We start from the raw sequence: 72,089 nt of genomic DNA on the forward strand, positions 1-72,089 counted from the left end.
GTCTCCCATGATGAGGGAGTAGTTCTTCCTCGAGGCTAAGGGATCTACCGGTAGCTATGTGGTTAATCTCTCTCTCATGTACCTCAATACAATGATCTCATGAGCTGCTTTACACGATTGAGATCCATATGATGAGCTTTGTATCACTATTAATATATGTGCTACTCTAGTGATGTTATTAAAGTAGTCTATTCCTCCTCCATGATGTAAAGGTGACAGTGTGTGCATCATGTAGTACTTGGCGTAGGTTATGATTGTAATCTCTTGTAGATTATGGAGTTAACTATTACTATGATAGTATTGATGTGATCTATTCCCCCTTTCATAGCTATTGGTGATAGTGTGTATGCTATGTTAGTTCTCGGTCTAAATTGCAATGATCTATTATGCTCTAAAGGTTACTTAAATATGAACGCCGAATGTTGTGGAGCTTGTTAACTCCGGCTTGAGGGAGCTCTTGTAGCCCTACACAATGAATGTTGTTTGTTATCAAACAAGAGTATATGTAGCACAAGTGAGGAGAAGTTATTTATTATGTGATCAATGTTGAGAGTGTCCACTAGTGAAACTAGGATCCCTAGGCCTTGTTTCCAATACTGCAAACACCGCTTACTTACTGTTCTGCTACATGTTTACTTGCTGCCATATTTATTTCAGATTGCTATTACCACTCATATTCATCCATATTACTTGTATTTCACTATCTCTTCGCCGAACTAGTGCACCTATACATCTGACAAGTGTATTAGGTGTGTTGGGGACACAAGAGACTTCTTGTATCGTAATTGCAGGGTTGCTTGAGAGGAATATCTTTGACCTCTACCTCCCTGAGTTCGATAAACCTTGGGTGATTCACTTAAGGGAAACTTGCTGCTGTTCTACAAACCTCTGCTCTTGGAGGCCCAACACTGTCTACAGGAATAGAAGCGTGCGTAGACATCAAGCTATTTTCTGGCGCCGTTGCCGGGGAGGTAAGGTAAAAGGTATTCACATCCTCCGACTACTAAGCTATTTCCTAGCGCTGTTGCCGGTGTGTGAGTGCTCGAAGGTATTTCCTTTAGATCCTGCAATTATATCTTTTTGTTTCTTGTTTTCACTAGTTAGGATTAATGGAAAACAACAACAAAATGAGAGATCTTTATGAACTTTATCTTGAATTAGGACATGATGTGTTTGAAGAGAGAATTAAAAAATCCATGGAACTTTATATGCATGCTCATGAGAATGTTATTAGTATGAATGCTTTGAACACTATTGTTGCTAATGCTATGGAAAATTCTAAGCTTGGGGAAGCTGGTGTTGATGAGCATGATATTTTTAGTCCCCCAAGTTTTGAGGAGAAAATTTTCTTTGATGATACTTTACCTCCTATCTATGATGATTATAATGATAGTGGTATTTTGGTGCCACCTACTATGGAGGATAAAGGTTATTATGATTATACCATGCCTGCAATTTATGATGATTACAATGATGGTTATGGTAGTTTTACTCCCACTATTACTAATAAAATTGATTATGCTTATGTGGAGAGTAATGATACTTTTATGCATGTGAATAAGAATGCTTTATGTGATACTTATATTGTTGAGTTTGTTCATGATGCCACTGAAAGTTATTATGAGAGAGGGAAACATGGTTATATGCATCTTAATAATATTAAGTTTCCCCTCTTTATGTTGAGAATCTTGAAGTTGCGCTTGTGTTATCTTCCTATGCTTGTCACTTTGTTCTTCATGGATTTATTTGTGTACAAGATTCCTATGCATAGGAAGTGGGTTAGACTTAAATGTGTTTTGAATTTGCTTCTTGATGCTCTCTTTTGCTTCAACTCTTATTTCTTATGTGAGCATCATTAAAATTGCTGAGCCCATCTTAATGGCTATAAAGAAAGCACTTCTTGGGAGATAACCCATGTCTTTATTTTGCTACTGTTTTGTTGTGTCTTTGAAGTTGTTACTACTGTAGCAAGCTCTCCTTATCTTTATTTTATTGCATTGTTGTGCCAAGTAAAGTCTTTGATAATAAAGTTGATACTAGATTTGGATTGCTGCGCAGAAACAGATTTCTTACTGTCACGAATTTGAGTAGAATTCTCTGTAGGTAACTCAGAAAAATCTGCCAATTTATGTGCGTGATCCTCAGATATGTACGCAACTTTCATTCAATTTGAACTTTTTCATCTGAGCAAGTTAAGTGCCCATGAAAAATTCATCTTTACGGACTGTTCTGTTTTGACAGATTCTGCCTTTTATTTCGCATTGCCTGTTTTGCTATGTTTGATGAATTTCTTTGTTCCATTAACTTCTAGTAGCTTTGGGCAATGTACAGAAGTGTTAAGAATGATTGTGTTACCTCTGAACATGTGAATTTTTGATTATGCATTAACCCTCTAATGAGTTTGTTTCGAGTTTGGTGTGGAGGAAGTTTCCAAGGGTCAAGAGAGGAGGATGATATACAATGATCAAGAAGAGTGAAAAGTCTAAGCTTGGGTATGCCCCCGTGGTTCATCCCTGCATATTTTAAGAAGACCCAAGCATCTAAGCTTGGGGATGCCCAAGGCATCCCCTTCTTCATCGACAACTTATCAGGTCATCTCTAGTGAAACTATATTTTTATTCAGTCACATCTTATGTACTTTACTTTGAGCGTCTGTGTGTTTTTATTTTTGTTTTGTTATTTTCATTCTCTGAATAAATTCATGCTTGTGTGGGAGAGAGACACGCTCCGCTTTTTCATATGAACACTAGTGTTCTTCGCTTTTACTTTTAATGTTCATGGCGGAGTTGAAAACCGCTTCGTTAATTGCTATTTGGTTGGAAACAGAAAATGCTTCATATGGTAAATGGTATATGGTCTTGAATAATTTGATACTTGGCAATTGTTGTGCTCAAATAGATCATGTTTAAGCTCTTGCATCATGTACTTTGCACCTATTAATGATGAACTACCGTAGAGCTTGTTGAAATTTGGTTTGCATGATTGGTCTCTCTAAGTCTAGATATTTTCTGGTTAAGGTGTTTGAACAACAAGGAAGACAGTGTAGAGTCTTATAATGCTTGCAATATGTTCTTATGTAAGTTTTGCTGTACCGGTTCATACTTGTGTTTGCTTCAAACAACCTTGCTAGCCTAAGCCTTGTACTGAGAGGGATTACTTCTCGTGCATCCAAATCCTTGAGCCAAAAACTATGCCATTTGTGTCCACCATACCTACATACTACATGGTATTTCTCTGCCATTCCAAAGTAAATTACTTGAGTGCTACTTTTAAAATTTCATTCCTTGTCTTTGCAATATATAGCTCATGGGAAAATAACCTTAAAAACTATTGTGGTATTGAAGCTATGTATCTTATTTCTTATAAGTTGCTTGTTGAGCGGTAACCATGTTTCTGGGGACGCCATCAACTTTTACACCTTTGTTGAATATCATGTGAGTTGCTATGCATGTTCGTCTTGTCTGAAGTAAGGGCGATTTTCATGATCAAATGGTTTGAGTATGCATATTGTTAGAGAAGAACATTGGGCCGCTAACTAAAGCCATGAATCATGGTGGAAGTTTCAGTTTGGACACAAATCCTCAATCTCTTATGAGAATATTATCTGTTGTTGAATGCTTAAGCATTAAAAGAGGAGTCCATTATCTGTTTTCTATGTTGTCCCGGTATGGATGTCTAAGTTGAGAATAATCAAAAACGAGAAATCAAATGCGATCTATCTCCTTAGACCTTTGTACAGGCGGCATAGAGGTACCCCTTTGTGACACTTGGTTGAAACATATGTTATGCAATGATAATCCGTGTTAATCCAAGCTAATTAGGACAAGGTGCGAGCACTATTAGTATTCTATGCATGAGGCTTGCAACTTATAGGATGTCTTATACATAACTCATATGAATTATTACTACCGTTGACAAAATTGTTTCTATGTTTTCAAAATAAAAGCTCTAGCACAAAAATAGTAATCCATGCTCCCTCTGCGAAGGGCCATTCTTTTACTTTATGTTGAGTCAGTTTACCTACTTCTTTCTATCTTAGAAGCAAACACTTGTGTCAACTGTGTGCATTGATTCCTACATGTTTACCTATTGCACTTGTTATATTACTTTGTGTTGACAATTATCCATGAGATATAATGTTGAAGTTGAAAGCAACCGCTGAAACTTATATCTTCCTTTGTGTTGCTTCAAAGCTTTCTACTAAGAATCTATTGCTTTATGAGTTAACTCTTATGCAAGACTTATTGATGCTTGTCTTGAAAGTACTACTCATGAAAAGTCTTTGCTATATGATTCAGTTGTTTAGTCATTATCTTTACCATTGCTTTGAATCGTTGCATTCATCTCATATGCTTTACAATATTATTGATCAAGATTATGATAGCATGTCACTTCAGAAATTATCCTTGTTATCGTTTACCTACTCGAGGGCGAGTAGGAACTAAGCTTGGGGATGCTTGATACGTCTCAAACGTATCCATAATTTCTTATGTTCCATGCTACTTTTATGATGATACTCACATGTTTTATACACACTTTATGTCATTATTATGCATTTTCCGGAACTAACCTATTAACGAGATGCCGAAGTGCCAGTTCCTGTTTTCTGCTGTTTTTGGTTTCAGAAATCCTAGTAAGGAAATATTCTCGGAATTGGACGAAATCAACGCCCACAATCTTATATTTCAAGGAAGCTTCCAGAGCACCGAAGAGGGGCCAGAGGAGAGACAGGGGGCCCCACCCCACATGGCGGCGCGGCCAAGGGGGGGGCGCCCCCCCTACTGTGAGGGGGCCCCGTGGCCCTTCCAACTCCGACTCTTCGCCTATATAAGCCTCTGATACGTCTCCGACGTATCGATAATTTCTTATGTTCCATGCCACATTATTGATGATATCTACATGTTTTATGCATACTTTATGTCATATTTATGCATTTTCCGGCACTAACCTATTAACGAGATGCCGAAGAGCCAGTTGCTGTTTTCTGCTGTTTTTGGTTTCAGAAATCCTACAAAGGAAATATTCTCGGAATTGGACAAAATCAACGCCCAGGGTCCTATTTTTGCACGAAGCTTCCAGAAGTCCGAGGGAGAGACGAAGTGGGGCCACGAGGTGCCGCAATACTAGGGCGGCGCGGCCCAGGCCTTGGCCGCGCGGCCCTAGCGTGTGGGGCCCTCGTGTGGCCCCTGACCTGCCCTTCCGCCTACTTAAAGCCTCCGTCGCGAAACCCCCAGTACCGAGAGCCACGATACGGAAAACCTTACTGAGACGCCGCCGCCGCCAATCCCATCTCGGGGGATTCAGGAGATCGCCTCCGGCACCCTGCCGGAGAGGGGAATCATCTCCCGGAGGACTCTTCACCGCCATGGTCGCCTCCGGAGTGATGAGTGAGTAGTTCACCCCTGGACTATGGGTCCATAGCAGTAGCTAGATGGTCGTCTTCTCCTTATGTGCTTCATTGTTGGATCTTGTGAGCTGCCTAACATGATCAAGATCATCTATCTGTAATGCTATATGTTGTGTTTGTCGGGATCCGATGGATAGAGAATACTATGTTATGTTGATTATCAATCTATTACCTATGTGTTGTTTATGATCTTGCATGCTCTCCGTTATTAGTAGAGGCTCTGGCCAAGTTTTTGCTCTTAACTCCAAGAGGGAGTATTTATGCTCGATAGTGGGTTCATGCCTCCATTAAATCTGGGACAGTGACAGAAAGTTCTAAGGTTGTGGATGTGCTGTTGCCACTAGGGATAAAACATTGATGCTATGTCCGAGGATGTAGTTATTGATTACATTACGCACCATACTTAATGCAATTGTCTGTTGTTTACAACTTAATACTGGAAGGGGTTCGGATGATAACCTGAAGGTGGACTTTTTAGGCATAGATGCATGCTGGATAGCGGTCTATGTACTTTGTCGTAATGCCCAATTAAATTTCACTATACTTATCATATCATGTATGTGCATTGTCATGCCCTCTCTATTTGTCAATTGCCCGACTGTAATTTGTTCACCCAACATGCTATTTATCTTATGGGAGAGACACCTCTAGTGAACTGTGGACCCCGGTCCTATTCTTTACATCGAATACAATCTACTGCAATACTTGTTCTTTACTATTTTCTGCAAATAATCATCATCCACACTATACATCTAATCCTTTGTTACAGCAAGCCGGTGAGATTGACAACCTCACTGTTTCGTTGGGGCAAAGTACTTTGGTTGTGTTGTGCAGGTTCCACGTTGGCGCCGGAATCCCTGGTGTTGCGCCGCACTATACTTCGCCGCCATCAACCTTCAACGTGCTTCTTGGCTCCTCCTGGTTCGATAAACCTTGGTTTCTTTCTGAGGGAAAACTTGCTACTGTCTGCATCACACCTTCCTCTTGGGGTTCCCAACGGACGTGTGTTAATTGCACGCATCAAGCACATTTTCTGGCGCCGTTGCCGGGGAAATCAAGACACGCTGCAAGGGGAGTCTCCACAATCCAATCTCTTTACTTTGTTTTTGTCTTGCTTTACTTTATTTACTACTTTGTTTGCTGCATTATATCAAAACACAAAAAAATTAGTTGCTAGTTTTACTTTATTTACTGTCTTGTTCTCCATATCAAAAACACAAAAAAAAAATTATTAGTTACTTGCATTTACTTTATCTAGTTTGCTCTATTTACCACTGCTAAAATGAATACCCCTGAAAACACTAAGTTGTGTGACTTCACAACCACAAATAATAATGATTTCTTATGCACACCTATTGCTCCACCTGCTACTGATGCGTGTGGTTGACACGTCCGTTGGGAACCCCAAGAGGAAGGTGTGATGCGCACAACGGCAAGTTTCCCTCAGTAAGAAACCAAGGTTTAATCGAACCAGTAGGAGTCAAGAAGCACGTTGAAGGTTGATGGCGGCGGGATGTAGTGCGGCGCAACACCAGAGATTCCGGCGCCAACGTGGAACCTGCACAACACAACCAAAGTACTTTGCCCCAACGAAACAGTGAGGTTGTCAATCTCACCGGCTTGCTGTAACAAAGGATTAACCGTATTGTGTGGAAGATGATTGTTTGCAGAAAACAGTAGAACAAGTATTGCAGTAGATTGTATTTCAGTATAGAGAATTGGACCGGGGTCCACAGTTCACTAGAGGTGTCTCTCCCATAAGATAAACAACATGTTGGGTGAACAAATTACAGTTGGGCAATTGACAAATAAAGAGGGCATGACCATGCACATACATATTATGATGAGTATAGTGAGATTTAATTGGGCATTACGACAAAGTACATAGACCGCCATCCAACTGCATCTATGCCTAAAAAGTCCACCTTCAGGTTATCATCCGAACCCCCTCCAGTATTAAGTTGCAAAGCAACAGACAATTGCATTAAGTATGGTGCGTAATGTAATCAACAACTACATCCTTAGACATAGCATCAATGTTTTATCCCTAGTGGCAACAGCACAACACAACCTTAGAACTTTCTTTCACTGTCCCAGGTGTCAATGCAGGCATGAACCCACTATCGAGCATAAATACTCCCTCTTGGAGTTACAAGCATCTACTTGGCCAGAGCATCTACTAGTAACGGAGAGCATGCAAGATCATAAACAACACATAGATATAACTTTGATAATCAACATAACAAGTATTCTCTATTCATCGGATCCCAACAAACGCAACATATAGAATTACAGATAGATGATCTTGATCATGTTAGGCAGCTCACAAGATCCGACAATGATAGCACAATGGGGAGAAGACAACCATCTAGCTACTGCTATGGACCCATAGTCCAGGGGTAGACTACTCACACATCACACCGGAGGCGACCATGGCGGCGTAGAGTCCTCCGGGAGATGATTCCCCTCTCCGGCAGGGTGCCGGAGGCGATCTCCTGGATCCCCCGAGATGGGATCGGCGGCGGCGGCGTCTCTGGAAGGTTTTCCGTATCGTGGCTCTCGGTGCGGGGGTTTCGCAACGGAGGCTTTAAGTAGGCGGAAGGGCAGGTCAGGAGGCGGCACGAGGGCCCCCCACCACAGGGCCGCGCGCGGCCAAGGGGGGGCGCCGCCCTAGGGTGTGGCCCCCTCGTGGCCCCTCTTCGTCTCCTCTTCGGACTTCTGGAAGCTTCGTGGCAAAATAGGACCCTGGGCGTTGATTTCGTCCAATTCTGAGAATATTTCGTTACTAGGATTTCTGAAACCAAAAACAGCAGAAAACAAAGAATCGGCACTTCGGCATCTTGTTAATAGGTTAGTTCCAGAAAATGCACGAATATGACATAAAGTGTGCATAAAACATGTAGATAACATCAATAATGTGGCATGGAACATAAGAAATTATCGATACGTCGGAGACGTATCAGCATCCACAAGCTTAGTTCTGCTCGTCCCGAGCAGGTAAAACGATAACACAGATAATTTCTGGAGTGACATGCCATCATAACCTTGATCATACTATTTGTAAAGCATATGTAGTGAATGCAGCGATCAAAACAATGTATATGACATGAGTAAACAAGTGAATCATAAAGCAAAGACTTTTCATGAATAGCACTTCAAGACAAGCATCAATAAGTCTTGCATAAGAGTTAACTCATAAAGCAATAATTCAAAGTAAAGGCATTGAAGCAACACAAAGGAAGATTAAGTTTCAGCGGTTGCTTTCAACTTGTAACATGTATCTCATGGATATTGTCAACATAGAGTAATATAATAAGTGCAATAAGCAAATATGTAGGAATCAATGCACAGTTCACACAAGTGTTTGCTTCTTGAGGTGGAGAGAAATAGGTGAACTGACTCAACATTGAAAGTAAAAGAATGGTCCTCCATAGAGGAAAAGCATCGATTGCTATATTTGTGCTAGAGCTTTGATTTTGAAAACATGAAACAATTTTGTCAACGGTAGTAATAAAGCATATGTATCATGTAAATTATATCTTGCAAGTTGCAAGCCTCATGCATAGTATACTAATAGTGCCCTCACCTTGTCCTAATTAGCTTGGACTACCGGATCATCACAATGCACATGTTTTAACCAAGTGTCACAAAGGGGTACCTCTATGCCGCCTGTACAAAGGTCTAAGGAGAAAGCTCGCATTGGATTTCTCACTATTGATTATTCTCAACTTAGACATCCATACCGGGACAACATAGACAACAGATAATGGACTCTTCTTTTATGCATAAGCATGTAACAACAATTAATAATTTTCTCATTTGAGATTGAGGATATATGTCCAAAACTGAAACTTCCACCATGGATCATGGCTTTAGTTAGCGGCACAATGTTCTTCTCTAACAATATGCATGCTTAACCATAAGGTGGTAGATCTCTCTTACTTCAGACAAGACGGACATGCATAGCAACTCACATGAAATTCAACAATGAATAGTTGATGGCGTCCCCAGTAAACGTGGTTATCGCACAACAAGCAACTTAATAAGAGATAAAGTGCATAATTACATATTCAATACCACAATAGTTTTTAAGCTATTTGTCCCATGAGCTATATATTGCAAAGGTGAATTATGGAATTTTAAAGGTAGCACTCAAGCAATTTACTTTGGAATGGCGGAAAATACCATGTAGTAGGTAGGTATGGTGGACACAAATGGCATAGTTGTTGGCTCAAGTATTTTGGATGCATGAGAAGTATTCCCTCTCGATACAAGGTTTAGGCTAGCAAGGCTTATTTGAAACAAACACAAGGATGAACCGGTGCAGCAAAACTCACATAAAAGACATATTGAAAACATTATAAGACTCTACACCGTCTTCCTTGTTGTTCAAACTCAATACTAGAAATTATCTAGACTTTAGAGAAACAAAATATGCAAACCAAATATTAGCATGCTCTATGTATTTCTTCATTAATGGGTGCAAAACATATGATGCAAGAGCTTAATCATGAGCACAACAATTGCCAAGTATCACATTACCCAAGACATTAATAGCAATTACTACATGTATCATTTTCCAATTCCAACCATATAACAATTTAACGAAGGAGAAACTTCGCCATGAATACTATGAGTAGAAACTAAGGACATAATTGTCCATATGCTACAGCGGAGCGTGTCTCTCTCCCATAAAGTGAATGCTAGGATCCATTTTATTCAAATAAAACAAAAAAACAAAAACAAACCGACGCTCCAAGCAAAGCACATAAGATGTGATGGAATAAAAATATAGTTTCAGGGGAGGAACCTGATAATGTTGTCGATGAAGAAGGGGATGCCTTGGGCATACCCAAGCTTAGACGCTTGAGTCTTCTTAATATATGCAGGGGTGAACCACCGGGGCATCCCCAAGCTTAGAGCTTTCACTCTCCTTGATCATGTTGCATCATACTCCTCTCTTGATCCTTGAAAACTTCCTCCACACCAAACTTAGAACAACTCATTAGAGAATTAGCGACAATAAAAATTAACATATTCAGAGGTGACACAATCATTCTTAATACTTCTTGACATTGCATAAAGCTACTGGACACTAATGGATCAAAGAAATTCATCCAACATAGCAAAAGAGGCAATGCGAAATAAAAGGCAGAATCTGTCAAAACAGAACAGTTCGTATTGACGAATTTTATCGAGGCACCAGACTTCCTCAAATGAAAATGCTCAAATTGAATGAAAGTTGCGTACATATCTGAGGATCACTCACGTAAATTGGCATAATTTTCTGAGTTACCTACAGGGGAAAACAGCCCAGATTCGTGACAGCAAAGAAATCTGTTTCTGCGCAGTAATCCAAATCTAGTATGAACTTTTCTATCAACGGCTTTACTTGGCACAATAAAACACTAAACTAAGATAAGGAGAGGTTGCTACAGTAGTAAACAACTTCCAAGACACAAAATAAAAACAAAGTACTGTAGGTAAAAACATGGGTTGTCTCCCATAAGCGCTTTTCTTTAACGCCTTTCAGCTAGGCGCAGAAAGTGTATATCAAGTATTATCAAGAGACGAAGTGTCAACATCATAATTTGTTCTCATAATAGAATCAAAAGGTAACTTCATTCTCTTTCTAGGGAAGTGTTCCATACCTTTCTTGAGAGGAAATTGATATTTTATATTACCTTCCTTCGTATCAATGATAGCACCAACAGTTCGAAGAAAAGGTCTTCCCAATATAATGGGACAAGATGCATTGCATTCAATATCCAAGACAACAAAATCAACAGGGACAAGGTTATTGTTAACGGTAATGCGAACATTATCAACTTTCCCCAAAGTTTCTTTGTAGAATGATCAGCAAGATTAACATCCAAATAACAATTTTTCAGCGGTGGCAAGTCAAGCATATTATAAATTTTCTTAGGCATAACAGAAATACTTGCACCAAGATCACATAAGGCATTACAATCAAAATCTTTAACCTTTATTTTAATGATGGGCTCCCAACCATCCTCTAGCTTTCTAGGAATAGAGGCTTCGCGCTCTAGTTTCTCTTCTCTAGCTTTTATGAGAGCATTTGTAATATGTTGCGTGAAAGCCAAATTAATAGCACTAGCATTAGGACTTTTAGCAAGTTTTTGCAAGAACTTTATAACTTCAGAGATGTGGCAATCATCAAAATTCAAACCATTATAATCTAAAGCAATGGGATCATCATCCCCAATGTTGGAAAAAATTTCAGCAGCTTTATCATAGGCAGTTTCAGCAGTTTTAGCAGTTTCAGGCAGTTTCTCGCGCTTTGCATTAGAAGTAGAAACATTGCTAACACCAATTCTTTTATTATTAATAATAGAAGGTGCAGCAACATGTGTAGCATTAGCATTACTAGTGGTGGTAATAGTCCAAACTTTAGCTACATTCTTCTCTTTAGCTAGTTTTTCATTTTCTTCTCTATCCCACCTAGCACGCAGTTCAGCCATTAATCTTATATTCTCATTAATTCTAACTTGGATGGCATTTGCTGTAGTAACAATTTTATTATGATGATTTTCATTAAGCAAAACTTTCGATTTCAAAAGATCAACATCAGCAGCAAGACTATCGACTTTAGAAGCAAGTATATCAATTTTCCCAAGCTTTTCTTCAACAGATTTGTTAAAAGCAGTTTGTGTACTAATAAATTCTTCAAGCATGGCTTCAAGTCCAGGGGGTGTGTTCCTATTATTATTGTAATAATTCCCATAAGAATTACCATAGCCGTTGCCATTATTATAAGGATATGGCCTATAGTTGTTACTAGAATTGTTCCGGTAAGCATTGTTGTTGAAATTATTATTTTTAATGAAGTTTACATCAACATGTTCTTCTTGTGCAACCAATGAAGCTAACGGAACATTATTAGGATCAATATTAGTCCTATCATTCACAAGCATATACATAATAGCATCAATCTTATCACTCAAGGAAGAGGTTTCTTCGACAGAATTTACCTTCTTACCTTGTGGAGCTCTTTCCGTGTGCCATTCAGAGTAGTTGATCATTGATACGTCTCCGACGTATCGATAATTTCTTATGTTCCATGCCACATTATTGATGTTATCTACATGTTTTATGCACACTTTATGTCATATTCGTGCATTTTCTGGAACTAACCTATTAACAAGATGCCGAAGTGCCGATTCTTTGTTTTCTGCTGTTTTTGGGTTCAGAAATCCTAGTAAGGAAATATTCTCGGAATTGGACGAAATCAAAGCCCAGGGGCCTATTTTTCCACGAAGCTTCCAGAAGTCCGAAGGAGAGACGAAGAGGGGCGACGAGGGGGCCACACCCTAGGGCGGCGCGGCCCCCCCCTTGGCCGCGCGGCCCTGTGGTGTGGGGCCCCCGTGCCGCCTCTTGACCTGCCCTTCCGCCTACAAATAGCCTCCGTGACGAAACCCCCAGTACCGAGAGCCACGATACGGAAAACCTTCCAGAGACGCCGCCGCCGCCGATCCCATCTCGGGGGATCCAGGAGATCGCCTCCGGCACCCTGCCGGAGAGGGGAATCATCTCCCGGAGGACTCTACGCCGCCATGGTCGCCTCCGGTGTGATGTGTGAGTAGTCTACCCCTGGACTATGGGTCCATAGCAGTAGCTAGATGGTTGTCTTCTCCCCATTGTGCTATCATTGTCGGATCTTGTGAGCTGCCTAACATGATCAAGATCATCTATCTGTAATTCTATATGTTGCGTTTGTTGGGATCCGATGAATAGAGAATACTTGTTATGTTGATTATCAAAGTTATGCTTATGTGTTGTTTATGATCTTGCATGCTCTCCGTTACTAGTAGATGCTCTGGCCAAGTAGATGCTTGTAACTCCAAGAGGGAGTACTTATGCTCGATAGTGGGTTCATGCCTCGCATTGACACCTGGGACGATGTGAAAGTTCTAAGGTTGTGTTGTGCTGTTGCCACTAGGGATAAAACATTGATGCTATGTCTAAGGATGTAGTTGTTGATTACATTACGCACCATACTTAATGCAATTGTCTGTTGCTTTGCAACTTAATACCGGAGGGGTTCGGATGATAACCTGAAGGTGGACTTTTTAGGCATAGATGCAGTTGGATGGCGGTCTATGTACTTTGTCGTAATGCCCAATTAAATCTCACTATACTCATCATGATATGTATGTGCATGGTCATGCTCTCTTTATTTGTCAATTGCCCAACTGTAATTTGTTCACCCAACATGCTGTTCGTCTTATGGGAGAGACACCTCTAGTGAACTGTGGACCCCGGTCCAATTCTCTTTACTGAAATACAATCTACTGCAATACTTGTTCTACTGTTTTCTGCAAACAATCATCTTCCACACAATACGGTTAACTCTTTGTTACAGCAAGCCGGTGAGATTGACAACCTCACTGTTTCGTTGGGGCAAAGTACTTTGGTTGTGTTGTGCAGGTTCCACGTTGGCGCGGAATCCCCGGTGTTGCGCCGCACTACATCTCGCCGCCATCAACCTTCAACGTGCTTCTTGACTCCTACTGGTCCGATTAAACCTTGGTTTCTTACTGAGGAAACTTGCCGCTGTGCGCATCACACCTTCCTCTTGGGGTTCCCAACGGACGTGCCAACCACACGCATCAAGCAAATTTCTCGGCGCCGTTGCCGGGAGATCAAGACACGCTGCAAGGGGAGTCTCCACTTCTCAATCTCTTTACTTTGTTTTTGTCTTGCTTAGTTTTATTTACTACTTTGTTTGCTGCACTAAATCAAAATACAAAAAAATTAGTTGCTAGTTTTACTTGATTTGCTATCTTGTTTGCTATATCAAAAACACAAAAAAATTAGTTACTTGCATTTACTTTATCTAGTTTGCTTTATTTACTGTTGCTAAAATGGCCAACGCTGAAAATACTAAGTTGTGTGACTTCACAACCACAAATAATAATGATTTCTTATGCACACCTATTGCTCCACCTGCTACTACAGCAGAATTCTTTGAAATTAAACCTGCTTTACTGAATCTTGTTATGCGAGAGCAATTTTCTCGGTGTTAGTTCGATGATGCTGCTGCCCATCTTAATAATTTTGTTGAATTATGTGAAATGCAAAAATATAAAGATGTAGATGGTGATATTATTAAACTAAAATTGTTCCCTTTCTCATTAAGAGGAAGAGCTAAAGATTGGTTGCTATCTCTGCCTAAGAATAGTATTGATTCATGGACTAAATGCAAGGATGCTTTTATTGGTAGATATTATCCCCCTGCTAAAATTATATCTTTGAGGAGTAGCATAATGAATTTTAAACAATTAGATACTGAACATGTTGCTCAAGCTTGGGAAAGAATGAAATCTCTGGTTAAAAATTGCCCAACCCATGGACTGACTACTTGGATGATCATCCAAACCTTCTATGCAGGACTAAATTTTTCTTCACGGAATTTATTGGATTCAGCTGCTGGAGGTACCTTTATGTCCATCACTCTTGGTGAAGCAACAAAGCTTTTTGATAATATGATGATCAATTACTCTGAATGGCACACGGAAAGAGCTCCACAAGGTAAGAAGGTAAATTCTGTCGAAGAAACCTCTTCCTTGAGTGATAAGATTGATGCTATTATGTCTATGCTTGTGAATGATAGGACTAATATTGATCCTAATAATGTTCCGTTAGCTTCATTGGTTGCACAAGAAGAACATGTTGATGTAAACTTCATTAAAAATAATAATTTCAACAACAATGCTTACCGGAACAATTCTAGTAACAACTATAGGCCATATCCTTATAATAATGGCAATGGCTATGGTAATTCTTATGGGAATTCTTACAACAATAATAGGAGTTCACCCCCTGGACTTGAAGCCATGCTTAAAGAATTTATTAGTACACAAACTGCTTTTAACAAATCTGTTGAAGAAAAGCTTGGGAAAATTGATATACTTGCTTCTAAAGTCGATAGTCTTGCTGCTGATGTTGATCTTTTGAAATCAAAAGTTTTGCCTAATGAGAATCATCATAATAAAATTACTACTACAGCAAATGCCATTCAAGTTAGAATTAATGAGAATATAAGATTAATGGCTGAACTGCGTGCTAGGTGGGATAGAGAAGAAAAATGAAAAACTAGCTAAAGAGAAGAATGTAGCTAAAGTTTGGACTATTACCACCACTAGTAATGCTAATGCTACACATGTTGCTGCACCCCCTACTAATACTAATAAAAGAATTGGTGTTAGCAATGTTTCCACTTCTAATGCAAAGCGCGAAAAACTGCAAATCGCTAAAACTAGCTGAAACTGCTCGTGATAAAGCTGCTGAAATTTTTTCCAACATTGGGGATGATGATCCCATTGCTTTAGATTATAATGGTTTGAATTTTGATGATTGCCACATCTCTGAAGTTATAAAGTTCTTGCAAAAACTTGCTAAAAGTACTAATGCTAGTGCTATAAATTTGGCTTTCACGCATCATATTACAAATGCTCTCATAAAAGCTAGAGAAGAGAAATTAGAGCGCGAAGCCTCTATTCCTAAAAAGCTAGAGGATGGTTGGGAGCCCATCATTAAGATGAAGGTTAAAGATTTTGATTGTAATGCCTTATGTGATCTTGGTGCAAGTATTTCTGTTATGCCTAAGAAAATTTATAATATGCTTGACTTGCCACCGCTGAAAAATTGTTATTTGGATGTTAATCTTGCTGATCATTCTACAAAGAAACCTTTGGGGAAAGTTGATAATGTTCGCATTACCGTTAACAATAACCTTGTCCCCGTTGATTTTGTTGTCTTGGATATTGAATGCAATGCATCTTGTCCCATTATATTGGGAAGACCTTTTCTTCGAACTGTTGGTGCTATTATTGATATGAAGGAAGGTAATATAAAATATCAATTTCCTCTCAAGAAAGGTATGGAACACTTCCCTAGAAAGAGAATGAAGGTACCTTTTGATTCTATTATGAGAACAAATTATGATGTTGACACTTCGTCTCTCGATAACACTTGATACACACTTTCTGCGCCTAGCTGAAAGGCGTTAAAGAAAAGCGCTTATGGGAGACAACCCATGTTTTTACCTACAGTACTTTGTTTTTATTTTGTGTCTTGGAAGTTGTTTACTACTGTAGCAACCTCTACTTATCTTAGTTTTGTGTTTTGTTGTGCCAAGTTAAGCCGTTGATAGAAAAGTAAGTACTAGATTTGGATTACTGCACAGTTCCAGATTTCTTTGCTGTCACGAATCTGGGTCCACCTCCCTGTAGGTAGCTCAGAAAATTAAGCCAATTTATGTGCATGATCCTCAGATATGTACGCAACTTTCATTCAATTTGAGCATTTTCATTTGAGCAAGTCTGGTGCCATTTTAAAATTCGTCAATACGAACTGTTCTGTTTTGACAGATTCTGCCTTTTATTTCGCATTGCCTCTTTTGCTATGTTGGATGAATTTCTTTGATCCACTAATGTCCAGTAGCATTATGCAATGTCCAGAAGTGTTAAGAATGATTGTGTCACCTCTGAATATGTCAATTTATATTGTGCACTAACCCTCTAATGAGTTGTTTCGAGTTTGGTGTGGAGGAAGTTTTCAAGGATCAAGAGAGGAGTATGATGCAACATGATCAAGGAGAGTGAAAGCTCTAAGCTTGGGGATGCCCCGGTGGTTCACCCCTGCATATATCAAGAAGACTCAAGCGTCTAAGCTTGGGGATGCCCAAGGCATCCCCTTCTTCATCGACAACATTATCAGGTTCCTCCCCTGAAACTATATTTTTATTCCATCACATCTTATGTGCTTTGCTTGGAGCGTCTGTTTGTTTTTGTTTTTGTTTTTGTTTGAATAAAATGGATCCTAGCATTCACTGTGTGGGAGAGAGACACGCTCCGCTGTTGCATATGGACAAATATGTCCTTGGTTTCTACTCATAATATTCATGGCGAAGTTTCTCCTTCGTTAAATTGTTATATGGTTGGAATTGGAAAATGATACATGTAGTAATTGCTATAAATGTCTTGGGTAATGTGATACTTGGCAATTGTTGTGCTCATGATTAAGCTCTTGCATCATATGCTTTGCACCCATTAATGAAGAAATACATAGAGCATGCTAAAATTTGGTTTGCATATTTGGTTTCTCTAAGGTCTAGATAATTTCTAGTATTGAGTTTGAACAACAAGGAAGACGGTGTAGAGTCTTATAATGTTTTAAATATGTCTTTTATGTGAGTTTTGCTGCACCGGTTCATCCTTGTGTTTGTTTCAAATAAGCCTTGCTAGCCTAAACCTTGTATCGAGAGGGAATACTTCTCATGCATCCAAAATACTTGAGCCAACCACTATGCCATTTGTGTCCACCATACCTACCTATACTACATGGTATTTTCCCGCCATTTCAAAGTAAATTGCTTGAGTGCTACCTTTAAAATTCCATCATTCACCTTTGCAATATATAGCTCATGGGACAAATAGCTTAAAAACTATTGTGGTATTGAATATGTAATTATGCACTTTATCTCTTATTAAGTTGCTTGTTGTGCGATAACCATGTTCACTGGGGACGCCATCAACTATTCATTGTTGAATTTCATGTGAGTTGCTATGCATGTCCGTCTTGTCTGAAGTAAGAGAGATCTACCACCTTATGGTTAAGCATGCATATGTTAGAGAAGAACATTGGGCCGCTAACTAAAGCCATGATCCATGGTGGAAGTTTCAGTTTTGGACAACAATCCTCAAATCTCAAATGAGAAAATTATTAATTGTTGTTATATGCTTATGCATAAAAGAGGAGTCCATTATCTGTTGTCTATGTTGTCCCGGTATGGATGTCTAAGTTGAAGAATAATCAATAGCGAGAAATCCAATGCGAGCTTTCTCCTTAGACCTTTGTACAGGCGGCATAGAGGTACCCCTTTGTGACACTTGGTAAAAACAATGCATTGTGATGATCCGGTAGTCCAAGCTAATTAGGACAAGGTGCGGGCACTATTAGTACACTATGCATGAGGCTTGCAACTTATAAGATATAATTTACATGATGCATATGCTTTATTACTACCGTTGACAAAATTGTTTCATGTTTTCAAAATCAAAGCTCTAGCACAAATATAGCAATCGATGCTTTTCCTCTATGGAGGACCATTCTTTTACTTTCAATGTTGAGTCAGTTCACCTATTTCTCTCCACCTCAAGAAGCAAACACTTGTGTGAACTGTGCATTGATTCCTACATACTTGCTTATTGCACTTATTATATTACTCTATGTTGACAATATCCATGAGATATACATGTTACAAGTTGAAAGCAACCGCTGAAACTTAATCTTCTTTTGTGTTGCTTCAATGCCTTTACTTTGAATTATTGCTTTATGAGTTAACTCTTATGCAAGACTTATTGATGCTTGTCTTGAAGTGCTATTCATGAAAAGTCTTTGCTTTATGATTCACTTGTTTACTCATGTCATATACATTGTTTTGATCGCTGCATTCACTACATATGCTTTACAAATAGTATGATCAAGATTATGATGGCATGTCACTCCGTAAATTATCTCGTGTTATCGTTTTACCGCCGGGACGAGCGAGAACTAAGCTTAGGGATGCTGATACGTCTCCGACGTATCGATAATTTCTTATGTTCCATGCCACATTATTGATGTTATCTACATGTTTTATGCACACTTTATGTCATATTCGTGCATTTTCTGGAACTAACCTATTAACAAGATGCCGAAGTGCCGATTCTTTGTTTTTCTGCTGTTTTTGGTTTCAGAAATCCTAGTAAGGAAATATTCTCGGAATTGGACGAAATCAAAGCCCGGGGGCCTATTTTTCCACGAAGCTTCCGTAAGTCCGAAGGAGAGACGAAGAGGGGCGACGAGGGGCCACACCCTAGGGCGGCGCGGCCCCCCTTGGCCGCGCGGCCCTGTGGTGTGGGGCCCCCGTGCCGCCTCTTGACCTGCCCTTCCGCCTACAAATAGCCTCCGTGACGAAACCCCCGCACCGAGAGCCACGATACGGAAAACCTTCCGGAGACGCCGCCGCCGCCGATCCCATCTCGGGGATCCAGAGATCGCCTCCGGCACCCTGCCGAGAGGGGAATCATCTCCCGGAGGACTCTACGCCGCCATGGTCGCCTCCGGTGTGATGTGTGAGTAGTCTACCCCTGGACTATGGGTCCATAGCAGTAGCTAGATGGTTGTCTTCTCCCCATTGTGCTATCATTGTCGGATCTTGTGAGCTGCCTAACATGATCAAGATCATCTATCTGTAATTCTATATGTTGCGTTTGTTGGGATCCGATGAATAGAGAATACTTGTTATGTTGATTATCAAAGTTATGCTTATGTGTTGTTTATGATCTTGCATGCTCTCCGTTACTAGTAGATGCTCTGGCCAAGTAGATGCTTGTAACTCCAAGAGGGAGTACTTATGCTCTATAGTGGGTTCATGCCTCGCATTGACACCGGGACAGGTAAAGTTCTAAGGTTGTGTTGTGCTGTTGCCACTAGGGATAAAACATTGATGCTATGTCTAAGGATGTAGTTGTTGATTACATTACGCACCATACTTAATGCAATTGTCTGTTGCTTTGCAACTTAATACTGGAGGGGGTTCGGATGATAACCTGAAGGTGGACTTTTTAGGCATAGATGCAGTTGGATGGCGGTCTATGTACTTTGTCGTAATGCCCAATTAAATCTCACTATACTCATCATGATATGTATGTGCATGGTCATGCTCTCTTTATTTGTCAATTGCCCAACTGTAATTTGTTCACCCAACATGCTGTTCGTCTTATGGGAGAGACACCTCTAGTGAACTGTGGACCCCGGTCCAATTCTCTTTACTGAAATACAATCTCTTGCCAATACTTGTTCTCTTGTTTTTGCAAACAATCATCTTCCACACAATACGGTTAACTCTTTGTTACAGCAAGCCGGTGAGATTGACAACCTCACTGTTTCGTTGGGGCAAAGTACTTTGGTTGTGTTGTGCAGGTTCCACGTTGGCGCCGGAATCCCTGGTGTTGCGCCGCACTACATCTCGCCGCCATCAACCTTCAACGTGCTTCTTGACTCCTACTGGTCCGATTAAACCTTGGTTTCTTACTGAGGGAAACTTGCCGCTGTGCGCATCACACCTTCCTCTTGGGGTTCCCAACGGACGTGCCAACCACACGCATCAATCATCATATTATCAAGAAGCTTTGTTGCTTCACCAAGAGTGATGGACATAAAGGTACCTCCAGCAGCTGAATCCAATAAATTCCGCGAAGAAAAATTTAGTCCTGCATAGAAGGTTTGGATGATCATCCAAGTAGTCAGTCCATGGGTTGGGCAATTTTTAACCAGAGATTTCATTCTTTCCCAAGCTTGAGCAACATGTTCAGTATCTAATTGTTTAAAATTCATTATGCTACTCCTCAAAGATATAATTTTAGCAGGGGGATAATATCTACCAATAAAAGCATCCTTGCATTTAGTCCATGAATCAATACTATTCTTAGGCAGAGATAGCAACCAATCTTTAGCTCTTCCTCTTAATGAGAAAGGGAACAATTTTAATTTTATAATGTCACCATCTACATCTTTATATTTTTGCATTTCACATAGTTCAACAAAATTATTAAGATGGGCAGCAGACATCATCGTAACTAACACTGAAAATTGCTCTCGCATAACAAGATTCAGTAAAGCAGGTTTAATTTCAAAGAATTCTGCTGTAGTAGCAGGTGGAGCAATAGGTGTGCATAAGAAATCATTATTATTTGTGGTTGTGAAGTCACACAACTTAGTATTTTCAGCGGTAGCCATTTTAGCAACAGTAAATAAAGCAAACTAGATAAAGTAAATGCAAGTAACTAATTTTTTTGTGTTTTCGATATAGCAAACAAGATAACAAATAAAGTAAAACTAGCAACTAATTTTTTTGTATTTTGATTTAGTGCAGCAAACAAAGTAGTAAATAAAACTAAGCAAGACAAAAACAAAGTAAAGAGATTGAGAAGTGGAGACTCCCCTTGCAGCGTGTCTTGATCTCCCTGGCAACGGCGCCAGAAATTTGCTTGATGCGTGTGGTTGACACGTCCGTTGGGAACCCCAAGAGGAAGGTGTGATGCGCACAGCGGCAAGTTTCCCTCAGTAAGAAACCAAGGTTTAATCGAACCAGTAGGAGTCAAGAAGCACGTTGAAGGTTGATGGCGGCGGGATGTAGTGCGGCGCAACACCAGAGATTCCGGCGCCAACGTGGAACCTGCACAACACAACCAAAGTACTTTGCCCCAACGAAACAGTGAGGTTGTCAATCTCACCGGCTTGCTGTAACAAAGGATTAACCGTATTGTGTGGAAGATGATTGTTTGCAGAAAACAGTAGAACAAGTATTGCAGTAGATTGTATTTCAGTAAAGAGAATTGGACCGGGGTCCACAGTTCACTAGAGGTGTCTCTCCCATAAGATAAACAGCATGTTGGGTGAACAAATTACAGTTGGGCAATTGACAAATAAAGAGGGCATGACCATGCACATACATATTATGATGAGTATAGTGAGATTTAATTGGGCATTACGACAAAGTACATAGACCGCCATCCAACTGCATCTATGCCTAAAAAGTCCACCTTCAGGTTATCATCCGAACCCCCTCCAGTATTAAGTTGCAAAGCAACAGACAATTGCATTAAGTATGGTGCGTAATGTAATCAATAACTACATCCTTAGACATAGCATCAATGTTTTATCCCTAGTGGCAACAACACAACACAACCTTAGAACTTTCATCACACTGTCCTGTGTCAATGCGGGCATGAACCCACTATCGAGCATAAATACTCCCTCTTGGAGTTACAAGCATCTACTTGGCCAGAGCATCTACTAGTAACGGAGAGCATGCAAGATCATAAACAACACATAGATATAACTTTGATAATCAACATAACAAGTATTCTCTATTCATCGGATCCCAACAAACGCAACATATAGAATTACAGATAGATGATCTTGATCATGTTAGGCAGCTCACAAGATCCGACAATGATAGCACAATGGGGAGAAGACAACCATCTAGCTACTGCTATGGACCCATAGTCCAGGGGTAGACTACTCACACATCACACCGGAGGCGACCATGGCGGCGTAGAGTCCTCCGGGAGATGATTCCCCTCTCCGGCAGGGTGCTGGAGGCGATCTCCTGGATCCCCCGAGATGGGATCGGCGGCGGCGGCGTCTCTGGAAGGTTTTCCGTATCGTGGCTCTCGGTACTGGGGGTTTCGCAACGGAGGCTTTAAGTAGGCGGAAGGGCAGGTCAGGAGGCGGCACGAGGGCCCCACACCACAGGGCCGCGCGGCCAAGGGGGGGGCCGCGCCGCCCTAGGGTGTGGCCCCCTCGTGGCCCCTCTTCGTCTCCTCTTCGGACTTCTGGAAGCTTCGTGGCAAAATAGGACCCTGGGCGTTGATTTCGTCCAATTCCGAGAATATTTCGTTACTAGGATTTCTGAAACCAAAAACAGCAGAAAACAAAGAATCGGCACTTCGGCATCTTGTTAATAGGTTAGTTCCAGAAAATGCACGAATATGACATAAAGTGTGCATAAAACATGTAGATAACATCAATAATGTGGCATGGAACATAAGAAATTATCGATACGTCGGAGACGTATCAGCTACTACAGCAGAATTCTTTGAAATTAAACCTGCTTTACTGAATCTTGTTATGAGAGAGCAATTTTTTGGTGTTAGTTCTGATGATGTTGCTGCCCATCTTAATAATTTTGTTGAATTATGTGAAATGCAAAAGTATAAGGATGTAGATGGTGACATTATAAAATTAAAATTGTTTCCTTTCTCATTAAGAGGAAGAGCTAAAGATTGGTTGCTATCTCTGCCTAGAAATAGTATTGATTCATGGACTAAATGTAAGGATGCTTTTATTGGTAGATATTATCCTCCCGCTAAAATTATATCTTTGAGGAGTAGCATAATGAATTTTAAACAATTAGATAATGAACATGTTGCTCAAGCATGGGAGAGAATGAAATCTTTGGTAAAGAATTGCCCAACCCATGGACTGACTACTTGGATGATCATCCAAACCTTTTATGCAGGACTGAACTTTTCTTCGCGGAACCTATTGGATTCATTTGCTGGAGGTACCTTTATGTCCATCACTCTTGGTGAAGCAACAAAGCTTCTTGATAATATGATGATTAATTACTCTGAATGGCACACGGAAAGAGCTCCACAAGGTAAGAAGGTAAATTCTGTCGAAGAAACCTCTTCCTTGAGTGATAAGATTAATGCTATTATGTCTATGCTTGTGAATGATAGGACTAATGTTGATCCTAATAATGTTCCATTAGCTTCATTGGTTGCTCAAGAAGAACATGTTGATGTAAACTTCATTAAAAATAATAATTTCAACAACAATGCTTATCGGAACAATTCTAGTAATAACTATAGGCCATATCCTTATAATAATGGTAACGGTTATGGTAATTCTTATGGGAATTCTTACAACAATAATAGGAACACATCCCCTGGACTTGAAGCTATGCTTAAAGAATTTATTAGTACACAAATTGCTTTTAACAAATCTTTTGAGGAAAAGCTCAATAAAATTGATATTCTTGCTTCTAAGGTTGATAGTCTTGCCTCTGATGTTGATCTTTTGAAATTGAAAGTTATGCCTAATAAGGATATTGAAAATAAAATTGCTACTACAGCAAATGCCATCCAAGTTAGAATTAATGAGAATATAAGATTAATGGCTGAATTGCATGCTAGGTGGGAAAGAGAAGAAAATGAAAAACTTGCTAAAGAGAATAATGTAGCTAAAGTTTGGACTATTACCACCACTAGTAATGTTAATGCTCCACATGTTGCTGCACCTCCTACTAATAATGGTGAAAGAATTGGTGTTGGCAATGTTTCCACTTCTAATGCAAAGCCTGCAAAACTGCCGGAAACTGCTGAAACTGCCTGTGATAAAACTGCTGAAATTTTTTCCAACATTGGGGATGATGATCCCATTGCTGTAGATCATAATGGTTTAGACTTTGATGATTGCCACATCTCTGAAGTTATAAAGTTCTTACAAAAGATTGCTAAAAGTCCCAATGCTAGTGCTATAAATTTGGCCTTTACAAAACATATTACAAATGCTCTCATCAAAGCTAGAGAGGAGAAACTAAAACTCGAAACCTCTATTCCTAGAAAGTTAGAAGATGGTTGGGAGCCCATCATTAAGATGAAGGTCAATGACTTTGATTGTAACGCTTTATGTGATCTTGGTGCAAGTATTTCTGTTATGCCTAAGAAAATTTATGATATGCTTGACTTGCCACCATTGAAAAATTGTTATTTGGATGTTAATCACACTGATAATGCTAAAAAGAAACCTTTGGGGAGAGTTGATAATGTTCGCATTACCGTTAACAATAACCTTGTCCCCGTTGATTTTGTTGTCTTGGATATTGAATGCAATGCATCTTGTCCCATTATATTGGGAAGACCTTTTCTTCGAACTGTTGGAGCTATCATTGATATGAAGGAAGGCAATATTAAATATCAATTTCCTCTCAAGAAAGGTATGGAACACTTCCCTAGAAAGAGAATGAAGTTACCTTTTGATTCTATTATTAGAACAAATTATGATGTCGATGCTTGATACACACTTTCTGCGCCTAGCTGAAAGACGTTAAAGAAAAGCGCTTATGGGAGACAACCCATGTTTTTACTACAGTACTTTTATTTTATATTTGAGTCTTGGAAGTTGTTTACTACTGTAGCAACCTCTCCTTATCTTAGTTTTGTGCATTGTTGTGCCAAGTAAAGTCGTTGATAGTAAGGTTCATACTAGATTTGGATTACTGCGCAGAAACAGATTTCTTTGCTGTCACGAATCTGGGCCTAATTCTCTGTAGGTAACTCAGAAAATTATGCCAATTTACGTGAGTGATCCTAAGATATGTACGCAACTTTCATTCAATTTGGGAATTTTCATCTGAGCAAGTCTGGTGCCACTTTAAAATTCGTCTTTACGAACTGTTCTGTTTTGACAGATTCTGCCTTTTATTTCGCATTGCCTCTTTTGCTATGTTGGATGAATTTCTTTGATCCATTAATGTCCAGTAGCTTTGTGCAATGTCCAGAAGTGTTAAGAATGATTATGTCACCTCTGAACATGTAAATTTTTATTGTGCACTAACCCTCTAATGAGTTGTTTTGAGTTTGGTGTGGAGGAAGTTTTCAAGGATCAAGAGAGGGAAATGATGCAATATGATCAAGGAGAGTGAAAGCTCTAAGCTTGGGGATGCCCCGGTGGTTCACCCCTGCATATTTTAAGAAGACTCAAGCGTCTAAGCTTGGGGATGCCCAAGGCATCCCCTTCTTCATCGACAACATTATCAGGTTCCTCCCCTGAAACTATATTTTTATTCCATCACATCTTATGTGCTTTGCTTGGAGCGTCTGTTTGTTTTTGTTTTTGTTTTTGTTTGAATAAAATGGATCCTAGCATTCACTGTGTGGGAGAGAGACACGCTCCGCTGTTGCATATGGACAAATATGTCCTTAGGCTGTACTCATAGTATTCATGGCGAAGGTTGAATCTTCTTCGTTAAATTATTATATGGTTGGAATCGGGAAATGCTACATGTAGTAATTCTAAAATGTCTTGAATAATTTGATACTTGGCAATTGTTGTGCTCATGTTTAAGCTCTTGCATCATATACTTTGCACCCATTAATGAAGAAATACATAGAGCTTGCTAAAATTTGGTTTGCATATTTGGTCTCTCTAAAGTCTAGATAATTTCTAGTATTGAGTTTTGAACAACAAGGAAGACGGTGTAGAGTCTTATAATGTTTACAATATGTCTTTTATGTGAGTTTTGCTGCACCGGTTCATCCTTGTGTTTGTTTCAAATAACCTTGCTAGCCTAAACCTTGTATCGAGAGGAAATACTTCTCATGCATCCAAAATCCTTGAGCCAACCACTATGCCATTTGTGTCCACCATACCTACCTACTACATGGTATTTCTCCGCCATTCCAAAGTAAATTGCTTGAGTGCTACCTTTAAATTTCCATCATTCGCCTTTGCAATATATAGCTCATGGGACAAAATAGCCTTAAAAACTATTGTGGTATTGAATATGTACTTATGCACTTTATCTCTTATTAAGTTGCTTGTTGTGCGATAACCATGTTCCTGGGGACGCCATCAACTCTTTGTTGAATATCATGTGAGTTGCTATGCATGTTCGTCTTGTCTGAAGTAAGGGCGGTTTTCACAATCAAATGGTTTGAGTATGCATACTGTTAGAGAAGAATATTTGGCCGCTAACTAAAGCCATGAATCATGGTGGAAGTTTCAGTTTGGACATAAAACCTCAATCTCTTATGAGAATATTATCTGTTGTTGACTGCTTAAGCATTAAAAGAGGAGTCCATTATCTGTTGTCTATGTTGTCCCGGTATGGGTGTCTAAGTTGAAGAATGATCAAAAGCGAGAAATCCAATGCGAACTTTCTCCTTAGACCCTTGTACAAAGTGACATAGAGGTACCCCTTTGTGACACTTGGTTGAAACATATGTTATGCAATGATAATCCGTGTTAATCCGAGCTAATTAGGACAAGGTGCGGGCACTACTAGTATACTATGCATGAGGCTTGCAACTTGTAAGATATAATTTACATGATACATATGCTTTATTACTACCATTGACAAAATTGTTCCATGTTTTCAAAATAAAAGCTCTAGCACAAATATAGCAATCGATGCTTTCCTCTTTGAAGGACCTTTCTTTTACTTTTATGTTGAGTCAGTTCACCTATTTCTCTCCACCTCAAGAAGCAAACACTTGTGTGAACTGTGCATTGATTCCTACATACTTGCATATTGCACTTGTTATATTACTTTACATTGACACTATCCATGAGATATACATGTTATAAGTTGAAAGCAACCGCTGAAACTTAATCTTCCTTTGTGTTGCTTCAATACCTTTACTTTGATTTATTGCTTTATGAGTTAACTCTTATGCAAGACTTATTGATGCTTGTCTTGAAGTACTATTCATGAAAAGTCTTTGCTTTATGATTCATTTGTTTACTCATGTCATTACCATTGTTTTGATCGATGCATTCATTACATATGCTTACAATAGTATGATCAAGGTTATGATGGCATGTCACTCCAGAAATTATCTTTGTTATCGTTTACCTGCTCGGGACGAGCAGGAACTAAGCTTGGGGATGCTGATACGTCTCCGACGTATCGATAATTTCTTATGTTCCATGCCACATTATTGATGATATCTACATGTTTTATGCATACTTTATGTCATATTTATGCATTTTCCGGCACTAACCTATTAACGAGATGCCGAAGAGCCGATTCTTTGTTTTCTGCTGTTTTTGGTTTCAGAAATCCTACAAAGGAAATATTCTCGGAATTGGACGAAATCAACGCCCAGGGTCCTATTTTTGCACGAAGCTTCCAGAAGTCCGAGGGAGAGACGAAGTGGGGCCACGAGGTGCCGCCACACTAGGGCGGCGCGGCCCAGGCCTTGGCCGTGCGGCCCTAGCGTGTGGGGCCCTCGTGTGGCCCCCTGACCTGCCCTTCCGCCTACTTAAAGCCTCCGTCGCGAAACCCCCTGTACCGAGAGCCACGATACGGAAAACCTTACTGAGACGCCGCCGCCGCCAATCCCATCTCGGGGGATTCAGGAGATCGCCTCCGGCACCCTGCCGGAGAGGGGAATCATCTCCCGGAGGACTCTTCACCGCCATGGTCGCCTCCGGAGTGATGAGTGAGTAGTTCACCCCTGGACTATGGGTCCATAGCAGTAGCTAGATGGTCGTCTTCTCCTTATGTGCTTCATTGTTGGATCTTGTGAGCTGCCTAACATGATCAAGATCATCTATCTGTAATGCTATATGTTGTGTTTGTCGGGATCCGATGGATAGAGAATACTATGTTATGTTGATTATCAATCTATTACCTATGTGTTGTTTATGATCTTGCATGCTCTCCGTTATTAGTAGAGGCTCTGGCCAAGTTTTTGCTCTTAACTCCAAGAGGGAGTATTTATGCTCGATAGTGGGTTCATGCCTCCATTAAATGCTGGGACGATGTGAGAAAGTTCTAAGGTTGTGGATGTGCTGTTGCCACTAGGGATAAAACATTGATGCTATGTCCGAGGATATAGTTATTGATTACATTACGCACCATACTTAATGCAATTGTCTGTTGTTTACAACTTAATACTGGAAGGGGTTCGGATGATAACCTGAAGGTGGACTTTTTAGGCATAGATGCATGCTGGATAGCGGTCTATGTACTTTGTCGTAATACCCAATTAAATTTCACTATACTTATCATATCATGTATGTGCATTGTCATGCCCTCTCTATTTGTCAATTGCCCGACTGTAATTTGTTCACCCAACATGCTATTTATCTTATGGGAGAGACACCTCTAGTGAACTGTGGACCCCGGTCCTATTCTTTACATCGAATATAATCTACTGCAATACTTGTTCTTTACTATTTTCTGCAAACAATCATCATCCACACTATACATCTAATCCTTTGTTACAGCAAGCCGGTGAGATTGACAACCTCACTGTTTCGTTGGGGCAAAGTACTTTGGTTGTGTTGTGCAGGTTCCACGTTGGCGCCGGAATCCCTGGTGTTGCGCCGCACTATACTTCGCCGCCATCAACCTTCAACGTGCTTCTTGGCTCCTCCTGGTTCGATAAACCTTGGTTTCTTTCTGAGGGAAAACTTGCTACTGTCTGCATCACACCTTCCTCTTGGGGTTCCCAACGGACGTGTGTTAATTGCACGCATCAGCCTCCCTGACCTAAATCTTCGATACGAATAAGCCACGATACGAGAAAAGTTCCTGAGCCGCCGCCATCGCGAAGCCAAGATTCGGGGGACAGAAGTCTCTGTTCCGGCACGCCACCGGGACGCGGAATTGCCCGCGGAAGGCATCTCCATTGACATCACCGCCATCTTCATCGCCGCTGCTGTCTCCCATGATGAGGGAGTAGTTCTTCCTCGAGGCTAAGGGCTCTACCGGTAGCTATGTGGTTAATCTCTCTCTCATGTACCTCAATACAATGATCTCATGAGCTGCTTTACACGATTGAGATCCATATGATGAGCTTTGTATCACTATTAATCTATGTGCTACTCTAGTGATGTTATTAAAGTAGTCTATTCCTCCTCCATGATGTAAAGGTGACAGTGTGTGCATCATGTAGTACTTGGCGTAGGTTATGATTGTAATCTCTTGTAGATTATGGAGTTAACTATTACTATGATAGTATTGATGTGATCTATTCCCCCTTTCATAGCTATTGGTGACGGTGTGTATGCTATGTTAGTTCTCGGTCTAAATTGCAATGATCTATTATGCTCTAAAGGTTACTTAAATATGAACGCCGAATGTTGTGGAGCTTGTTAACTCCGGCTTGAGGGAGCTCTTGTAGCCCTACACAATGAATGGTGTTTGTTATCAAACAAGAGTATATGTAGCACAAGTGAGGATAAGTTATTTATTATGTGATCAATGTTGAGAGTGTCCACTAGTGAAAGTAGGATCCCTAGGCCTTGTTTCCAATACTGCAAACACCGCTTACTTGCTGTTCTGCTACATCTTTACTTGCTGCCATATTTATTTCAGATTGCTATTACCACTCATATTCATCCATATTACTTGTATTTCACTATCTCTTCGCCGAACTAGTGCACCTGTACATCTGACAAGTGTATTAGGTGTGTTGGGGACACAAGAGACTTCTTGTATCGTAATTGCAGGGTTGCTTGAGAGGAATATCTTTGACCTCTACCTCCCTGAGTTCGATAAACCTTGGGTGATTCACTTAAGGGAAACTTGCTGCTGTTCTACAAACCTCTGCTCTTGGAGGCCCAACACTGTCTACAGGAATAGAAGCGTGCGTAGACATCACCTATCAATTGGGCGGCCCAGGACACTCACAGAGAGGCCATGGCCTCATTACCGGAACAACCCTGATCGGGAGCCGACTTGGGAATTTCTTTGGGACAATGTCTCGGAGATGTCGAGCGATCCAAAGATGATGTACATGCACTACACTGAGGAGTTGGACACTCTTACCGCTGAGCAGGTGGATTGGGAGCCATATGGTACCTACTACCATATTGGCGCGGGGATGGCTGACCTCAACCCCAAGTGCCTTGAGGAGGCGCGTTTCTGGCGTATGCGCTGCCCACTCATATGCATGTGGCTAGTTGAATACCACCAGCCGCACAGAGTGATGAGACAGTTTGGGCTGTATCAGGAGAGCCCACCTCAGTGGCAAGACACGGACCACGCGCTTCATAGGTAAACTTCTTGAATCATGCGATGAAAGTTTGTTGATTGAAGAGATAGAATCTAACTTCTTGATTCTTGCAGGCTTGATAGGTAGCGGCAGAGGAAGATCACAAATTGGCCTGTCCATCATAGCGGCCGCGTCACAGCGTTCCAACACTGTTTGGAGGCGGTACGGAATGCTGGCCATGTGGAGATTGTGCCTCACGACTTGGCCGCTTTCAACAACTATCTCCAATGGTTTCATGAAAGCACGCGCGTATCGAGTTAGTGAAACCCGCGTATGATGATGACATCTTGGACGACCCCATCGAGCTCGATGAGGTTGCGCAAAGCCAGCACGACATCTATGCTCGCAAAGGAAGATCGACTTCTATTGCTTCCGAGCTGAACTTCGTGGTAACGTATTCTCTCATTAGCTAGTACATCATCTACATTGGCATGTGATCGCTTAAATTGTGTATAATATGTTTGTCACAGCGGTCCGAGATCCAGAAAACAGCTGACGAGTGCAAGGTGATTTGGGATTAGAGCCATAGAGATGAAAAGCCTATCGGACCATTGCGGCATTTCATTAAGGTAGAATCACCAACTTTGAATATGAGCTATTATGTTCGGGTGGCTTTGTAACCATGACTTCCATGACGCAGAACACTGCACGAAAGATGCGGCGGTTAGCCAACTTGCTAGGTTGCCGCGACGGCGAAATTGCCTCATCCTCTTCTGAAGAGGCGGAGGTATGGACTATTTTGTTGCTGTCAAACATGTGCTTACTAGTTTCAACTTCTTGTAATCTCATGTGTTCATGTTTCTGAAGATTCCTGAAGACGACACCATCCTGAGTCAAGGCATTGTGAGTCAACGCAATAAGCAAGCCACACGGTCTGCGTACCAGTTGAAGCCAAGGGGCAAGGCTCCAGCCCGATACACTTCGGACGATTATGTCAACCGAGGAAAGAAGGTTGTCATTGTGGAGGATGAGGCGCCGCCGCGGAGATCATCTTTGAGGAGGATGAGGAACGATGAGCCGTTATCTTCAAAGGAGGAGGAGGAGGAGCAGCAGGAGCAGGAGGAGCAGCAGCAACAAGAGCCACAGCAGCGGACGAAAAGGTTGGCCGTCCGGAAGCAGCCCGTGAGGAGGGGACGTCGCGGAGGATAGATGCATTTGCTAGTGTTGTGAACTCTATCTTCATAAGTATCGTGTTGTGAACCCTATGTCATTTCGAACCATGTCTCTATTGCTACGTGTTGTTTGAATCTATGTGCTATGATGTGATCTATGTGTATGACGCAGCTATATGTATGTTCTATGTGTATGAAATTGCTATTGTTGTGTTGAAAACTGTTTAAATAAGGCAAGAATTTTCTTGTTTTTAACACAAGTCAATGTGTGGCGCCCTTCCCACTGGCGCCACACTGCACTGTGTGGCGCCCATGGCGCCAGCGCCACACATGTGAACTTATATCAACTTATACTTCGAAAACATCCAGGGGCTCCGGACGCTTAGTCCTTAGCCGTTTTGGCGAGCCTCTTTGTGTGGCGCCCGTGGCATCGGCGCTACATGGTGAAGTGTGGCGCCCATGGCGTCGGCGCCACACAAACAGGGTCGCCAAAACGGCTAAGTCCCTAGAGAAATGTCTTACAGTATGTTTTGTGCAAACATAAGTGGATGTGTGGCGCCCTTGCCACGAGCTCCACACTTTCAAAGTGTGGCGCCGATGTGGGCGGCGCCACACATCCTGCCACGTTAGTTTCGAGCACACCTCAGCGTCGAGGGCGCCACGTCGGATGGGAGTGTGGCGCCGGCGGCACGGGCGCCACTCTGCCAGTTGTGGCACCCATGGAAAGGGCGCCACACAAAAGGGTTAGAGCATCTCCAGCCGCGTCCCCCAAAGCGTCCTCCAAAGGGATTTGGGGCGCGCCGGACAAAAAATGCGTTCCAGCCGCGTCCCCCAAAGCTCATTTTTGTCCGGCGCGGCCCGATACGGTGTCCGGCGCACCGAGCCCGTCCCCGTCCCACAGGGGACGCACCGGGGACGCCGGACACAACGAAAAGCGAGGCGGGCTCCCACATGTCGGCCTCTATTTGCATAAACCGTTGGTTCGCGCCTCTTTTCTCGTCGCTCCTTCCTTCCCGCGCCTCCCACCCCACCACCGCCGCTGGATTTCCCGGCCGTTTGGGCGTCTGATCTCTGCTGAGAGTCGGCACCGTTGTCGCAGCTGGGGCTCCCGCCGGTCGTGCCGCCGCCGCCGCTTCGCCAGCGCGTCCCAGACCGCGCCGTCAAATCCACCCCACCTCCGCGCACAGAAGGTGCTCGACGACTTGCCAGGTAGGCGCGATTGGCCATTGTTTGTTGCGTCGTCTACCTCGGCGCAATTTTAACCATTGATTTTGCTTTAGCCATGGACATCGACGATGAGATGGTTGCCCTGCTGCTGGAGGACGAGCAAGCCTTCGACGACGACCTGCGGGAGCATTTGGTGATCATCGCGTCCCTCCAGGACATGCTTGACGCTGAGGCGGAGAAGAGGAAGAGGCCGCGCCGCGGAGGATTAAGGCCGGGAAGAAGGAAGTCGAAGCCCCGGCAGAGGATGGAGGGGCATGCCATGCTGCACAACGACTACTTCGCCGACAAGGCAACACATGCCGACAATTTTCGGCGCCGGTACAGGATGAGCAAGGGGCTGTTCATGAATATCCTCCACGCCGTTCGAGAGTTCGACCCCTACTTCAAGCTCAAGCTCGACGATGTAGGCGTTCTCGGGTTCTCGTCGATTCAGAAGTGCACCGCCGCCATGAGGATGCTTGCATACGGAGCACCTGCCGTTACACAGGACGACTACCTTTGCATGAGTGAGTCTACTGCCATTGAGTGCATGTACAAGTTTTGCCGAGCTGTGGTGGGAAAGTTTGGCAAATACTATTTGAGAGGGCCAACTGAGGAAGAGACTGCAAGGATCATGGCACAAAATGCTTCCAGAGGATTTCCTGGAATGCTTGGAAGCATCGATTGCATGCACTGGGCATGGAAGAACTGCCCGTTTGCTTGGCAAGGTATATACAAAGGCCGTCATGGATATTGCAGTGTGGTGCTTGAAGCTGTGGCAGATTATGACCTATGGATTTGGCATTCTTTCTTTGACATGGCGGGATCACACAATGACATCAACGTGTTGCAGCAGTCTCCGGTGTTCAACAGACTAGTGGAAGGGCATGCTCCACCATGCAACTATGAGATCAATGGCCACGAATATACCAAAGGCTATTATCTAGCCGATGGTATATATCCAAAATGGGCCACTTTTGTCAAAACAATCTCGAATCCATCAGGTCTGAAGAATTCCCACTTTGCTACGCGACAGGAGGCTTGTAGGAAGGATGTTGAGCGGGCATTTGGTGTGCTTCAAGCACAATTTGCCATTGTCCGGTACCCTGCTCTAAGCTGGTCTCACGACCAAATGTGGGAGGTGATGCAGGCTTGTGTGATCATGCACAACATGATCATCGAGGATGACCGCAAGAATCATGCTAGGTCACATGTTGGTCCCTATGAGTGTCAAGGCCCTCTTGCGGAGGTTGATCATGAGTTGCCTGCAGATTTTGCTGATTTTCTCGCCATGCACGCAGAGATGCGTGACAGCAATGTTTATGAGCAACTTCAAGCTGATCTCGTTGACCATTTGTGGAGGATCAAAGGAAATACCGTGGCACCTTGATGTAGCATCTAGCCCTATTTATTATATTTGTTTACTTGTTTTATTGTTTGTTGTGATTTAATTTGAAAACAATCCTCGCAAACATTTTTATTCATATGCTATATTTGTTAAATGGTTCTGTGTTAAAAAGAAGTATTTTAAATGTTTGGGGGCGGCGTTTGGGGGACGCGGCTGGGGAGCGACGTCCCCCAAAGGCGGCACGAACAAAACACGTCCCACAAATGCTCAATCCGGCACCGTTTGGGGGACGCGGCTGGAGATGCTCTTAGATGAGTGAAATAGTTTGCCCGGAGGGTCAGTCTGTGCTATAGTTTCGGAAAAGGGTTATTTTGTGTAAATCACCCACCTCACTCTCTTTTTCATTTATTGTCATAACATATCACAAAAATGCCTTGAGATGTGTGATGTTACCACCTATATTACCCCCACTATGAGAAGTCTTATGTTTTGTTTTTAGATAGAAGTGTATCTACATATTAAAATATGTCTAGATATATTATATTTACATAAAATTAAATTACTTATTTTTAAATGAAATAAGTATAAATAATTGTTTTAATTTTTCCATATAAAACGTGTCCATCTACTATAAGACGAAATAATAGATTTATTAAATGGAGGTAGTACTCGCTGCTATATATTTGACGCTTGTCATCTGTACTGTAGTGCGTTCTTGTCGACTTGTTCAAATCGATTGGTTCTTTTTGGTTTTCAACATGCTCTTGACTAGGAGGGTATTCGTTCGCATGGGCAAAATTTGGATTGTATCCAACCATGGAAAAAAATAGCGCGCTATTCTAACGCTAATAGCACGCTATAGCATATCTGAAGAGCCGACGCTACGCTATTTCGGCGCTATAGCGCGCTATTCGCGTTAATAGCACGCTATAACATGCTAATAGCGTATTTTTAGACCCACGCTATTTTGTTATAGCGCGTTATTTTTTTCCTTGTATCCAACCCCTCGGTAGCCAATGGTACTCTCATTTCCACCAATACCTTGTACGAACAGAAAAGCAAATACAGTAAACATGAGATTTTACTTGATTTGTAGATCATCTAAGAGGTGGTCATGTCTACCTGTTGTGTTCTCTGAGTAGATCATGTCGTGCTGGCCATTGTGTCCACCAAGGCTGTGTCCAGCAACTTTGATCATGCACCCATGCGTTGGAGAAACAATTAGATCATCTAAAACTACAAAAACCAGGCGTACAACTAGGGTTTAAAGAAGATTTCTAAATCATCTACAAGTTAGTCCAGTACCATAATATCTTGATCATGTACAAGCTAGTCCATTACCATTATCTAAGTAATCATGATGTGCAACGTAACTTGCCTGCAGAACTTGGCTGCAGCTCATATCCTCTGCCGCGGCAGAGAAAACCAACTAAAATTTGTGCCAAGGCAGAGATTTTCACTACATGATCTATGTGCGACGGCAGAGATTAACAATACTGATCTATGTAAATCATCTACATTATCAACTAAATTATCTCTAAACTATCTCTACACTATCTCTATGATCAGATCAGACCAAAAATTGCATGATATAGGAGACTAGAGGGTTTAGGGTTTACCTTGGCTACCGGCGCCGGTACTGAACGTGAAGCCCATGGACTCGCTGCTGCCGCCGCTGCCAAACGAGATCCCGCCGCCACCGCCGACGCCAAACGATATCGCGCCGCTGCCATTGCTGAGGTTAAACCCCACGAAAGTAGAACTGATCCCTCTGCTGCCTGTACCGGCCTCGCCGACGGAGGCACTCCAGTTCGATGAACCGGCCTCGTTAGGTGCCGGAGCGCGAGATGGGCGTGCGAGGCCGACGCGCCGTCGTGGCAAAGTAGTCGGAGGATGAAGACGCTCGAAACCAGCCGTGCCAATGGAGAAGGAAGGAGCCGTGCCGCGTCCGGTGAGACCAAGAGGAGGAAGACCTCCGGGCGGCGGTGCTCTCGCATGGAAAGCTACCCTAGAAAGCCCACGGAGGCCAAGAGGAGGAGGCCGGCGATCTTCTTCTCCTTGATGTGGAGGCGCCATTGGAACGAGAAGGAGGAGAGACGGTGGGTGCCGTCTGCTCGAGTGCCGATCTCCATGGGTATAAAAAGAGCAGAATTGGCGCGTCTAATTTCAGCCAGAATTTGGATTTGGGAGCGGGCTTCATCGGCGGGAGCTTTGGAGGCGAAATTTTGCTCGTCATTGTCGCTCATCGCGCGGGGGAGAAGGAAACAGGCGCGGGCCGAAAGAAACTCGCTAAATTTTCGCTGTTAACCATCTCCACCAATGCATGCGCTTCTTTCCTTCTTTTACTGGACGGGGAGGTTACTAAGCGTTTTTTTTTTTGGAAATACTTAGGCGCATCTCCTTCAAAATCGCTGCGTCGCGCCTGTTTGTTTCCTCCAATCGTGGAGCACCTTGGGCCCAGAGGAAACGAGAGATACGCCCTGTAAAAAAAAAGGAGGGAGTACTATAATCAGCCGTCATTAATTGCTACTCCCTCTATTCAGATATGTAAGATGTTGAAGCATTTTGTTTGGTTCACCTAGTTTAGTGTGTAGGTTCACTCACTTTATTTTTTATCTAGTCTAATTTAAAAATATCAAAAAATTTATATTGATGCAGGAAGGGATTATAATCAGTCCTAGTTACCGAATTTTTTCAAAATGGATAGGGAGGGAGGCCTATAAATCAGTACAGTACTATGGATGGAATACTGTATACCCTCGATGTCGGCATGATTTATGGCTCAAAAGCTGGCATTTTCCCGAAGAAAACACGACGTGCTTGACGGTGTGATCCTCGGGTCCACGAAAGTCTTCCCTTCTCCTGTCGCCGACTTCCCAATTCCAATGGGCTGGTCCTAAATTCCGTCCAATAAATTGCCATCACACTCAACAAATTCGTCTCAAAACAGATCCACCGCTCCCAAACCCCAAACACCGTCCTACTTTGTTCCCATTCCCTTCCCCAAGCGGCAATCCCCCCGATCCGTCCATGGCGCAAGCGCAACCCCTCCTCCTGCTCGCCCTCCTCGCCGCGACCCTCGCCGTCACCGCCGCCCTGGGCGGCCGCGGCCGGATAGTCGGCGGGTGGGGCCCCATCGGGGACGTCACGGACCCGCACATCCAGGAGCTCGGCGGGTGGGCGGTCACGCAGCACGCCAAGCTGGCCGGCGACAGGCTGCAGTTCCGCCGGGTCACGCGCGGCGAGCAGCAGGTGGTGGCCGGTATGAACTATCGCCTCTTCGTGGACGCGGCGGACGGCGCGGGGAAGAGCGCGCACTACGTCGCGGTGGTGTACGAGCGGTCCTGGACACGCACCCGCCAGCTCACCTCCTTCAAGCCGGCGGACAACTAAATGAGCCGCCCGCCACCGCTGCGCATGGATCTCTCTGCATCTAGCGGCCACATGATCTCCGCTCAGGCTCCGCTGGTTAATCTCGTCTGCTTTTCCTTAATCTGGTGGTAGTATACTGTAACAATAAATAAGAGCTTTTACTTTGAGTCGTGAGGTTTGGTCGATTGTGAGAGGTGCACTTCATCCTGACTTTGCTATACTAGTATACTGAATATCACTGCTAAATAAAACTGTGAGTACTCCAGATCGCTGTAATGGACGGCTCATTTGTGTCTTGTCTGCGTCCATTCTTATGCTAGACGACTGGTTTCACTTTCACTATACGTGGTGCACTGCTGCTTTGCTTACGGCCATACCCATGCGGCCATGGCCATGCTTATCTCTCAAGTCTCTGGAGCGGAATGGTCTTGCAAAACCCCGTGACCATCTGGTTTTGGTGCCTTGTCTCAAGTACACGACATCTCACCTGGATAATATCTCAGATTTTGAGAATGTCTGAATTTCTGTTACTGTCGGTTCACGTGAGGGCAGGTCTTTATCAATGGAGTAGAACAGTTCGTTGATTACCACGAATTGAGATTAAACAAATCAGAAATAAATAGCACATCAGCCGACGCACTCACGCGCACGATGGAAATCACGTAGACTCAAGCGCTTACCAGCAGATTGGTCACTCCAAAACTGCGACACCAACACTGGACTTAAACTTTTTTGACCAGAGGCTTCCAGTTGGCAATAAGCCCGCACTCATTTAGGCTGGCCATAGTGTAAAGTATCATATAGTGGTATCATCCACATGATACCAGTCTATGATACTACATCTATAGTGGTTAGTATCATCTAGTAGTATCATAATCTCATGATATTTAATTATTTGTAGAATCTCAATGCAATTGTGTGCATAGGATGTATTTGACATTAAATTATCTAGTTTCACGTGCTATGATACAGTATCATATTATGATACCACTAAGACTAGCCACAATGAGAGTATCATAGGTAGTACCATGCATTCCATGCATGCAAAATGCTGATGTGGCAGTGCAATTAAGGATGAGAGAGAGGGTACTAGTATCATAGGTAGATACTGTATCATAGCACATACTACTAGAAAAATTAATGTCAAGTAAATCTTGTACATATATTTGCATTGAGATTGTACAAAACAATTAATATATGGAGACTATAATACTAGTATATGATACCATGCATTGTGGAGATAGTAACATCTAGTAGTATGATATGCAGGGCCGGTCCTGGGATTTTAGGGGCCTGTGGCGAAGCTAAAAATCAGGGCCCTTAATATTCACTATAATAATAATTTTTAGTAAATAATTTTTGTATTATATAATTTAAATTATATAGGTTAAATTAACGGCCTAAGAATACGGGAAAGACTAGTAAGCTCAAACGAAGGGAGTAATTATTTTAGGTGCATTCAAAAGCATACGTATATCAAATAGTTTAAATCGTTGAAAATAATTTCTATGTAACTCATTCAACTTATATGGTTATCTATCGAACATAAATTTTAAAATGTCATGACCGTTTGATGCCACAAGAAAATACTGAATATACGGTGTGCAAATCATTGACGTAAACGGTGCATATAACGGATCAAGGGCATGGCAGCAAGAGGGCCGGCGATTGGTCGTCTTCCTACCTTATGAGTGAGCAGCCTAAAAAAAAGTCACGCACGGCGTCTATTAAACGAAAAATCAGATTCTTGCGTTGTTATACAATTCCACCTTTGTAAACTATTATAGAAAAATCGACTCTCAACTAAAAATATGAGTCGACTTTGCTTTTTTAGCCAATAAAAGTGAGTCGTTGTTTTTTACTTGGAAAAATGAATCGGAGTTGCATTTACTGGACCTGTTTCTTCCACCATATTAGCCCATCTAAATAAACCCATTCGTAGCTAATTAAAGGGAAAATCCCATTCTAACCAAAGAAATATGGCCGAGCTAATGAAAGGAAAAAAAGGGCCCAAGTCCAAGTCCACTAGAAGCAGCATACAACGATTCGTGGATTGCTTCATAACAGTTCGTCCTGATCTTCCTCAGGGATACGAGAGGAATCCTCAGCTGCTCTAATGGCGATATGCCAAATTATTTCCTCCTCCTCTGTGTATGCATAGCTTGGACTTGGGGCCCCCTTGCATCCGGGGGCCTGGGGCGGCCGCCCTGCCTGCCCCCCCTCAGGGCCGGCCCTGATGATATGCATGATACTTCTATATGATACTATGCATTGTGACTAGTCTAACATATCTCTCCTCATTAATTATAGCACCACATCAGATTTTTACCAAGGTGGCATGCATGATATTCCTTATGATACTAGCACTATGGCTAGCCTTAGACTTAAACCTATAGTACATGCCAGTTGGACTTAAACTTATAGTACATGCCAGTTGGCAATTGATCTGTAGGGTCCATTTAGCCCGCACTCATTTAGATCGATTTGATTAGGTCAATCAGCACGATCTTATCCATCATACAACAAGACTCATAGCTCTGATACAACTCTAGATCATACTCCCTCCCTTCCTAGATAAAGGTGTAATAATTTTTGGCACGGATATTAACAAACACACGTGAAGAGAAAGCTACACAAGGTTTTGGCGGAATTGATCCTAGATAATTAACATGATAAAATAGAGGAGTTTTCAAAAGATAAGGAAACCCAAGCAAAACCCAAAAAAAAAAAATCAACACAGGTTTTCCAACGCAATATACCTTACATTTTTAAGACATTTTTTGAAAAAAATACACTTATATCTAGGAACGGAGGGAGTATTGTTTTACATGTGACAAGTAAGGCGTCTCTCTTTTCTCGGACCACATATGGTCCTATGGTGATTGCAAGTCTGAACTATATCTAAAAAATGATATGGAGCTTGTTCAAATGGTTCAGATGAGAAGAGCTCATTTCTTTCAACTTTTTAAGAAGTTCAGGGAGAGAGGATTGCTAGAAGATCTGCACCTATGTGGAAGATCAAGTTGCTATGTTTTTTCATGTTGTAGGTCATACCAAATGGCGTAGAATGATCTGCAGCACATTCAGGATGTCAATAGAAATTGTTTCTCACTATTTCAGAGAAATCTTGCATGCAATTGGAGAGCTTGCTATTTCAGAGAACTCTTCTATGAAATTGGATCCTAGGTTGGGATCTAGACGAGCTTGTCCTAGAGGAGGTTGAGCCTTATGAAGTTGAGACTGGCCATGGTGTGGAGTAAAGCGGCAATGAAACCTGAAAGAACTAGAAGATGAAGTGGACAAACACAATGCGGGATGACAGCTGCCACCATCTGAAAAGAAGATGTATGAAGAAGAAGTTCACATCCACTCAAACCTGGCAAGCCTTTTTTTAGTATGTGGAAAAGTACTCCAAACAAGCTTGCATTTTTCGTATTCATGTATTTTAGACATCTTGCTTACTAGACACAACTTCCAATGAACAATCATACATATATGAGTATTTGTATAGGGATTGTTCTGTTTTCTTGACGCCCTTTTGGTTTTTAGTAAGTCAGGACTCGGGACAAAATAAGTGGCATGTTCATTCATGTCGACCTACCACTCCTACAACTGCATCCATAGTCGGAAGTCGGTAAACTTTCTGTCCTCTCCTACCACTTAGCATTGTTGCCATGTCCATAGTGTAAATCTGTGCAAATAGATATACAACAACGGGAAACAACAAAGTCGCGACAAACCTTAAAAGCACAAAGAGAAGACTATCCAATTCATACATCTAGTTTAAAGAATTTGAAATTGTACACTCAAACTCAATGCAGTACACTTCTCCAACAAAAGCAAAAACTAAGTCATCATAGTAATCATTAAAACAAGAGTATGATCAAGGCGGAGCATATGTTGTCTCACATGGACAAGTTTTAGCCATGCATGCTTCTTGCAACGCGCTCTACATAGGGTGGGTGAGGTTTGAAGGGCGTGTATGGTTGCTCACATTGATTTTTGACCCTTTTACACTCGTGGCCCAGTGGAGCATGTAATGGTTGAAACACAGTCTGGGCGAAGATGTGCACTTCATTTATTAGGGTGTGCCTCATTTTCTTGCATGTTGTTTGCTTGTATGCATATGTGGTGAGTGCTAGCGCAAACCACATGTGTTTGGTTGTGTGAATGTTGTTGTGGTCTCACCTCCTTCAAATATGATGATCTTATCCCCACATTGATACACATCAACATATTGAGCTGAAATAGCACATAAGAAACTCTTAATCAGATTTCTTAACACATCCATACTTAAGCAGGTTCAGGTTCCTTAACACATGCATATTTCAATGATCATCAGGGGACTTGCAACAATAGTGGCATCACATATTCACATGCCCCTGCACACTAACATTAGGGGTTGACACCCTTTATCAAAATCTATAGTTTGCATAAACAGGGGCATCCCATGCCCTGGCACACTAACATCTGGGGTTTACATACTAGATATTAACAACGCATCTTGCAGTTTGCCGACTAGCCGTGGTTAGGGGAGGTGTAATGACTGTTAGTGGAGATTCTGACTTTGTAGATTTTCACCTTGAAGCTCCAAGCCTGAAGCTTGAGCTTCAGCTGGTTATTTACTCTAGGTCGTATTTGGATTTGGAGAGGATGGTGAATGCTCCTGCGCATGTTTGCTTGAAGCTTCTTGCAACAAGGGTGGCCAAATCGGTAGCCAGTACTTTGGTTCATGTAGTTTCCAGCCTATTGGGTAAAAAAATCCTTATGCATATTATTCGTATCTTGGGTTATTCTTATTATGTACATCGTAGAAAACCTGGTTGCAAGAGATGACACTTGAGACAATCTTTAAGTAGTACTTCATCATGGGTTTGTATGTACTACTTGCTCTCTTCCATGTGAGTTGTCGCAGATCCGAATGTATCTAGACATATTTTGTGTATAGATACATCCCAATGAGCGATAACTACTATGGTATGGAGGGGATAGTACATAAAAACTATACAAAAATTGTTGATCAACAAAATTTACTGCTCTCTCCAACCCAAATTAATTTCTTTTGTTGAACGGGAACCAAGCCTTAGCCTTTGCATTAAAACGATGCATACAATCATTGTTTAGATTTTGTTTAACAAAGATCAGCCAAATGCATATATCACAAAACCCTAAGCCACCACTCAACACCTACAAACCCAATAATGAATGAAGAAACATGTTTTTAAGGCCTTATGCCCTAAAAACAGAAGCCAACGCCCATCAACTAATTAGCCACCAGCTGAGTCACCTTATGGAGAAAAAAGAGCACACGACCGCTACATGAGACCTTTCACGAGCACCTCATGCTAGGACTAAATTAACTGCCGTAAAATTTACCAATTAATTTGGGTCGGAACAAGTATTATCTATTTGTGTGGTCAATCCTAAAGTCAGGAAATACACATAGTTTGTTAATGATTAAAATCTTAGTCTCCTATATTTCCTTAAGAAAAAGCTTTGATGGATATGACGGCTCAACTAAAGTAACAAAATTTAAAATACTACACGTACTTTCCACGACGGACAAGAAACTTTGTTGTACATTTCCACGTTGAAGTTCTATGGTAAAATCATCAAACTTTGCCAAAATTTTCACTTTCTCAATTTGTCGGCATGTCGCATTTGCACGGTGCGAGGATTGCTCCCGGAAACTCGGCCATTCCTTGTAGGCCTGGTTGTGGGATGCTTTGAGATTGAGTAAATGACAAAAAAACTACCACAATTGTGACAGCGGTGACACGGAACTACCAAATGGGACGCGTTTGTCACATGACTACCAGGTTTGGGGCACGCCCGCGACGCGGAGCACTGATTTTCCAATTTAAGCGTCTTAATCCAGTTTCTGACAGCTGGGACCCACTGTCAGGTCCTACGTGGCAAAATCAGATGACTTTTTCTACTAATTTTACAGAAAACCCCCTATCTCCTTTTTCAAAAAGCAATCAAGTACGAATGAACTTCTTCCTTGTCCCATCTATGTTGACCCAAGAGAAAGCCAGGCACAGCGGCAGTACTGGCGCACCGGCGGCGACGTCCTGGAGCACCGGCGACGGTGAGGGAATAGCACGGGGCGGCGGCCTAGGCGGTGCCCCCATCTCCCTCGACGGCGGTGGCCCAGGCTGAGGAACTGCCACAGAGACCCCTTGATACGTCCCAAACGTATCTATAATTTCTTATGTTCCATGCTACTTTTATGATGATACTCACATGTTTTATACACATTATATGTCATTATTATGCATTTTCCGGCACTAACCTATTGACGAGATGCCGAAGAGCCAGTTGCTGTTTTCTGCTGTTTTTGGTTTCAGAAATCCTAGTAAGGAAATATTCTCGGAATTGGACGAAATCAACGTCCAGGGGCCTATTTTTCCACGAAGCTTCCAGAAGACCGGAGGGGAGACGAAGTGGGGCCACGGGGCTCCACCACACTAGGGCGGCACGGCCTAGAGGGGGCCCGCACGGCCCTAGCGTGTGGGGCCCCCGTGACTCTCCCGACTCCGCCCTTCCGCCTACTTAAAGCCTCCGTCGTGAAACCCCCAGTACCGAGAGCCACGATACGGAAAACCTTCCAGAGACGCCGCCGCCGCCAATCCCATCTCGGGGGATTCAGTAGATCGCCTCCGGCACCCTGCCGGAGAGGGGAATCATCTCCCGGAGGTCTCTTCATCGCCATGATCGCCTCCGGATCGATGTGTGAGTAGTTCACCCCTGGACTATGGGTCCGTAGCAGTAGCTAGATGGTCGTCTTCTCCTCATTGTGCTATCATGTTCGATCTTGTGAGCTGCCTATCATGATCAAGATCGTTTATTTGTAATCCTACATGTTGTGTTTGTTGGGATCCGATGGATATTGAATACTATGTCAAGTTGATTATCAATCTATCATATATGTTATTTATGTTCTTGCATGCTCTCCGTTGCTAGTAGAGGCTCTGGCCAAGTTGATACTTGTGACTCCAAGAGGGAGTATTTATGCTCGATAGTGGGTTCATGCCTCCATTAAATCTGGGACAACAGAAAGTTCTAAGGTTGTGGATGTGCTGTTGCCACTAGGGATAAAACATCGATGCTTTGTCTAAGGATATTTGTGTTGATTACATTACGCATCATACTTAATGCAATTGTCTGTTGTTTACAACTTAATACTGGAGGGGGTTCGGATGATAACCTGAAGGTGGACTTTTTAGGCATAGATGCATGCTGGATGGCGGTCTATGTACTTTGTCGTAATGCCCTGATTAAATCTCATAGTACTCATCATGATATATGTATGTGCATTGTTATGCCTTCTTTATTTGTCAATTGCCCAACTGTAATTTGTTCACCCAACATTTGCTATCTTATGGGAGAGACACCACTAGTGAACTGTGTGACAAGGGATTAACTTGTCAATGCCTACGGATTGTAGACTAGGGTTTCGTTGGATGTAGAGGGCAAGTAGATCTCGAAGGTTTCAGCCGAAAAGTACTCGAGAATATAAAAACTAGGGTTTGTAAGACAATGATTCGATCCCTTCTTTGTCCCTTGACTCCCCCTTATATAGGAGGCGGAGCCGAGGGATTCATGATACACAAGTTTACAGAGTCCGAGAATGTTTCTAACCCATCCCGCAAGATTACAAACGAGGACTCCTATTACAACTCTAGCTTTCCTTAACAGTATCTTGGACTTCCGAATCTTCTTATTCTTCGGGTCGTGGGCCTTCAATAAACCCCGGGTACCATCTTCGGCAGGCCCATTGGGTATGCCTATGTCAGTAGCCCTCGAGATTTTGCTTGAATCGCAGAGTCAGGGAAAATCTCCACCTTTATATTTATTCGACAACTCCGAATTTTCACACATATCTTTGTACACGAATTTCTATATTGTACAGGGATAATGGTAGTTGGGGCTAGTTCATCTGACGGATCAGGTACTAGTTAACTGCTCTAGTGGCAATCCGCAAAAACCTTCTTCAAGATCACGTCCCTGGACATGATCTCGGGATACTGGTGTAAACTTCGACAGGTGCCGCTTAAGGTCTTACCATTCTGTCGAGTCCCAGTCATATTTATCGGGTACCTAACGCGTCCGTTAGGATTTTTCTTCGTATCTGTTGATACGGAAAAAGGTAGCAAACCGACGTCAGAGACAGCGCCACGCCGCACAGAACGGATCTGGGGTCTTACCTTCGCAAATTTTGCGGCATTCAGAGATTTATTCGCAACTTTGGCGCTCTGAGAATATATTGTCGAGTGCTTATTCGGCTGTTGGAATAGCACATTTTATTGAGTCAATGAATGACTTATATTGCTCTCCCGATGGGAGTATATGTAGAGTTATTTTAACTCGAAATATACTCTCTTGTTCTTCTATCTTTCTTTTTTTATAATTTCATCGGGCACGCGAACAGCTTTCCCGATGGGAGTAGCCCCCGAGGCTACAGCCAAGAACTTTGTGCTTGGGTGTAGGCTCCACATTTTATGCCGCTATATTTTCTTTCTCTCCCGAAACTTTCAAATCTCTCGGGTGCGCGAACAGCGCTCCCGATGGGAGTAGCCCCCGAGGCTATGAGCAAATATTTTGTATTTGATCATAGGCTCATACCATTTCTATTTTGTCTTTCTCGAACTTTTCATTTTTTCCGAAGTAGCCCCCGAGCATTTGGGCAAAAACTTGTATTTGTTCAAAGGCTCCCGAAATAATCAATGATCTTTTCCTGTCGAAATTTTTTGTCAAGCGTCTTTGTCGAAACTTTCTCTTGTCAGGGTGACATCATTGCTTACGAGAGCCATGATTACTGAATCGGGAACATGCGAGAACCGCTTCTCTCTCTGCCTTGTGGGTCCCATTTTCCTATCCAATTGACACGTCGTGCAAGTGGGGGACACACGTCCTCCGCTTTTTCTGGCACTTATACTGTATCGTCTGTCCGTTCACTTGTCAAGTAAAAATCCATTTTTACCCCTTGTCCACGTGTTGGCTATCTGCGTCATAATTTTTCCATCCAACGGTTGCATCGACTCGCCGCACCACTACATAAGGCCATCGTCTTCCTCCTTCAGCACTTTCGCTCGCGCCGCATCTCTGCTCCTCCTCTGCAACTTCTCCATTGCTCCCGTTGCTTCAAGCGCTCCACCACTCTCACACTATTTGCCCCCAAGTCTGTTGATGCCGCCGCGCATCCGTTTGACTAGGCATAGCACGCCAGAGTCGAAGATGACGACGACAGATCTGGGAAGCGCCGAGTGGGAGAGATCCAAGATCTCTGCCCAAGATATCAACATGCTGAAGAAGATGGGCTTCAGCAAGAAGGAGGACTCTCTCCACTTCCCCAAGGAGGAAAGCTACCCGAAACCTCCAATCGACTACCGGGTTAGTTTCGTTGACCATCTGATCCGAGGACTTTCTCCCCCAATCCACGAATTTCTTCGTGGTCTCCTTTTTGTCTATGGGCTTCAGTTGCATCATCTGACGCCCAATTCCGTCCTCCACATCTCTATTTTTATCACGCTGTGTGAGTGCTTCCTCGGGGTCCAACCCAATTGGGCTCTGTGGAAGCGCATCTTCTGCATCCGCCGTAATGGCTCTCACAATGTCGCCTACAATATTGGCGGCGTTGTTATCTGTGTTCGTTCTGATGTCGAATATTTCGACGTCAAATTTCCCGACTCCGTCCAAGGTTGGCGGAAGAAGTGGCTGTACATCCACGAAGAAAGCTCCAATCCAGTGGAGGAAAACATCACCCCTTTTGACGGAGAAGCCAAAATCCTTCGCCGCCGTTCTTGGGATGCTGAAGCTACCGATGCTGAGAAGTTGGCGACAGAGGCGCTGATGACTCGCATCCATGAGCTACAGAACACCCGCGGCAAGGAATTGTCGGGTATTGAGATTACCGCCTATTTCCTTAGGACTAGAGTGCAGCCTCTTCAGGCGCGCAAAAACCCCTTCTGGAAGTCCGCTGGCGAAAAAGATGTTGACAGGCTCTCGAAAGATCTTCCTTTGAAGGATTTCGAAAAGCTTATCCGCAAAATCTCATCACTCAACAAGAAGGATTCAGTTCCATCTTCTTGCCGTATTGCGCCATATAGTAGCGCCAATCCCCTTCCCGAGGTAATTCTTCTTTTTAATTGCTATACTGCCTCCTCGAGTTTTTATTTTTTGTCGACTACTATCTTATTAGTGCCTTTTTGTCGACACTCTTTCTTTTTCTCAGAACCACCTCGTCCTTGCTTCTCTTCCTCCTCTTCCTGAGGGTGGAGAAGTTGAAGAACGTGCTGTTGTCGACGATGATAACCAAGGCAGCTCGCGCCCTGCCACTGAAGTCGCGGGTTCTCACAAATCCGCGGCTTCGGTGGAATCAGAAGCCACTGCTTCGACACACTCTCTTCCTCACGCTTCTCCAAGGGTGAAGAGAAAAAGGGATGAAGTCAAAGATTCCGGCACTTCCAAAGCCGAAGAAGCTGAGCCTTCAAATAAGAAGGCAGCTTTCAATCCATATACTGATGCCCTCGTCAGCTCGTAAGTTACTCCTTGCCCTTTACTTTTTTTTGTCTTGACGTTTCTTGTCTATCTTGCTTCTTATACTGTCGCTATTTTATTGTAGTGATGACGAGGAAGAAGAACAACCAATTGACGCGGCTGCTAAAACGAGTACGTCGCGTACTTTAATTGTTTCTGAAGCTCAGCATGACGGGGATGAAACTTCGCCTCCCCAACAGGACATCGTGCAAGCACCGCCAGTTGAGAGCCCCCGAGCCTCTCCTCCAAAGAGAGCTAGGGTCGAGTCATCCAGGGAGCCTATCCAATTTCTTGGTAGCTCTTCGACACCTTCATTGGATGATGTAAGTTTCGGACCTTTTCTTACTTCCATCTCCCCTTTGTTTTCTGCTAAGTGTTGTCGAGTTTACATTAGCTATATTGACTTCTTTTTCTTCCTTTGTCGTTTCTTCAGCCTCTAATGAAGGAATGTATTCATCTTGGTACCCAATTTGTCGGGTACCGTGACTATTCAAAGAAGTTGGAAGGTATTATCTTTATTTTTCTCTGTTGCATCTGTACCACTTTTTTGTCATGATATTTGACTGTCATGTATTTTGCCAGGAGATCTTGCGGAGGCCAACAAACGTGCTAACGCTCTTGCTGTCAAGTTAGAGCAAAGCGAAAGAGCCCGCGAGAAAGCTGAAAAAGATGCTGCCGCCATTGAAGATCTTCGAAAGAGGCTTCATGACGCGGAAACTTCCTTGAGCGAGAATATATCTCGGCAATCAGCTCGAGAAACAGAGATCCTTGCTCGCTTCGAGTCGCAGAGTCGACGTTTTGTCAGTAAGTGCCTGAATCCTTGTGCATTTCCTCAGGTTACTTCACTTTTTCCTCGCGTTTTTTATTTACAAGCTACTCTTTGCTTGTTTTTTAGGGAGAACTCATCAAGAATACGAAGTTGAGGGTCCTGAAGGCGACGAGCTTCTTGATGCGCTGACCCTTCTTGAGATTCATGGGGATGAAGCACGTGACGGTGTTGAAAACGCTGAGGCAGGTCTGTCGAAGCTTTTCCCCTACTTCTTCCCGAAGAAAGAGGCCCCCATTACTTTTGTTGATCTTGCCAAAACCTTCAATGGGCCGGAAGATCTTGGGCTGAAACTTCGCCAAGAGGGTCTGAAGATTGGCGTTGAGGGCACCATCGCGCTGATTGCTAATAGTCAGCAAAACGTCAACTGGGCCAAGGTTGGCGACATAAGGGAGATGGAAACAAAGAAATGGCAATCTCTAATTAGAGCTGCCAACCCTTCCGCAAGACCAATCCGTTCCTTCCTTGGTGTTGAGCCAGCACCTGCTCCAAGTACATCTAAGCCGGAGGTCAAGTAGACCACCCTATCCTCTCTTTTTTTAGTTCTATCTTTTGATGTTGTCACCTTAGTAGTTTTGGCGACAACTACCTCAGTAGTCCTGTAGTGACCTTTCTTTTGTAATAGCAATGTACATATTTCGAGATTTAATGGAAATCTATGTTTGCTGGATGATTGATGTCGAGAAAATCTTTATTTTCATTTCATTTTTGACAACTATTCTGCAACTCCTCGTCCTTCCGATGTATTACCTGCCTCCTCTTACTCGAAGAAAACACCTGTTGCTGTCGAAGTTATTGAAAAGTTGTCGAGTAAAGGTTCGGCACCAGATTTGGAGGAACTTCACCGAGAACTCCAGTCCACGAAGAAGCAATCACTTGTACTAATGGAACAATCTCGAAAATCTTCTGAGAGGGAGCAAATTGCACTTCAACAAGCTCAAGATGCCTTAGCTGAAAAGGAAACTGCGGTAGCTGAGGCTGCAGCAGCTTCTACTCGAGAAAATTTCATGTTGCAACTGCTGACTGATGCTAGCTTGGATATGGCAGGTGTGCTTCCTGAACTTAGTCGAACTTTTTTCCTTTTTCTTGTCTCCTCTTTTCCTGATGACTCTTTCCAAATAGGTTCTTTTGTGAACGCTGCTACCGAAGATGAGCGTGTTGAAGCTCGATCCAATGTACTTCTCAGACTTGCACAGGAGCATGGTTCTAACTTTTGGGGCACACCTGAACGTACCCGCCAGATCGTCCGATTTCAAGATCGTGCGCTTCAGGTCCGCGACTTTCTCGACTTTTGTACGAGGACTTTGTCTTTAGTTTATGGGACCATGTTTCCACGTAATAAGATGCCAGAGATCCTTCCTGCTTTGATGGAACAATTTCGAGATGCTCCTCGGATCCATGGCTTTGTGCGAGCCCAATTAGCTGCTGGCGCAAGGTTTGCCATGATCATGATAAAAATCTGCTGCCCGAAATTAGACATGGGTCAAATTGTTCCGAAATGCCTGGCGAAGAGGAAAAGGAACTTCGGCAAGTACGATGACATTGTCACCCCTGTTGCTGAGGATATGATGGATGAACTTCTTCGACTGGACGCTGAGTTCTTCGTGAAGGGTAGTTATGCTGAACATAGCACTCGCGCTGTAAATAATGAGCGATTGACCATAGATAATATTCTGGGCAATAATTGAAGATTTGCTTCCCAAAAGATTTGTATCCCATACGCTGTAAACATAAGCTATATTTGTAAAGTTACTGTTTTGCCTTTGCCAAGCCCCCGGGCGTTTTGTTGGCGATGATTTTTATAATGCGAGGTTGTCCCAAGGCAAAATAAATTATTTTGAGTACTATATTTGCAGGCATTAGCCCCCGAGCTTTTTTTTTTGTCGATCAATTTTTGCACTGCTATTTTATTTTTGCGAGGTGCTTTTGCACTAGGGCGAGATATTTTGTAAGTTGTACTCGTCGATATCACGGATATATATATTGTATCTTCTGGGTACAAGCCCCCGAGCCAGTCGAAAAAGATATATGATTCCACTATCTTTATTATATTGCAGCACCGCGAGTCCGCCTCATTAAAAACCTTTCCCGGCCCCACTCGGTGCCCCGAAAAAGGAAAAGAGTGCGTCTGAAAACTCGCGGGCGTTTCAGTACATTGTATTTTTACAAGGAGAGCTATATTTTGATACTAGGCGTAGAAACGCCTTAGCTGCGCTACGTTCCAGGGGTTTTCTCGGGAACCCCTGTCTTCTTATCTTTGATCCTGTATGCTCCTCCTTCGATTACTTCCGTGACGATGTAAGGACCGAGCCAAGGCGACTCGAGTTTTTCAGTACGATCTTGATTCAGTCGCAGAACTAAGTCTCCAACTTGAAAGGACCTTGGTCGCAAACGTCGACTGTGGTAATTTTTGAGGTCTTGCTGATATTTAGTGACCCTTGATAGTACTTCGTCTCGAGCTTCGTCAAGTGCATCAACGTCGTCTTCCAATGCTCTTCCGGAAGTTTCTTCATTGTATTCCGTGACTCTCGGAGAGTCGTGCTCTATTTCTATCGGCAGTACTGCCTCTGCCCCATGGACCAGAAAAAACGGAGTCTCCTGTGTCGCTGTATTTGGCGTTGTTCGGATGCTCCATAACACGCTCGGCGGCTCTTCTGGCCAAGTGTGTCGAGCTTTTTCCAGTGGCCCTAACAGACGCTTCTTGATACCATTGCAGATGATACCGTTGGCTTTCTCGACTTGACCATTAGTTTGAGGATGCGCAACTGACGCGAAGTGCAATTTGATACCTACTTCTGCGCAATATGCCTTGAATTCCTTGGACGTGAAGTTACTGCCATTGTCCGTGACGATGCTATGAGGTACCCCAAACCGAAAAACAATGCTCTTCACAAACTTTATTGCTGACGCTGCATCTGGTGAATTTATCGGCTTCGCTTCTATCCACTTGGTGAATTTATCGACAGCGACGAGCATATACTCGTATCCTCCTGGCGAGGCCTTGTGTAACTTTCCCACCATGTCGAGACCCCATTGAGCAAAGGGCCAAGATAAGGGTATTGGCATTAACTCCGCTGCCGGAGAGTGAGACTTTGCGGCAAATCTCTGGCACGCATCACAGGTTCGCACTATTTCCTTCGCATCCTCAATTGCCGTTAACCAGTAAAATCCAGCTCGAAAAACTTTGGCCGCAATAGCTCGGCTACTTGCGTGATGACCGCATACTCCTTCGTGTACTTCCTTCAGAATTATTCTTCCTTCTTCGGGTGTAACGCACCTCTGTAGTACACCCGAAATACTTCGCTTATACAGCTCCCCTTTGACCACAGTAAAAGCTTTAGATCGTCTAATTATCCGCCTTGCTTCAACTGGATCATCGGGTATTGATTTCCTTAGGATGTACGATATGTACGCTTGCATCCATGGAATTTGCACCATCATGACTAGCTCCTGTTCTTCTTCTTCTTCGTCCAGTGATTCTTTTGCAGCACCCGAGGGTTTTGCATCCTTCAACTTCTTTTTTGATTTTATCGGCTTGGTGGATCTCTCGCTTATTTCTTCCCAAAACACACCTGGAGGAATCGCCAGGCATTGCAACCCGATATTTGCAAGAACATCGGCTTCATCATTGCTCAATCTGCTGATATGATTTACCTCACATCCATCAAACAGCTTTTCTAGCTCATTATACATCTCCTTGTATGCTATCATACTCTCGTTGACTGCATCACATTGATTCATGACCTGCTGTGCCACCAATTGTTAGTCGCCAAAGATTTTCAGTCGGGTTGCACCGCAAGCTTTCGCCATCTTCATCCCATGTATAAGAGCTTCGTACTCTGCTTCGTTGTTGGACGCGTTTGGGAACGTCATCCGTAAGACGTATTTTAATTTGTCGCCTTCAGGTGATATGAGGATCACGCCTGCTCCAGCTCCCTCTAATCTCTTGGGTCCATCGAAGTTCATGGTCCAAGTTCTCGATAAATCCGGAGGTCCTGTATTTTGCAACTCCATCCACTCTGCGATGAAATCTGGCAAAATTTGCGACTTTATTGCCTTTCTTTTTTCATACGTGATGTCCCGAGGGGAAAGTTCTATTCCCCAAAGGGAGACACGGCCTGTAGCTTCTGGATTGTTTAGTATATTGGATAGGGGAGCCTCGTTAACCACTATTATCGGATGCGCCGAAAAATAGTGCCACAATTTTCTTGCAGTTGTAAACACTCCGTAAGCGAGCTTCTGGTACTGCGGGTACCGCTGTTTTGAAGGCGATAAAACTTCACTGACGAAGTATACCGGTCTTTGCACTCCGTGGAGTTTTCCTTCTTCTTCTCTTTCGACAACTAGTGCTGTACTGACCACTTGGGGTGTAGCCGCAATGTATAGCAGGAGGGGTTCCTTCTCTTTTGGCGCCACCAAGATTGGTGGTGTCGAAATTGTCCGTTTAAGATCCTCGAAAGCCCTGTCTGCCTCTTCGTTCCATTGGAACTTTTCTCCTTGCTTGATTAAGGCATAAAACGGTAGCGCCTTTTCTCCCAGCCTGGCGACGAATCTGCTTAAAGCTGCGACTCGCCCAGTTAGTTGCTGTATTTCTTTCAACTTTGTTGGCTTCCTCATTGTTACGATAGCCTGGATTTTTTCGGGATTTGCTTCGATCCCTCTTGCTGAGACTAGGAACCCAAGAAGTTCTCCCGCAGGAACGCCGAAAGAACATTTCGTCGGATTCAGCTTGAGGCAAAACTTGTCGAGGTTGGCAAAAGTTTCTTTCAAGTCCTCGATCAATGTTTCCCCCCTTTTTGAAGTTATGACGACATCGTCGATGTAGACTTGTACGTTTTTTCCAATCTGTGTTGCTAGGCATTTCTGCATCATCTGCTGATATGTTGCTCCCGCGTTTTTCAAACCAAAAGGCATTGTTCTGTAACAAAACACGCCATACGGTGTGATGAATGCTGTCTTGGCTTCGTCGTCTTCCTTTAATCGAATCTGGTTATAACCAGAATATGCGTCCAAGAAGGAAAGACATTCGCAGCCTGCCGTGGAGTCGATAATTTGATCGATCCTTGGGAGGGGAAAGTGATCCTTTGGATAATGTTTATTGAGGCACGTAAAGTCGACACACATGCGAAGGACTTTCATGTTTTTCTTCGGCACCATCACTGGGTTAGCTACCCACGTGGCTTCTGTAGATATCTCTTTAATAAAACCAGCATCTTTGAGTCGATCAATTTCTGACAGCATAGCTTTGCGGTTTGGTTCCGAAAAACGCCGCAAAGGTTGTTTGATTGGTCTCGCAATAGGATCCAAGTTTAGGTGGTGCTCGGCAAGTTCCCTGGGTACTCCTGGCATGTCAGCTGGACACCATGCGAAGATTTTCCAGTGCTCATGGAGGAACTCGACGAGCGCGCTTTCCTATGCGAGATCCATATTTGTTGCAATGGACGTTGTTTTCTTCGGATCCGTCGGGTGGATCTGCACCTCTTTTGAATCCTTCGCCGTGTTAAAGGTTGGTTCCCTGAGCGGCCTCCCTGTGTCTGGCAACACATCATAATCAGTGAGCCTTGGCGCCATATATTCTGCTTGCATCCCGAAAGTTTCTGACAGTTGATGAAAATCTCTGTCGCACTTGTCAGCTAACGCAAAGCTTCCCTTGACTGTGATTGGTCCTTTGGGTCCAGGCAACCTCCACAATAAGTACGTGTAGTGAGGTACCGCCATAAACCTGGCATATGCTGGTCGTCCCAACAAAGCGTGATATTGCGACGGGAAATCAACGACTTCAAACTCCAATTTCTCTATCCTGTAATTTTCTCGGGTCCCAAACTGAACGTCAAGAGTGATCTTGCCCAACGGATAACTTGGTTTCTCTGGCGTAATCCCGTGGAAACGTGTATCAGTTGGTGCTAAATTTGCCAGGGATATGTTCATCTTCCTTAATGTATATGCGTACATAAGGTTTAAGCTGCTGCCGCCATCTATGAAGACTCTCGATACGTCAAAACCAGCAATTACTGCGGGTAAGATAAGTGCGGATTGCCCTGGTCGAGGAACCTGCTATGGGTGATCCGCAATTGTGAAGCCAATGTCCTGTCCCGACCAATTTAGATACTCGACTGTTGGTGGAGGCATCTTCTCTGCCATAAATACTTGCCCTGAAATTACTTTCTGCGCCCTGTTAGATGGCCTAGCTTTCTGAATCATCAAGACTGCACCATTAGAGTTAGGGTCAACATATGGAGGTGGTTGTGGTGCTGCCGCTATTCTGAGCTGGTGTCGATTTTCGTCCGTAATTGCGGGAGGTGGGAGATGTATCTCGCTCCTTGGCCCCAGGGGGTTTCTATTCATCGCTTGAGCGTTGGCCATTCCTGCGGCTCGCAACATTGCTTGAAAATTTCGACAATCCTTCTGCAGATGTCCTGACTGCCTCTTCCCATCATTATCAAGGTAAAAATACATCTGACATGGTCCGTTCATCATTTCCTCGGGAGACACATATGGTCTCTGAAACCTTGGACCACTATTTTGCCTATTACCACGGTAGTCACCTCTGTTGTCACCTTGTTGCTCGTTACCTCTTTGGTAATTACCTTGATTGCTTCCTCCAGGGTTTCCTCGGAACCCAGCCGATATGTGGCCAGGAGCATCATTGTTGTAGAACTGGCGAGAAAATCGCCTTCTATTTTGAAAATTTCGACTGCGGTCCTCCTCTGGCGACCTATGTCGCTTGTTATGTATAGCATCTTCTCCATCTGCCCACTTGTTTGCTATTTCCATCAATGCTGATATTGTTTTTGGGTTGGTTCTTCCTAGGTCCTCGACAAAATCTCCTCGTCGAATTCCTGCCACGAACGCATCTATTGCCCTCTCGTCCGATATATCTTCTGCCGAGTTTTTGATGATGTTCCACCTCTGTATATATTTTCTCATAGATTCGTCGTGTTTCTGTCGACACGCCCTCAACTCTTCCAATGATGCTGGTTTCTTGCAGGTGGACCGGAAATTTTTCACGAAGATGTCTTCGAAACTATCCCAGTTGTCGATAGAACCTGGGGGAAGTTTCTTTATCCAAGATCGTGCGGCTCCACTCAGATGTACCTGGATGCTTTGCATAGCTGTTGCCCTGGTTCCTCCTATCAACTTCACCATCTCGAGGTAGTCAACGAGCCAATCTTCAGGATCCTGTAAACCGTCAAATTTCTTGAAGTTTTCGGGTAGCTTGAACCCTGAAGGGACTCGAGTTTTTCGGACTCGTCTCGTAAAGCACGGGAGCCCGCATAAATCTTCATCTGCAACTTCTGGTGAATGCCGATGTTCTCTTCTTTCTTGTCGCGCTCTGTCTACCCTTGCTTGAGCCGTTGTATCTCTTGCCCCACTTGTTCTTGGTGGATCTTGCACTGCTGCGGTGGGTCGTGGACTATTTTGCCTTGCAGTTCCTTCGAGAGGTGTAGCTGTGAATGCTGTCCCCATGACTCCAACTCTTGCCATTGCCATGTTGAATAACGCTTCTCTCGGATCTCCAGGGGGTGGTCTGGACGCGAGGATATAAGCTTGCGTTGCCATGTACCCAGCTTCTGGTGTTTTAGGGATAATATTTCCCCTGGTGTCGATCGTCATGAAAGACATGTCGAGGTTTTGAACCAGATGCTCTCTCTCTGCTTCGGGTATATTTTGCAGTCGAGATCTTGCTCTCCTTCGAGCCTCTCTATGACTATCTCCCGAAGTTCCTGATTGTCGGCTTAGTTCTGCTCTTCGCCTACTTGACGCAGAAGCTGCCTCCTTTCTTCTGTTCAAAGAAGCTATTTGTTTTTCTAATTCCCTACTCACACGAGCAAGTCTATATTGATAGGCCTGTAACTCTTCAACAGTAGCGGTTGTGGTCATTGGTTCTGTACCGTCCATGGCTCTTGCGGCTCTATCCCACGCTGCTTGCGGGAGGTGAACTCTTTCACGAGGCGAAGACCCGACATATTTAGTGCCTAGGCCTCTTCTAAGATCAGCGGGATCGACGTATGGGTTTCCCAAATCGTCGAAAGCCTCTGACGTCTCTTGTGTTGCTCGGCTTGCCTCCTCGATTGCGTAGACTTGATGATATTTTAGGTGCTTGTTTTTGTCAGGACTGGTGACACCATTATAGAGATTGGTGAAGACCTTTCCGATGACAGCAGATTTGTCGATGAAGCTGAAGTTGTCGACGCTGTCGGAGTCGCTGCTTATAAAGGAGTCCGTAGACGACCCGAAGGGTGTGTCGCTGAAGATCTTGGAGAGCTTTCCGCCTGCCTTGGTGTTGATGAAGCATGGCGACGAAAGTTCTTCATCGCTTGATGAAAAGTCAGAATCGATTGCTGAAAATTCCGACGAGATCGGAACTTCGAGACGAAAAGATCCTTCCTTGTTGACGATAAATCGGAATTCTCCGAACGTCATGATGATGGGCTCCTCCAGATACGCACATGCATCCAAATGGGAGGGCGGGTGAGGAATAAAATCGACTAGATCAGTTTTTTCCCGTTTACCTCGATCCATCGCATTGCTTGCTACCGACGAAGTCGACGATTCTGGACGTGCCATCGAGATCAGCTCCTTGCAACCTCTAAATCCCACAGACGGCGCCAATTGACAATGGATTAACTTGTCAATGCCTACGGATTGTAGACTAGGGTTTCGTTGGATGTAGAGGGCAAGTAGATCTCGAAGGTTTCAGCCGAAAAGTACTCGAGAATATAAAAACTAGGGTTTGTAAGACAATGATTCGATCCTTTCTTTGTCCCTTGACTCCCCCTTATATAGGAGGCGGAGCCGAGGGATTCATGATACACAAGTTTACAGAGTCCGAGAACGTTTCTAACCCATCCCGCAAGATTACAAACGAGGACTCCTATTACAACTCTAGCTTTCCTTAACAGTATCTTGGACTTCCGAATCTTCTTATTCTTCGGGTCGTGGGCCTTCAATAAACCCCGGGTACCATCTTCGGCAGGCCCATTGGGTATGCCTATGTCACTGTGGACCCCGGTCCTATTCTTTACATCTGAAATACAATCTACTGCAATTGTTCTTTACTGTTCTTCGCAAACAAACATCATCATCCACACTATACATCTAATCCTTTGTTTACAGCAAGCCGGTGAGATTGACAACCTCGCTGTTACGTTGGGGCAAAGTTCTGTGATTGTGTTGTGCAGGTTCCACGTTGGCGCCGGAATCCCTGGTGTTGCGTCGCACTACACTCCTCCGCCATCAACCTTCAACGTGCTTCTTGACTCCTACTGGTTCGATTAAACTTTGGTTTCTTACTGAGGGAAACTTGCTACTGTGCGCATCACACCTTCCTCTTGGGGTTCCCAACGGACGTGTCAACTACACGCATCAAGCAAATTTCTGGCGCTGTTGCCGGGGAGATCAAGACACGCTGCAAGGGGAGTCTCCACTTCCAATCTCTTTACTTTGTTTTTGCCTTGCTTTATTTTATTTACTACTTTGTTTGCTGCATTATATCAAAACACAAAAAAATTAGTTGCTAGTTTTACTTTATTTACTATCTTGTCTTGTTCTCCATATTAAAAACACAAAAAAATTAGTTACTTGCATTTACTTTATCTAGTTTGCTTTATTTACTACTGCTAAAATGAGTAATCCTGAAGTTGAAGTTCGTTCGTTTAAACAACAAGGTGGAGAAAGTTTTAAAGATGCTTGGTATAGAATTAGTGATGCTCATCATAGGTGCACTAAGAAACACTCCACTATTATCCTACTTAGGAACTTTTATGTTGGCATATCTAGTTGGAATAGGTATGTTCTTGATACTCTTTCGAGGGGTAATTTACTAGGTACTCCTGCTTTAGAAGCTAGTTGCATCATTGAGAGTCTAGTTGGAATACCACCTGTTAATGAAACTAAAATTGAAATCTCTCTTGAGGACGTCATGAAAAAATTGGAAGCCATATAGAAAAATCTTCCAAGTGTTGAGACTAAACTGGGGGTATTACTTGATAATACTGATAAACTTGATAAATCCCTAGGAGGAATTAATGAAAGAATTGCTATTTTGGAAACTTGTGCTATCCATGATAATCAAACCCATAGAATTGGTAAACTTGAAGAAGCTATGGGAAAATTGGGTTCAACTTTTTCTTCTCTTAAATTTAAGGAGAAAGCTTATGTGGGCAAGGAGCAAAAATTCATGTATGTCTCTAAGGTGCCTAAGCCAAAGAATTATAAGCCTAAAATTGATAAAACCCTTAGTACCACTATGGGAAATTTAGATAATGTAACATCTAAGGTACCCTCTGCAACAAGTCTTGTTTGTGAGAAATTTTTTGATGTCAATGCTTCTTCTCTTGATAACACTTGATTCACACTTTCTGCGCCTAGCTGAAAGGCGTTAAAGAAAAGCGCTTATGGGAGACAACCCATGATTTTACTACAGTACTTTGTTTTATATTTGAGTCTTGGAGGTTGTTTACTACTGTAGCAACCTCTCCTTATCTTTATTTTATTGTATTGTTGTGCCAAGTAAAGTCTTTGATAGTAAAGCCAATACTAGATTTGGATTACTGCGCAGGAACAGATTTCTTGCTGTCACGAATCTGGGCAGAATTCTCTGTAGGTAACTCAGAAAAATCTGCAAATTTACGTTCGTGATCCTCAGATATGTACGCAACTTTCATTCAATTTGGGCATTTTCATCTGAGCAAGTCTGGTGCCACTTTAAAATTCGTCTTTACGGACTGTTCTGTTTTGACAGATTCTGCCTTTTATTTCGCATTGCCTGTTTTGCTATGTTTGATGGATTTCTTTGTTCCATTAACTTTCAGTAGCTTTGTGCAATGTCCAGAAGTATTAAGAATGATTATTCCACCTCTGAATATATGAATTATGCACTGACCCTCTAATGAGTTTGTTTCGAGTTTGGTGTGGAGGAAGTTTTCAAGGGTCAAGAGAGGAGGATGATACAATATGATCAAGAAGAGTGAAAAGTCAAAGCTTGGGGATGCCCCCGTGGTTCATCCCTGCATATTTTAAGAAGACCCAAGCGTCTAAGCTTGGGGATGCCTGGGCATCCCCTTCTTCATCGACAACATTATCAGGTTCCTCTAGTGAAACTATATTTTTATTCCGTCACATCTTATGTGCTTTACTTGGAGCGTCTGTTTGTTTTTGTTTTTGTTTTGTTTGAATAAAATTGGATCCCACAATCCTTTATATTGGAGATATTACGCTCCGCTGTTTCGTATGAACACATGTGTTCTTAGCTTTATTCTTAATGTTCATTGCGAAGGTTGAACTACCTCGTTCATTGATATATGGTTGGAAACGGAAAATGCCGCATGTGGTAAATGGTTAATGTCTTGAATAATGTGATACTTGGCAATTGTTGTGCTCATATAGATCTTGTTTAAGCTCCTGCATCATGTACCTTGTACCCATTAATGAATAACTACATAGAGCATGTTAAAATTTGGTTTGCATGATTGTTCTCTCTAAGTCTAGATATTTTCTGGTTGAGGTGTTTGAACAACAAGGAGACGATGTAAAGTCTTATAATGCTTACAATATGTTTATATGTGAGTCTTGCTGCACCATTTCATACTTGAGTTTGCTTCAAACAACCTTGCTAGCCTAGCCTTGTATTGAGAGGGATTCTTCTCGTGCATCCAAATCCTTGAGCCAATAACCATGCCATTTGTGTCCACCATACCTACCTACCACATGGTATTTCTCCGCCATTCCAAAGTACATTACTTGAGTGCTACCTTTAAAATTTATATTCTTTACCTTTACAATATATAGCTCATGGGACAAAATAGCTTAAAAACTATCGTGGTGAAGAATATGTACTTATGTGTCTTATTTCTTAGTAAGTTGCTTGTTGAGCGGTAACCATGTTTTCTGGGGATGTCATCAACTCTTTTACCTTTGTTGAATATCATGTGAGTTGCTATGCATGTTCGTCTTGTCTGAAGTAAGGGCGGTTTTCACAATCAAATGGTTTGAGTATGCATACTGTTAGAGAAGAACATTGGGCCGCTAACTAAAGCCATGATTCATGGTGGAAGTTTCAGTTTGGACATAAAACCTCAATCTCTTATGAGAATATTACCTGTTGTTGAATGCTTAAGCATTAAAAGAGGAGTCCATTATCTGTTGTCTATGTTGTCCCGGTATGGATGTCTAAGTTGAGAATAATCAAAAGCGAGAAATCCAATGCGAGCTTTCTCCTTAGACCTTTGTACAGGCGGCATAGAGGTACCCCTTTGTGACACTTGGTTGAAACATATGTTATGCAATGATAATCCATGTTAACCCAAGCTAATTAGGACAAGGTGCGAGCACTATTAGTATACTATGCATGAGGCTTGCAACTTATAAGATGTCTTATACATAACTCATATGCTTTATTACTACCGTTGACAAAATTGTTTCTATGTTTTCAAAATCAAAAGCTCTAGCACAAAAATAGTAATCCATGCTTCCCTCTGCGAAGGGCCATTCTTCTACTTTAATGTTGAGTCAGTTTACCTATTCTATCTATCCCAGAAGCAAACACTTGTGTAAACTGTGTGCATCGATTCTTACATGTTTACCTATTGCACTTGTTATATTACTTTGTGTTGACAATTATCCATGAGATATACATGTTAAAGTTGAAAGCAACCGCTGAAACTTATATCTTCCTTTGTGTTGTTTCAACGCTTTTACTTTGAACTTATTGCTTATGAGTTAACTGTTATGCAAGTCTTATTGATGCTTGTCTTGAAAGTATTATTCATGAAAAGTCTTTGCTATATGATTCATTTGTTTACTCATTATCTTCATCATTGCTTCGAATCGCTGCATTCATCTCATGTGCTTTACAATAGTATTGATCAAGATTATGATAGCATGTCACTTTAGAAATTATCTTTGTTATCGTTTGCCTACTCGAGGGTGAGTAGGAACTAAGCTTGGGGATGCTTGATACGTCCCAAACGTATCTATAATTTCTTATGTTCCATGCTACTTTTATGATGATACTCACATGTTTTATACACATTATATGTCATTATTATGCATTTTCCGGCACTAACCTATTGACGAGATGCCGAAGAGCCAGTTGTTGTTTTCTGCTGTTTTTGGTTTCAGAAATCCTAGTAAGGAAATATTCTCGGAATTGGACGAAATCAACGCCCAGGGGCCTATTTTTTCACGAAGCTTCCAGAAGACCGGAGGGGAGACGAAGTGGGGCCACGGGGCGCCGCCACACTAGGGCGGCGCGGCCTAGAGGGGGCCGCGCGGCCCTAGCGTGTGGGGCCCCGTGACTCTCCCGACACCGCCCTTCTGCCTACTTAAAGCCTCCATCGCGAAACCCCCAGTACCGAGAGCCACGATACGGAAAACCTTCCAGAGACGCCGCCGCCGCCAATCCCATCTCGGGGGATTCAGGAGATCGCCTCCGGCACCCTGCCGGAGAGGGGAATCATCTCCCGGAGGTCTCTTCATCGCCATGATCGCCTCCGGATCGATGTGTGAGTAGTTCACCCCTGGACTATGGGTCCATAGCAGTAGCTAGATGGTCGTCTTCTCCTCATTGTGCTATCATGTCGATCTTGTGAGCTGCCTATCATGATCAAGATCGTTTATTTGTAATCCTACATGTTGTGTTTGTTGGGATCCGATGGATATTGAATACTATGTCAAGTTGATTATCAATCTATCATATATGTTATTTATGTTCTTGCATGCTCTCCGTTGCTAGTAGAGGCTCTGGCTAAGTTGATACTTGTGACTCCAAGAGGGAGTATTTATGCTCGATAGTGGGTTCATGCCTCCATTAAATGCAGGACAATGTTGACAGAAAGTTCTAAGGTTGTGGATGTGCTGTTGCCACTAGGGATAAAACATCGATGCTTTGTCTAAGGATATTTGTGTTGATTACATTACGCACCATACTTAATGCAATTGTCTGTTGTTTACAACTTAATACTGGAGGGGGTTCGGATGATAACCTGAAGGTGGACTTTTTAGGCATAGATGCATGTTGGATGGCGGTCTATGTACTTTGTCGTAATGCCCTGATTATATCTCATAGTACTCATCATGATATATGTATGTGCATTGTTATGCCTTCTTTATTTGTCAATTGCCCAACTGTAATTTGTTCACCCAACATCTGCTATCTTATGGGAGAGACACCACTAGTGAACTGTGGACCCCGGTCCTATTCTTTACATCTGAAATACAATCTACTGCAATTGTTCTTTACTGTTCTTCGCAAACAAACATCATCATCCACACTATACATCTAATCCTTTGTTTACAACAAGTCGGTGAGATTGACAACCTCGCTGTTACGTTGGGGCAAAGTTCTGTGATTGTGTTGTGCAGGTTCCACGTTGGCGCCGGAATCCCTGGTGTTGCGCTGCACTACACTCCTCCGCCATCAACCTTCAACGTGCTTCTTGACTCCTACTGGTTCGATTAAACCTTGGTTTCTTACTGAGGGAAACTTGCTACTGTGCGCATCACACCTTCCTCTTGGGGTTCCCAACGGACGTGTCAACTACACGCATCACCCCTTCCCCTCCTTGCTCCGCTCCGGCACGCTCTGCCGCGCCACGGCGAGCGACCGCAGCCCATGGTCGGCGAACTTGCCAATGATGGCGTGAACGCGCCGCCGCACGTCCTCACGCAGCCCGCACAGATCGATGATCTGCTTCGGCGCACCCTTGCTGACGCAGCACCGGCGAGCTCGGCAGCAGACGGCGGGTAGGCAGGAGGGCTCGGGCCGAGCCCAGACCGAGCACAGAAGGGCAGACGCGGGTGATAACCCACAAGTATAGGGGATCGCAACAGTCTTCGAGGGAAGTAAAACCCAAATTTATTGATTCGACACAAGGGGAGGTAAAGAATACTTATAAGCCTTAACAACTGAGTTGTCAATTCAGCTGCACCTGGAAAAGCACTAGTAAGAGGGGTGATGTGAAAGCAGCAGTAATATGAGAGCAGTAGTAACAGTAACACAGCAGCAGTAGCAGTAGTATGAGAGCAATGGCACCAGAAAATAGTTGATAGTACTTCCTATGACATGTAGAACGAGTATATGATGATGAGAGATGGACCGGGGTTCCCAGCTATCTACACTAGTGGTAACTCTCCAATAACAAGTGTTGGGTGAACAAATTATAGTTGGGCAATTGATAGGATTGAAATAGCATTAAGACAGAACATCAAGATTATTAATCATGTAGGCATGTTTCCCATATATAGTCATACGTGCTCGCAATGAGAAACTTGTACAACATCTTTTGTCCTACCAGCCGGTGGCAGCCGGGCCTCTAGGGAATCTACTGGATATTAAGGTACTCCTTTTAATAGAGCACCGGAGCAAAGCATTAACACTCTGTGAAAACATGTGATCCTCATATCTAAGCCTTCCCCTCCGGTTGTCCCAATTTCTGTCACTTTGGGGCCTTTGGTTCCGGACATAGACATGTGCATACAACTTGTAGATACAATCTAAGCAATAAGTATAGAGCTTAAATCTAAGATCATGCCACTCGGGCCCTAGTGACAAGCATTAAACACAACAAGATTGCAGCAACAATAACTTCATAAACTTTGTAGATAGACAAATCATAATGTAACAATCCATCGGATCCCAACAAACACAACACCGATTACATAAGATGAATCTCAATCATGTAAGGCAGCTCATGAGATCATTGTATTGAAGTACATGGGGGAGAGAATACCAACTAGCTACAGCTAGAACCCGTAGTCCATGGGGGAACTACTCACGGAGCATGATGGAGGCGGTGGCGTCGATGGAGATGGCTTCCGGGGGCACTTCCCCGTCCCGGCAGGGTGCCGGAACAGAGACTTCTGTCCCCCGAAATGGAGTTTCGCGATGGCGGCGGTGCCCCTGGAGTCTTTCTGGAGTTTCGTCAATCGGTATCGAGGTTTTAGGTCACCAGGGCTTAAATAGGCGAAGAGTCGGAGTCGGAGGGGCCACGGGGCCTCCCCCTCATAGGCTGGCGCGGCCAGGGTGGAGCCCGCGCGGCCCTGTTGTGTGGGGGCCCCCTGGCACCCCTCTGGTCCCCCTCTGACTTTCTGGAAGGTTCCGGGAAAAATAAGGTCCTCGGTCTTCGTTTCGTCGAATTCCGAGAATATTGCCCGAACAGCCTTTCTGGAACCAAAAACAACAGAAAACAGCAACTGGCCCTTCGGCATCTCGTTAATAGGTTAGTTCCGGAAAATGCATAAAAACATTATAAAGTGCAAGCAAAACATGTAAGTATTGTCATAAAACAAGCATGGAACATCAGAAATTATAGGTACGTTGGAGACGTATCAGCATCCCCAAGCTTAGTTCCTGCTCGCCCTCGAGTAGGTAAACGATAAAAAGAGTAATTTCTGTAGTGACATGCTACTTACATAATCTTGATCATACTATTATAAAGCATATGAGATGAATGCAGTGACTCAAGGCAATGATCTATAGTTGCTAACAAATAGATAACATATAGCAAAACTTTTCATGAATAGTACTTTCAAGACAAGCATCAAAAGTCTTGCATAAGAGTTAACCCATAAAGCAATAAATTCAAAGTAAAGGTATTGAAGCAACACAGAGGAAGATTTAAGTTTCAGCAGTTGCTTTCAATTTTCAACATGCATATCTCATGGATAATTGTCAACACAAAGTAATATGATGAATGCAAATAAGCAAGTATGTTAGAATCAATGCACAGTTGACATAAGTGTTTGCTTCTAAGATGGGAGGAAGTAGGTAAACTGACTCAACATAAAAGTAAAAGAATGGCCCTTCGCAGAGAGAAGCAGGGATTAAATCATGTGCTAGAGCTTTTTAAGTTTTGAAATCATATAGAGAGCATAAAAGTAAAGTTTTGAGAGGTGTTTGTTGTTGTCAACGAATGGTAGCGGGTACTCTAACTACCTCGTCAACCAGACTTTCAAGAGCGGCTCCCATGAAGGACGTTATCTCTACCAGCAAGGTAGATCATCCCTCTTCTCTTTTGTTTACACATGTATTTTCGTTTAGTTTTTATTTTTTATTTTATTTTTTTAGATGACACTCCTCCCAACCTTTTCTTTCTCAAGCCATGGCTAACCGAATCCTCGGGTGCCTTCCAACAATCTCATACCATGGAGGAGTGTCTATTTGCAAAATTAAGTTGCTTACTGATGAATCAGAGCAAAACATGTGAAGAGAATTATTAATGAAAGTTAATTAATTGGGGCTGGGAACCCCATTGCCAGCTCTTTTTCCAAAATTATTGGATAAGCGGATATGCCACTAGTCCATTGGTGAAAGTCTGTCCAAAGTAAATGACAAGATCGAAAGATAAAACACCACATACTTCCTCATGAGCTATAAAACATTGACACAAATAATAGATAATAGCTTTTGAATTGTTTAAAGGTAGCACATGAAGTATTTGCTTGGAATGGCAGGAAATACCACATAGTAGGTAGATATGGTGGACACAAATGGCATAGGTTTTGGCTCAAGGTTTTGGATGCACGAGAAGTATTTCCTCTCAGTACAAGGCTTTGGCTAGCAAGGTTGTTTTAAGCAAACACAAGTATGAACCGGTACAGCAAAACTTACATAAGAACAAATTGCAAGCATTATAAAACTCTACACTGTCTTCCTTGTTGCTCAAACACTTTTACCAGAAAATATCTAGACCTTAGAGAGACCAATCATGCAAAACAATTTCAACAAGCTCTACGGTAGTTCTCCACTAATAGGTTTAAACTACATGATGCAAGAGTTTAATCATGATCTAATTGAGAGCTCAAAACAATTGCCAAGTATCAAATTATTCAAGTCAATATGAGGCATTTTCTGTTTCCAACCAAATATCAATAAATGCAATAGCTTCCAACTTTTATCATTGAACATTAAAAGTAAAACGAAGAACACAAGTGTTCATAAGAAAAAGCGGAGCGTGTATCTCTCCCAAACAAGGATTGCTAGGATCCGAATTTATTCAAACACAAACAAAAACAAAAAACACACAGACGCTCCAAGTAAAGAACATATGATGTGACCGAATAAAAATATAGTTTCAATAGAAGAAACCTGATAAGTTGATGAAGAAGGGGATGCCTTGGGCATCCCCAAGCTTAGACGCTTGAGTCTTCTTGAAATATGCAGGGATGAACCACGGGGGCATCCCCAAGCTTAGACTTTTCACTCTTCTTGATCATATATCATCCTCCTCTCTTGACCCTTGAAAACTTCCTTCACACCAAACTTCTCATAAACTTCATTAGAGGGGTTAGTACTCAAAAAACTTTAATCCACTTTGGTACTGTAGTGACACATTGCAAGAACTCAATAAAACATTAGCTACAGCTCTCCACGTCTAGAAAGCCTCACTTAAAGTCCACAAGAGACAATGCAAAAAACAGAGACAGAATCTGTCAAAACAGAACAGCCAGTAAACACAAATTTTTAAAAGGTACTTCTGTTGCTCAAATCAGAAAACTCAAACTAATGAAAGTTGCGTACATATCTGAGGAACACGCACGTAAATTGGCAGATTTTTCTGAGTTACCTACAGAGAGCCCTGCCCAGATTCGTGACAGATAGAAATCTATTTCTGCGCAGAAATCCAAATCTAGTATCAACTTCCTATTAGAGACTTTACTTGGCACAACAATGCAATAAAATAAATATAAGGAGAGGTTGCTACAGTAGTAACAACTTCCAAGACACAACAAAACAGTAGCAAAATAAAGACATGGGTTATCTCCCAAGAAGTGCTTTCTTTATAGCCATTAAGATGGGCTCAGCAATTTTAATGATGCACTCATAAGGATGAGAGTTGAAGCAAAAGAGAGCATCAAAAAGCAAGTTCAAAACACATTTAAGTCTAACCCTCTTCCTATGCATAGGAATCTTGTACACAAATAAATTCATGAAGAACAAAGTGACAAGCATAGAAAGATAAAACAAGAGTAGCTTCAAAATTTTCAGCATATAGAGAGGTGTTTTAGTACCATGCAAATTTCTACAATCATATTTTCCTCTCTCATAATAATTTTCAGTAGCATCATAAACAAACTCAACAATATAACTATCACATAAAGCATGTTTCTCATGATCCATAAACATATAATTTTTATCAAGCTCAAAAATAGCGGGATTAAAACTTTCAAATCCACCTTTATCAATAATATAATAAGATGATTGATCAATCTCAAAAGATATGGGACTCCTAGATAAAGTCAAGACTTCTCCAATCCCATTTTCATTAGTAGTACAATTAATATTATCAAGTAACATAGGACCATCATCTAGAGATTTATCATAAACATTTGCCAAGCAAAACTCTTTAGTACCATGCATTTCGACATCAGGCACAAACAAAGCATTATCATAAGATTTATCAAAGTAGCATGGCTTATCATAAATGACAGTAGCATAATTATTCTCACAAATTTTACTCATAGGGAATATTTCAAGAGAATCCACAGGAACATAACATTCATCCTCTTTCGGTAAGTATGGAGGACAATCAAATAGTGTAAGAGATAAAGAGTTACTCTCATTAGAAGGTTGGCATGGGTAGCTAATCCATTCTTCCTCCTTTTGTTCATCACTCTCCTCTTCTTTTTCATCCAATGAGCTTTCAGGTTCATCAATTTCCTCCTCTTTTTCATCCAATGAGCTTTCAGGTTCATCAATTTCTTCTTCCACAGGTTCCTGCAAATTGTGAGTGCATTCTTGTGCATTAATGAGTCTCTCTTTATAATCAATGATATAAGGATTATCACTGTAGCTTTCTATGCAAAAATTAAGAATAGAAGAGACATAATCTTTAAGGTCCTTACAAACAACACAAGTTTCATAATTTTTAACAATGAAGGATTCTATCTCAGAGGCTCCCATAAATATGACAAATTGTTCTACCTCTTCGAACCCAAAATGAATATAGTTATTCCAATTATAGTTCTTAATTAAAACTTCCTCACTAAAGCCACATTGAAATTTAAGATGTTTAGTATCCTCTTTAGAGCAACAATTTATATCATGGCATTTAAGCAAGATTTTAGCAATTGTATTCAATTTTTTATCACAGCACTCATAACTTTACCCTTTCTTGATTCTCTATAATTATTATATAATTCTATAAGCTCCAAATAGGTTGTGGGTTCTTCCATAACAACAGTTTTTAATTTTTAGGTTTTTCAAATTTTTATGGATTTTTGGGTATATGAGAAAAGTAAAACAAAACAAAAACAAACTAGACAAAATTAAACTAAGCAAAATAATACTAGACGGAAATAAACTAACCACAAGTAAACTAGGCAAAAGTAAACTAAGCAAAACAAAATAAAGCAAAAACAGAGAGAGAGGTAGAGTGTACTCCCCAGGTGAACTTATGAGTAGAGCTATGCCTCCCCGGCAACGGCGCCAGAAAATAGTCTTGATAACCCACAAGTATAGGGGATCGCAACAGTCTTCGAGGGAAGTAAAACCCAAATTTATTGATTCGACACAAGGGGAGGTAAAGAATACTTATAAGCCTTAACAACTGAGTTGTCAATTCAGCTGCACCTGGAAAAGCACTAGTAACAGGGGTGATGTGAAAGCAGCAGTAATATGAGAGCAGTAGTAAGAATACGCAGCAGTAGTATGAGAGCAATGACACCAGAAAATAGTTGATACTACTTCCAATGACATGTAGAACGAGTATATGATGATGAGAGATGGACCGGGGTTCCCAGCTATCTACACTAGTGGTAACTCTCCAATAACAAGTGTTGGGTGAACAAATTACAGTTGAGCAATTGATAGGATTGAAATAGCATTAAGACAGAACATCAAGATTATTAATCATGTAGGCATGTTTCCCATATATAGTCATACGTGCTCGCAATGAGAAACTTGTACAACATCTTTTGTCCTACCAGCCGGTGGCAGCCGGGCCTCTAGGGAATCTACTGGATATTAAGGTACTCCTTTTAATAGAGCACCGGAGCAAAGCATTAACACTCCGTGAAAACATGTGATCCTCATATCTAAGCCTTCCCCTCCGGTTGTCCCAATTTCTGTCACTTTGGGGCCTTTGGTTCCGGACATAGACATGTGCATACAACTTGTAGATACAATCTAAGCAATAAGTATAGAGCTTAAATCTAAGATCATGCCACTCGGGCCCTAGTGACAAGCATTAAACACAACAAGATTGCAGCAACAATAACTTCATAAACTTTGTAGATAGACAAATCATAATGTAACAATCCATCGGATCCCAACAAACACAACACCGATTACATAAGATGAATCTCAATCATGAAAGGCAGCTCATGAGATCATTGTATTGAAGTACATGGGGGAGAGAATACCAACTAGCTACAGCTAGAACCCGTAGTCCATGGGGAAACTACTCACGGAGCATGATGGAGGTGGTGGCGTCGATGGAGATGGCTTCCGGGGGCACTTCTCCGTCCCGGCAGGGTGCCGGAACAGAGACTTCTGTCCCCCAAAACGGAGTTTCGCGATAGCGGCGGCGCCCCTGGAGTCTTTCTGGAGTTTCGTCAATCGGTATCGAGGTTTTAGGTCACCAGGGCTTAAATAGGCGAAGAGTCGGAGTCGGAGGGGCCACGGGGCCTCCCCCTCATAGGCTGGCGTGGCCAGGGTGGAGCCCGCGCGGCCCTGTTGTGTGGGGGGCCCCTGGCACCCCTCTGGTCCCCCTCTGACTTTCTGGAAGGTTCCGGGAAAAATAAGGTCCTGGGTCTTCGTTTCGTCGAATTCCGAGAATATTGCCCGAACAGCCTTTCTGGAACCAAAAACAACAGAAAACAACAACTGGCCCTTCGGCATCTCGTTAATAGGTTAGTTCCGGAAAATGAATAAAAACATTATAAAGTGCAAGCAAAACATGTAAGTATTGTCATAAAACAAGCATGGAACATCAGAAATTATAGGTACGTTGGAGACGTATCAGCGGGGCAGGCGGTGAGCTTGGGTGCGGACCACTCTGCCGCATTCCATACCTGCCGCCTCTCCCCGCTCGCGCGGTTCCTCCTCGACGCCCTCCGCCGGCACCAGCGTTGGGGCCCTCCCGTCGTCGCTGACCTCTCCAAGCTCCGTCGCGTGCCACCCACGCTCGTGGCCGAGGTCCTCAGCGCGCGCCCGCCGCCACCTCCCCCGCTCGCCCTCCCCTTCTTCCACTGGGCCGACCGCCAGAAGGGCTTACGCCACTGCTTCCCCGCCTTCCACGCCCTTGCCTCGCTCCTCTCCGACGCGGGCCTCCCGGGCGCCGCCGACCAGCTCCCCGACCTCATCCGCGCCCACGGCAAGCCCGTCTCCCACCCTCAGCTCACCCTCCTCGTCCGGCTGCACACGGCCGCGCGACGCCCCCTCCGCGCGCTCTACACGCTCCGTAGGTTCCGGCACGAGTTCTCGGTCCAGCCGCAGGTCCACGCCTGCAACCGCGTCCTGGGCGCCCTGGCCGCCGCATGGCATGTTTGCGATCATTGTCAGCGGGAGGAGGGGCCATAGCTCGACATCGGGGAAGGGGCTGGGAGGAGAGGAAGCCATGGCGGGGAGGTGGGCGGGCACGATGGGCAGGCACGCGACGGCGCGATGACAGGTGCGCGCGGCGGCGGGCGGACACAGAGAGGGGAGGGAGGAAGACATCGATTTGGACTTGATTGCTTTTAGAAAAAATGGATTGGGGGTTTTCTGTAAAATTAGAAGAAACAAGTCATTTGTTTTTGCCACGTAGGACCTGACAGTGGGTCCCAACTGTCAGAAACTGGATTAAGACACGCAAATTAGAAAATCAGTGCTCTTTGTCACGAACATGCCCCAATTGTGATAGTCATGTGACAAAACGAATGGTTTTGGTAGTTCCGTGTCACCGCTGTCACAATTGTGGTAGTTTTT

The 72,089-nt window shown here is 42.9% G+C and overlaps 1 protein-coding gene across 1 annotated transcript; it reads left to right on the forward strand.

Annotated features, from left to right (window-relative positions):
* Positions 1–37,248: 37,248 nt before the first annotated feature.
* On the forward strand, positions 37,249–38,108 carry LOC127326112 (cysteine proteinase inhibitor 8). Its single transcript, XM_051352972.2, has one exon. It carries the CDS (start codon positions 37,471–37,473, stop codon positions 37,831–37,833), a length of 363 nt encoding a protein of 120 aa, XP_051208932.1. The 5' UTR covers positions 37,249–37,470; the 3' UTR covers positions 37,834–38,108.
* Positions 38,109–72,089: the final 33,981 nt, after the last annotated feature.

Source organism: Lolium perenne, chromosome 4 (assembly GCF_019359855.2).
Source record: "Lolium perenne isolate Kyuss_39 chromosome 4, Kyuss_2.0, whole genome shotgun sequence".
In the NCBI taxonomy this organism is placed as follows: Eukaryota; Viridiplantae; Streptophyta; class Magnoliopsida; order Poales; family Poaceae; genus Lolium; species Lolium perenne.

Excerpts from the sequence above, each read along its gene's own strand:
- LOC127326112 (XM_051352972.2), top strand. The coding sequence starts at position 37,471 with ATGGCGCAAGCGCAACCCCTCCTCCTGCTCGCCCTCCTCGCCGCGACC.